Source organism: Heloderma suspectum, chromosome W (assembly GCF_057233095.1).
Source record: "Heloderma suspectum isolate Gila_16-S chromosome W, 16-S_ref, whole genome shotgun sequence".
Lineage (NCBI taxonomy): Eukaryota > Metazoa > Chordata > Lepidosauria > Squamata > Helodermatidae > Heloderma > Heloderma suspectum.
This window is the reverse complement of record NC_139475.1, coordinates 47,085,219-47,157,307: the sequence shown is the minus strand read 5'-3', so window position 1 is coordinate 47,157,307 and position 72,089 is coordinate 47,085,219. Positions and strand designations below refer to the sequence as shown.

Genomic DNA, 72,089 nt, shown 5'->3' with positions numbered 1-72,089 from the left:
ACATTTATTATCAACAGATCCCATCGAGCAAAATGAGCAAGGACAGCCATTGCATGTTGTTTATAGGATGGCAGCATCCTTGTGCTTACGCATAAAGACGTAGCAATTAAGATTCCTAAACCTCCTTTACATCTTCCGTGTCCCTCCCCAGGGACTGCTCCAACAAAATATGATTGAAAACCGTTAAACAGCAAATTCCCCTGGACCCATGTTTCTTGTAGCAGTACAATATCCTTGGAAGAGAGATAGTCTTTTGATTCAGGGTCCTGCAGGATTCCGGCCCAACCGTTTATGTTCCATGTTGTAAGGTCAATTTCATTTATATGCTGGTTGTTTGCGTGTCATTGGGACGGCGCTTTCCAACTCCTGGGCACCCTTTTTTTCTTCACTCAGCTCGGTTGTTAACTCTGAGGCCAGCCCAATTGAGGGGACAGGTGAGTCCATCCAATTCTCTCCCAATGGGGAATCAACTTGGGGGTATATCACACCTGATTTTAAATGGTCATCATTTAATCATCCCTTAAGGGCTGGAAGCACTGACTTGGAATATCGGAGGGGCCTGGCAGTCTGCTTCTGCAGCATCATCTGGCTTTGTACTAAGCTGGATACTTGCTGAATTTTGTAATCCTTCTTTAAGTTTCTCAGTAGAAGTCTGAGGCCTCCGGGTCTGGATCTCATCCAGCGTCCTTTCTAGGTCTATTGAAGATATTTCACACATGACATAGGAGTTGTAGTTCTTCCTTTCCATTGCAGGGAGTGACCTTATTGCGGTCACATTCTCCCCACATTCTCCACACCAGGCATAATTTTGCAGATCTCTGTCATGTCTCCCCTGACCCTCCGTTTTTCCAAGCTAAGCAATCCCGGCTGTTGTCACCGTCCCTCATAGGGGAGATGCTCCAGCCCCCGGATCACTTGAGTTGCCCTTTTCTGCACTTTTTCCACCTCTACAATATCTTCTTGTAACATAAGGCCCATTATTTCTTCCTTTTTTATTTATTACTCATATTTATATGCCGCCTCGTCGGCTCAAAAACCATCAAGGCGGTGTACAGCCATTTAAAACCATGAAGCTGTGAAAGGATAAAAAGCAAGGATATTAAAAACAGTTGAAACATTAAAAACGATGCATTTGGAATGGCAAAATTGAAAAGGTGTGTCTTCACACCCTTTCCAAAGGCCAAGAGAGTGGGGGACAATAGTAGTAATACTCAGGCGGATTCAGGGCTTTTCTACACGACACTGTTAAACTGCTCGATCTACTTTCAGTTTTGTCGCAGAATTGTGATCCAAGCACTACACGAAGAGTGTTTCCTTTCCTGTTTTTCTGCTACAGAACCTCTAGGTGGCATTGTGATATAGTGGAATGGTGCAAATACACAAGTGGAAAAAGAGCTTTTTTCACTTTCAGAAATAATACCGCATTTTCCCTGCTCTAAAAAACTCTGTGAAAGTGATCTCTAAAAATAGAAGTGAAACTGGAGGGTCATAATGTTGTCTAAAGAACCTGTAAACAACTGTGAGTAGGGAATGATGAACTCACAATAAATGCCTCATATAGAAAAGCTCTCATAATGAAATAGATGGTCCCATAGATAGTCAGGTCCTAAGCTTTGAAAGTTAAGACCAAAGCCTTGAATAGCGCACAGTAAGCAACTGGCTTTAGATCTATCCCTGCCCTCTGGGATGGCAGCAGAGAGCAAATATTGGCCCTCTCCAGGGATTTGAAGAGTGCAGTCATGCCCCCTTCACTGAGTCTTCTCTTCCACAAACTGAACATCCATCTTTGGTTGTCTAGTATTATTTCGAACTGCATGCTAATGCATGAGTCTAAGGCTCCAATCCTAACAATGCTTACTAGAGAGCAAGCCCCACTGAACACAGGGAGACTTATAAATAGATGTCATTCTGGGACCAGTCCCCCCACCGTAAGCCTGAAATAGAGAAATTTTATTTTGCAAATTGATTCTGGTTACACATTCAGATGTGGTGATCTCCCTCCCACTGCCACCACCCACACTCACATGGAATTCAGACCCCCAAATGTATACACATCCCCCCCCCCCAAATTTAAATGTGTAACTTTCAAGGAAAGTTTTAACCGTGCAGAGAGAGAGAGAAGGGAGAACTGTGCATTCTTGATCAGGAGAGGGCAACGTGGCCCTCCAAAAGTGTTTGGACTGCAGCTTCTATCATCCATCACCATTGGCTATGATGGCTAGGGGCTAATAGGAATTGCAATCCAACAATATCTGGAGGGTTGCAAGTTGCCCACTCTTGGTTGATGTCCCGAGAGGTGCTTTACGGATCCCTTGTTAAAAGATGGGTACAGCAAATTGTGTTTTTCCTAGAAAAATATTGTGCTGGGGGAAAATACGTTTTCCGGACAATGGATGAAGAAGCTGGGAGGAAGATGTCAGATTGCTCGTAGCCAGCCCCAGAAGCAAAGCAAGAGCACAAGAAAGCAATTTCTGAGACTACAGGTGGGACCTGCAGAGAAATATTGTGGTGTGGCGTGCTCCTGTTCACTACTGCAGTCAAGTCACTACTCCAGTCAAGCTAGCCAGTACAATGGGTGTTGCTGTTTTGGCTACGTAACCATCAGCACTCACACCTGAACATCAGAAATAGAAGGAACAATTGCATGTTGATGGGAAAAAAGAATACTGCTCCAGCCAGCAAGTCAGCCAGCCAGCCAGCCATGTCCTCCACTGCAATATGCCATTGCATGTGGGGTTCTCCTCTTTAGAGGGTTTTTCTCAATGGATTTTTTGTACTTCTGCAAGCTTTGGGCCAAATGTGCCAATACCTCCCTCTTGATGCTGTTTTGACTACATAAGTATCAGCACTTATGCCCAAACATCAGAAATAGAGGGAACAATCACACGTCGCTGGGGGAAAAAAATACTAATCTGTATTTAATAATATAAGAGGTAGATGTTCCTGATTTACCTTAGAAAACTTTAGATTCTCAAAAACATGTAATTATGCATTAGCCTGTCAAGATCATGTTAGTTATGTATGTGAGCCAACTACTTCGAAAGAAACAGGTGTGAGTCTATAGATGTGTGTGTTTCAGGTTATGCCTTGAATAACAATTTGGCAGTTCAACATAATAGTGTCATTTTTGATGTGATAGATACATATGAAGCATACATCCGTTAATTAAATACCTGCAGTTACAGCATACGAATTTTTGGTGCTGACTCTTTTCAAAGAAAGATCATATTGCTGGTTTCCATGCAGGTAAACGCACCATGTCATAACATAAAAATGGCCTTGCAGGGTGAGACTAAGGGTGTGTCTAGACAGAGGGCTCCTAGCGCTAACCAATGGGAAGGCATTGTGCGGCTATTCCGTATTTTCCTTCTAAACGGATGATCTGCATTAAGAGAAAAAATGGGAGAAGCCATGGGAAAACATGGGAGGGTTACAAGTTGAAGATGACAACACCTGGATCCCCCCTAAAATTCCCTGAATGAGGCAAGATATTGGCACCAAAAAAGAATCATCTGGAAGCACCCTAAATCAGGGGTGGCCAGATGTTTTGGACTTCAACCCCCAGCATTCCTGACCATTGGCCATGCTGGCTGGGGCTTCTGAGAGTTGAAGTCCCGAACATCTGGAGATTTACCTTCTGCCCACCTCTGCCCTAAAGATCTATCTAGTCCAGACTTGGGTCTCCAGGTGTTGTTAGCCTACAGCTCCCATCCTCCCTGACCGGGGGTGATGGGTGTTGTAGTGGGGAGCTGAGGTTGGGAAAGGCTGGTCTATTTAGCCCAGCATTCTGTTCTCATCAGTGGCCAACCAGCTGTCTCTGAGGGGGCAAACAGGATGGTCCTTCCTTATAGTTTGTCCCTAGAATCAGGGGTAGTCAGCTTCTGAACATGGAGGCTTTGTTCTTAGATGTAGTGGTAAATAACTCTAGGTTCTGCTACGTATTATTCTGTCACAATGGCCTTTTTCTTTTTGTAGTATCCATGCTCATGGATGCCAGGGCCGGTACCAAGGGTAGGCATGGTTAGGCATCTGCCAAGGGCCCACAGCCCAGCAGAGGCCCATTGACAAGAACCCCTGGCGTTGCTCCTCCTTTTCCCCACTGCATCCTGCTTGTTCACCTGCCTCTCACTCTGGCCTGGACAACAGTGGTGGTGAGAAGGAAGGAGGAGCAGGACATGCCACGGCTTGCTTGCTCCCTGGCTCTCTGCCTGCCAAGCAACCAAGGGGGAACAATGAAGAGGAAGAGGAGGAGGAGCAGCAGCAGCAGCTGGTGACAATGGTGGTGAGAAGATAGGCCCAAGGGCCCTCCAAAACCAGGAAATGGCACTCCTGTCTACACTGGTAACATAAGAGGGGGGAAAAAGGTGCCAGTGACCAAAATGTTGCACAAATGGCTAGTTTTGCCCCCTGGAGGCTGTCCCAATTTGCCCCAAAGAGGAGAGTCACACACACTGCAGGCTCGATCCAGCTTAGTTTTTATTGTTTTGCAAAACAGGTCAGCAAAGGAGCTACTGCTGAAAGGTACTGCTGAAAGCCTGGCCCCAGGCAACGCACGCCCGAGGCAACACGTATATAGGTTGCATAGACAAAGTGCCCCTTTCTGATTGGTTACTTGTGACATCATTCTGCCCGCCCCTCATAGCCACAGGGTCTTGTCTTGCCACTTCCATATAAGGGAGTACAACTGGCACAAAGACATGCTGACATGACACGTCCTGCAGGAAATTACACATGGGCTTATCTTTTTGGTGTACGTGCCAGAGAGCACACAATGGCTTTATATTACACTGTGAGGTCTGTGAACGTGCCAAAATAGGCAGAAGCAATGGCACTTCGCTAGCTCAGCTAATGCAGTGTCAGCTAATGCATCAAAAAGTTTCCAAAAGCTGTGGCAAGCCATGCATGCTGCATGCTCCTTGTTAAACCAGTATTCAGGAGGAATGAGACCCAGGGCAAAGCAAACCACAGGGAAAAAAATTGAGGAAAGGAACTCTCTAATCCCTTCCTTGGATGCCCCCTTTCCCAAGAGATCAAGAAATGAGGCAACCACATCAGGATGACCTCTGGCCAGCTTCATGAGCCAGGCCTCCTGTCCTAAAAGAAATGACCATAAGCTTGAGTTTGCAGAGGATTTTTTGAAGCTGTCTCGTCTGTTTTTGAACACACTATGGATTTGTGGGGGGGAGGTTTGCAGTCCATGTGATAGCTCTGCACTTAGATTGCCTGCTGTTTGAGAGGGAGCCGGTTTCCAAATGATTTGGTGCCCCTCAAGGTTATCCAGGGTGGGACCCAGGCAGAATCAATCTATGCTGAAAAGCATTTCAAGCACGCTTGAAAAGAAAAAGGAAAGTTAAAACTGCCAAGAGCAGGGCACCAAATTTGAATGGCTTGGCACATACAGTGGGGAGAGGGGAATGTTTCAATTGCTGGATGGATTTCACTTCTATAGGGATGGATTTGGAAAGAGATTACCAATGGTGATCCCTTGTTAGTTGAATTCACAAGAGACTGTGAGCATGAGAATTGTGCCACCCTTTTGCATCACAGCCGATGTTAAGTCCCGACAAATGCTAGAGGCCTGGACAATTTTTAAATTTTTATTTTCTCTCTTTTGGGTGCCAGAATTAGAGAGCACAGACCCAGGGTAAGAGCAATTCCAGCTGAGCCAATTTTGCTCTTAGTGTGTATGCATAAATTACCTTCACACATGCATGCACGGCGAAGTGCCATAGGGGTAGAAGAAGGTACATTGGTCCCGTTTGTTAGATAAAAATAGTCCTTGCTTTCAGTTTAGAAGGAAAGGATGCCAGGCAGGCAGCAGTGGATCCAACACTATTTTATTGAAACGTTTTGCAAAACGGGTGCAGAGCAGTCTGGACCTCGAGACACGTGTGCAAAAGCCTTTTATACCATATTGCTTCTATTGTTCTTGCCAGTAACCAATGAAACAGTTAGTACATTGGCTCACCAAGTCAATAGCCAATAAACAGTATCAGCTTACTAAACTGTTAGTCATGAGCACGTCAGTATGATTTTCTTTTTGCTCTGCCTACATTTTTTCGCCACTCGGGCTTTTATGTAACTTGAGATGCCAACAGTTACGGAGTCTCTTTTTTCTAACACCTTCATGGCTCACTGCCTTGTTGTGGCAAAGGGGCTTGCGTAACTCAGTGAAGCCATAAGCTATGCCGTGCCAGGCCACCCAAGACGGACAGGTCATGGCAGAGAGTTCTGACAACATGTGGTCCACTGGAGAAGGAAATGGCAACCCACTCCAGTATTCCTGCCAAGAAAACCCCATGGAACGTATCCCAAGGCTAAAAGAGATGACACCGGAAGATGAGCCCCTCAGGTCGGAAGGTGTCCAGTATACTCCTGGGGAACAGCAGAGGGAATTTCCAAGTAGCGCCAGAAAGAGTGAAGTGGCTGGGCCAAAGCCGAAAGGACACTCAGCTGCGGATGTGTCTGGTGGTGAAAAGAAAGTCCGATGCTGTAAAGAACAATATTGTTTCGGAACCTGGAATGTCAGATCAATGAATCAAGGTAAGCTGGAGGTGGTCAAACATGAGATGGCAAGACTGAACATCGACATCCTGGGAATCAGCGAACGAAAATGGATGGGCATGGGTGAATTTAATTCAGGTGACTATCATATCTACTATTCTGGGCAAGAATCCCTTGGAAGAAATGGAGTAGCTCTCATAGTCAACAAAAGGGTGGGAAAAGCAGTACTGGGGTACAATCTCAAAAACAACAGAATGATCTCTGTACGAATCCGAGGCAAACCATTCAACATCATAGAAATTCAAGTCTATGCCCCAACCACTGAGGCCGAAGAAGCTGCGGTTGATTGGTTCTATGAAGACCTACAACACCTTCTAGAACTAACACCAAAAAAAGATGTCCTCTTCATCACAGGGGATTGGAATGCCAAAGTAGGAAGTCAAGACATAACCGGGATAACAGGCAAGCATGGCCTTGGTGTACAAAATGAAGCAGGAGAAAGGCTAATAGAGTTCTGCCAAGAGAACACGCGGATCATAGCAAACACTCTTTTCCAACAGCACAAGAGGCGACTCTACACATGGACGTCACCAGATGGTCAATATCGAAATCAGATTGATTATGTCCTTTGCAGCCAAAGATGGAGAAGCTCCATACAGTCAGTCAAAACAAGACCTGGAGCTGACTGTGGCTCAGATCATGAGCTGCTTCTTGCAAAGTTTCGGCTGAAATTGCAGAACGTAGGGAAAACCACTAAACCATTCAGGTATGACCTAAATCATATCCCTTGTGAATATACAGGGGAGGTGAGGAATAGATTTAAGGGATTAGACCTGATAGACAGAGTGCCTGAGGAGCTATGGACGGAGGTCCGTAACATTGTTCAGGAGGCAGCAACTCAATCCATCCCAAAGAAAAAGAAATGCAAGAAAGCCAAGTGGCTGTCTGATGAGGCTTTACAAGCAGCTGAGGAAAGAAGGGAAGCGAAAAGCAAGGGAGAAAGGGGAAGATATACCCAACTGAATGCAGAGTTCCAGAGAATAGCCAGGAGAGACAAGAAGCCCTTCTTAAATGAACAATGCAAAGAAATCGAGGAAAACAACAGAATGGGAAAGACTAGAGATCTCTTCAAGAAAATTGGAGATCTCAAGGGAACATTTTGTGCAAAGACGGGCATGATAAAGGACAAAGAAGGCAGGGACCTAACAGAAGCAGATGAGATTAAGAAGAGGTGGAAAGAATACACAGAAGAACTATCCAGGGAAGATCTGAATGTCCCTGATAGCCATGATAGTGCAGTCACTGAACTTGAGCCGGACTTCCTAGAGAGTGAAGTCAAGTGGGCCTTAGGAAGCATTACTAACAACAAAGCTAGCGGAGATGACAGTCTTCCAGCTGAGCTATTTAAGTTCCTAAAAGATGATGCTGTTAAAGTGCTGCACTCAATATGCCAACAAATTTGGAACACTCAACAGTGGCCACAAGACTGGAAAAGGTCAGTTTACATTCCAATTCCAAAGAAGGGCAACGCCAAAGAGTGTTCAAACTACCGCACAATTGCGCTCATTTCACATGCCAGCAAGGTGATGCTCAAAATCCTGCAAGCTAGGCTTCAGCAGCATGTGAACCGAGAACTATCAGAAGTACAAGTGGGGTTTCGAAGAGGCAGAGGAACTAGAGATCAAATCGCCAACATTTGCTGGATCATGGAGAAAGCAAGAGAATTCCAGAAAAGCATCTATTTCTGCTTCATTAACTACGCTAAAGCCTTTGATTGTGTGGATCACAACAAACTATGGCAAATTCTTAAAGAGATGGGAGTAGGGATGTACGAAAGTCACTTACCTTGTCCAAAATTTGATTCGCGGTGGGGGGGAGGCGCTCAGTCCGTCCCCCCGAAATTCTGGCCGGGGGGGAGGCGCCCCGTCCCTCCTGCCGCGAATCCTGGCTGGCCGGGAATGCAAATGGCAGTGGCTGTAGCCTATCACGTTTACGTAAACTAATGTTTACGTAGCCTATCACGGCTGAGTTAAAAAAAGTTAAAAACAACAACAACAAAACACCGCGCGTACGCAAATGGCGGCACCCATGGGTGCCGCTATTTGCGTTCCTTATTTTGGCACGTCTAGTCTACGTAAACATTTACGTAGACTACAGCGAAAAGAAGGGGAAGACAAATAGCATAGCGTCTACGCTATTTGCGTTCCCCTTATTTTTGCTGTAGTCTACGTAAATGTTTACGTAGACTAGACGTGCCAAAATAAGGAACGCAAATGGCGGCGCCCATGGGCGCCGACATTTGCATACACGCATTTTTTTGTTTTTTACTCAGCTGTGATAGGCTATGTAAACATTTACGTGGCCTACCACGGTATTTTTTAAAAATCTAGCTGTGATAGGCTACATAAATCTTTACGTAGCCTATCACTTTTGTTGTTGTTGTTTTTTTACTGGAAATGACGGCCGCTGCCACTGCACTGCTGCACCGTTGCCGCACTGCTGCCGCACCGCCGCCGCACCGCCACTGGAGCCGCTGCCGCCAGGGACATTCGCACAAGGTAAGTCCCGTCCTGGGGGTGGCGGGGGGGTGGCAGACCGTTTCGCCACCGATTTCGTGGGGCTGAATGCACTGGCATTCGGCCTCCCTGAGATTCGTGGCGAAATTCTCTGACATCCCTAGATGGGAGTACCAGGCCACCTTACCTGTCTCCTGAGAAACCTGTACGAGGGCCAAGAAGCAACAGTAAGAACCGGACATGGAACAACCGATTGGTTCCAAATTGGGAAAAGAGTACAACAAGGCTGTATATTGTCGCCCTGCTTATTCAACTTATATGCAGAGTACATCATGAGAAATGCAGGGTTGGATGAATCACAGGTCGGAATTCAGATTGCCGGGAAAATTATCAACAAGCTCAGATACACAGACGATACCACCCTAATGGCAGAAAGTGAAGAGGATCTAAAGAGCCTCTTGTTGAGGATGATAGTGGAGAGTGCAGAAGCTGGTTTGAAACTCAACATTAATAAAACTAAGATTATGGCATGTGGCCCCATCACTTCCTGGCATATAGAAGGGGAAGAAATGGAAGCAGTGACGGATTTTACTTTCTTGCGCTCCAAGATCACCGCAGACGGTGACTGTAGCCATGATATTAAAAGACGCTTGCTCCTTGGGAGGAAAGCTATGGCCAACCTAGATAGCATAGTAAGAAGCACAGAAATCACCTTGCCGACAAAGGTTTGTATAATCAAAGCTATGGTTTTCCCAGTAGCAATGTATGGCTGTGAGAGCTGGACTATAAGGAAGGCTGAGTGCCGAAGAATCGATGCTTTCGAACTGTGGTGCTGGAGAAGACTCTTACGAGTCCCCTGGACTGCAAGGAGGTCAAATCAGTCAGTCCTAAAGGAAATAAACCCTGACTGCTCATTGGAAGGACAGAGACTGAAGCTGAAGCTCAAGTATTTTGGCCACCAAATGCGAAGAGAAAAGTCACTGGAAAAGACCCTGATGCTGGGAAAGACTGAAGGCAAAAGGAGAAGGGGACGGCAGAGGATGAGATGGCTGGATAGCATCACTGATGCAATGAATATGGACTTGAGCACGCTCCGGGAGAGAGCGCAGGACAGGAAGGCCTAGCGTGCTATGGTCCATGGGGTCACGAAGAGTCGGACACGACTGAACGACTGAACAACAACAACAAGGTACATTGGTAGCTTAGGGGTAGTGTTGGCCCTGGGGGTACAAATAGCCGGGCCCTTCATAAAAGGTGTGCAGACATTCTTAACTTGGTCTTTTAAATTGTTGTTACAATTAAGATGGCTTTTAGAGATTGTTTTTAACGGTTTACTATGTTTCACTTGGTTGTGGTTTTTGTGTTCTGACATTTTTGTAAACCACCTTGGTTGGTTTCGGAAAGGCAGCATAGGCATAAAATAAGAAATAAGATGGTGCCATTTTGCAGGAAGCATTAGGTGAGACAGCGTGGACATAGGTTGGTTACTCAGCTTGCCCAGAATGGAGAGAAGATGAGAAGATACCCCCTATTTCATTCCTATGTTGTTTCTCCAATTTGCTCTAGGTCATTGGTTCCACTGTGGAACTGCTCTTACTATCAATAGTTTTCTCCTAATGTTCACCCAAAATCTTCCCACCTGTAACTCTTAGATCTAATCCTGCCCTCTGGGATGACAGCTGTGGTAAAAGTCCAAAACTGGACTTGGAGGTCCGTGCCCAGATTTTGGAAGCACGATGATTCATAGGTGTGGGGTGAGTTGCTGTGCCAACAACATAACCTATCTCTGCTGTCCTAGCTGTTTCCCCTTTAGTATGGAAGAAACTGAGACAGCAGCTTTAGGCATTTGAGGAGTCTGCCACATAGGCACGAAGGAGCCGAGACAACGTGGCTTTGCCTTGGTTATTCTGCACATTCCCTCATTTGATCCAATAGGAGCTGAATTCTTCATACTGGATCACCTAGAGAGTGCCGCCAGCCCACTGCTTCAGCGGTTCTTTCCGATTTTCTACCTCTTCCTGTGGCAAGCCTTGATACGTAGCACGAAATTGCTGGCTAACTTGTCTTCTTATACAAGACGTGAAGCACGCAAAGATGCAGGGTAAGAACGATACCACAAATAGAATGCCCAACACAACGAGAAAGCCTTGCCTCAACCAGGCGAGGTTTGGGAGCCATCCGGGTAGCCAGTCTACAGGATTCCATCCTTTCCAGGCTTGTACAGGTACATGCGCTACTTCCCTAACGTCTGCTGCCCACTGTTTTACAGTTTTCCCATCTCATCCATCTTTAGACAACAGCCAAACCATTCAAGTTTCCCACACAGGCCGCCCTCAGCTGCCAGCACATAGTCTAAACCCATTCTGTTCCAGATGATGGCCTCCCGCATTTGAGTCATCTGAGTAGCAACCAGGCCCAAGGCATCTGCAGCATGACTGGCAAACACTTCAACTACTGCCATAAGTCTCCTGGTGAGAGATGTCAAATCTCGTGCTACTGTACTGGGCTCAAAGACAGCTGGACTTACCCCCAAACGGTCCATCTTTACGGCTGCTATTAAAACAGAATGTTCCCAACGTAGGAATGACAGACCACCAGGTGTGAGCATTTGGAAGCCCCAAATCCTTCCAAGTGCTGTTATCTGACTTCAAGGGAACCAGGGGGTTGCCAAGTTAGCTGCGCTCAAAGGTTTGGCCTCCCAGGGCATTGGGAGATTATGCTGATGGTGCGGGGGGAGGCGTTCCGTCCCTCCCCCCAGAATCCTCGCCGGGGGGGGAGGCGCTCCGTTCCTCTCCCCCTGGAAGCCTGGCCGGCCGGCTGTGCTCCGCAGCAATTCTGCGGAGCCGCTGGCCGGCTCCACCAGCAGCCGGACATCCGGCCGCTGGCTAGCAGGGACGTAAATGGTGGCGGCCGTAGCCGCCGCCATTTGCGTCCCTGCAGTCAGCCGTGATAGGCTATGTAAATGTTTATGTAGCCTATCACGGCTGATTTATAAAACAAACAAACAAACGTGCATATGCAAATAGTGGCAGCCATGGGCGCCGCCATTTGCGTTCCTTATTTTGGCACGTCTTAGTGTACGTAAACATTTACGTAGACTAAGAGGGCGAAAATAAGGGGAACGCAAATAGCGTAGCATCTACGCTATTTGCGTTCCCCTTATTTTCGCCCTCTTAGTCTACGTAAATGTTTACGTAGACTAAGACGTGCCACAATAAGGAACGCAAATGGCGGCGCCCATGGGCGCCGCCATTTGCATACACACAGGTTTTTTTTTCTTTTAAATCAGCCGTGATAGGCTACGTAAACATTTACATAGCCTATCAGGTTTTTTTGTTTTTTGTTTTTTTTTTACCTGGAAATGGCAGCGGTGGCAGCTGGTCGGAAGACCGGCCGCCGCAGCCGCCGTCACTGAACCACCACCGGAGCCGCAGCCGGAGCCACCGCCGCCAGGAAGACCCGCCTAAGGTAAGTCCCATCCCGGGTGGGGGTGGGGGGCCGTTCCGCCACCGATTTCAGGGGGCCGAATGCACTGGCATTCGGCCCCCCCGAGATCCATGGCGGAACTTTCGTACATCCCTAGTTTTAGGCTTTTGAGAAATCTGCCATGAAGGCACAAAGAAGCCGAGACAACATGGCTTTGCCTTAGTTATTTTCCACACAGCAGAGAACAGGTCTTTGCTCTTTTCAACGCGACAGCCCTTCTTGAATTTGGAGAAGGCTATCATAATGTGTATCTCGGTCTTCTTTTCTCCAGCCTCAACATCCCCAGCTCCTTCAACCTTTCCTCATAGGCCTCGTTTTCCATTCCCCTGCCCATCTTTGTTGCCCTCCTCTCATTCCAATTAGTCTGTACCCTTTTGAAAGCGAGGCACTGGGACACAGTACTCCAGATTAGGTCTGGGTAGTGTGGAATAAAGTGGAACTATTACTTCCCATGAATTGGAAACTATGGCTCTATTTATGCAGCCCAAAATTGCATTCACCTTTTTTGCCGCTGCATCACAACACTGACTCATGATTGACTACAGTCCTGAGAACCTTTTCACCTGTACGGCTGCCAGCCCAGATAACCCGCATCCTATACCTGTGCATATTATTATTAATAATTTATTTATTTATTTATTTATTTATTTCATTTCTATACCGCCCAATAGCCGAAGCTCTCTGGGCAGTTCACAAAAATTAAAACCAAACAACACACAATAAAACAATTTAAAATATATAGAACATTAAAACCACAATATAACAATACAACCACAATAAAACCTAGCAGCAGTGCAGGAGTTTAAAATACAGATTTAAAACAACAAAGATAAAAATTTAGAAAGCTAAAATGCTAAAATGCCTGGGAAAATAAAAAGGTCTTCACCTGGCGCCGAAAGGAGTACAATGTAGGCGCCAGGCGAACCTCACTAGGGAGCTCATTCCAGAGCCGGGCTGCCACAGCAGAAAAAGCCCTCCTCCTAGTAGCCACCCGCCTCACTTCCTCAGGCAGGGGCTCACGGAGAAGGGCCGCTGACGATGATCTTAAGGTCTGGGCAGGCACATATGGGAGGAGGCGATCCTTCAGGTAACCTGGCCCCAAGCCGTTCAGGGCTTTGAATGTTAACACCAGCACTTTGAATCGGGCCCGGAAATGGGCTGGCAGCCAGTGCAGCTGGAAAAGTACTGGCGTAATATGAGCTCGCTGGCCAGTCCCTGTGAACAGTCTTGCTGCCCTATTTTGGACCAGCTGAAGTTTCCGGACCGTTTTCAAAGGCAGCCCCACGTATAACCCATTGCAGTAATCCAGACGAGAAGTTCTCAGAGCGTGGATCGCTGTAGCTGGGCTCTCTCTGTCCAGAGAAGGGCGTAGTTGGTATACCAGCCTAAGCTGATAAAAAGTGCTCCGTAATAATATTCTTATTCTTATTATTCTCAATGCAGAATGCATTTGTCTCAGTTGAACTTCATTCTGTTCGCTTCAGCCCACTTTTCCATTCAATCAAGGTAATTTTGAACGTTATTCCTGTCCTCTGAGATGTTAGCAATCCCTCCTAGTTTTGTGTCATCCACAAATTTTACAAAGATTCCCTCTGCCCATTCATTTAAGTCATCGATACAAATGTTGAAGAGTACTAGGCCCAGTACAGAGTCCATTAGCACCCCACTTGAAACCTCCCTCTCATTTAATGAGGAACCATCAATGAGCACTCTTTGAATAATGTTCCAACCAACTGTAAATTTACCTGACAGTATCTACCCTGCATGTGCAGTTGTTATAGTTTCCATTCCTTCCAGTTAATTTGCCTCTTCCCCCACATGTTACCGATATGCACATATGCATGGATAATTAAAATGCTGCCCCCCACAGGGAATTTGATGTGACTGTATGAATAACTGCAACATGACTCTTTTTCTGCAGTGTTTAGTGATGCGCCCATGCACTCCTGTGTATTGGTTAAACACCACACAGAGGAATCTTGGTACAAATGAATGTAAGATCACATTAAGAGTGCTTCCCCCCCCCCCCGTGTTCTATCAATGCACATATTGGCGACAGAGAGGTGGGAAAAGACGCACATGAAATGAGGGAACTAAAAGCTGAGGCAAACTAGGCAGGCACTATGGTCTGTACAAAATTTGGAAATTAAAAAAATGGAACAACGGAAGATTCCTAATGTGTTGGTTCCCCTTCGGAACTAAGAGCAGGTAATTCAGTAATTCCAAAATCTGGGGAGAAACTCAGATGTGGGGGCTGTTGGAAACCAAGCCCAAAACAGTGTCCAGGCCTCCCTGCATCAGACAAGTCACCCCTTGCCATTTTGTGATGCATAATCCCTCAGGGGACACAGCACACCTTTGCAAGCTGAGCATAAAGAGCACAGTGTGCAGGCAGCACTTTACCTTTATAGGATTGCCCAGTTTTGGAGCCAGTCTCTGCAGTTGTGCAGCCTGCCTTCCTGTTGTGAAGGGAACCAAATTCTGGGTGTGTTTCTTAAACGGACCTAGGGACACTAAAGAATAGGCAGAGTGCTGTTCACTTCTGGTAGGAAGTCGCTTTTAAACAGTGATGTGTGTAAAGGAACTGGGTTGAATCCAAATGTAGTCATATACTTAGAGTAGACCCATTGAAATCAGTGGGACTTAAGTGGATTTCAATGGGTCTACTGTAAGTAAGACTAAGTCTGTTGTCGTAGCTGCATTACTTACATAGCACCATCCATATACAATAGTATATGATGCATTGGAAATTATGAGTGTACAGGGTCCCTGTTCCAATCCAGAAATTGACACATAGCGCAATCCCATACAGGAATACACAGAAATAAATCTTGTTAGATTCAAGAAAGGCATGAGGGATAAGGGGTTTTGACATTGTCCCCTCCTTTTCTCTGAAGTGTAACCATGCTGGCAACCGTATTAGGAGCATACCTATTCTTCCACATTCTTAATTTCAATCTGTGTGATTCTGGATCAATAATCACAGGACTGTCTGACTCTAACATAAGAAGAGCCATGTTGGATCAGACCAGGGTCCATCTAAGTCCAACATTTTGTCCACACAATGGCCAACCAGATGCCTGTGCGAAACCCACAAATAGGACATGAGTGCAATAGCACCCTCCTGCCCATGTTCCCCAGCAACTGGTATACTCTCTCTGATGCTGGAGATAATATATAACCATAACAACTGGGAACCATTGATAGCTTTATCCTCTATGCATTTTCAAATCCCCTCTTGAAGCCATCCAAGTTGGCAGCCATCACATCTTGTGGTAGCGAATTCCATAGTTTAACTATGCACTGCTAGCTGCATGCAAAGCATGGGCTCAAAAATTGAGCTGTGGTCCTACACTGCCTCTCAAATTGAAGCAAGATTCTAGGCCTCGTGGTTCTAAATAAAGGGCTGATTTGGGGGGAGTCCTTTTGTTGCTGATATTGTTAAACAATTGGGAGCTCCTGTTCAGGGTTCTAGCCATGCTCTTTCCCAGGACGCTCCATCCCTCCACCACCCATATTTTCTTGGGTTTCCCCACACACCACACGCACGCACACACACTCACAGCATTCTGTAGCCACTGTGCATGCTAAGAACATAAGAAGAGCTCTGCTGGATCAGACCAAGGGTCTATCTGGACCAGTATGCTGTTCACACAACCAGCTGCCCATGGGAAACTTACAAGCAGGACATGAGCGCAACAGCACCGCCCCACCCATGTTCCCCAGCAACTGCTGTACATAGGCATACTGCCTCTGAGACGGGAGGTAGCATATAGCCATGCTATTTGAGGTTTGCTTCCCCCCGCCCTTAGGATCTCCCCCCTAAAGTTCTTTCTGTACTTCTGCAAGCCACTGCGCCTCCTGCTACCTCCTGCTCGCATTTGCAGATGGTACCATTTTGGCTACGTAAGATCAGCATCAGGGAATGAGTTCACTTCTTAAGGTACTGAATGCTGGAAAAGATGGAAAACAGCCTTCCATTCGTCTGTTCTGAATCTCCCACCATTCAGCTTCATGGGCTGATCCTATTAGCTTCTATATTATGAGGGAGGGGAAAAAAATGTCTCCACACCATGCATAATTTTGTACACCTCTATCATGTCTCCCCTCACCCGCCTCTTTTCTAAGCTAAATAATCCCAGATGTGTAGCCTTTCCTCATAAGGGAATTACTCCATCTTACTTGATCATTTTAGTTGCCCTTTTCTGCCCTTTTTCCAAGTCTACAGTTTCCTTTTTTAGGTGCGGTGACCAGAACTGTATACAGTATTCCCAGTGTGGTTGCACCATATATTTATCTAAGGGCAGTATGATATTGGCAGGGTTTTTTTTTTTTCAATTCCTCTCCTAATTATATCTAACATGGAATTTGCCTTTTTCACAGCCACTGCACACTGGGTCGACATTTTCGTCGAGCTGTCCACCACAACCCCAAGATCTCTTTCTGGGCCAGTCACCACCAGCTCAGATCCCATCAGCATATATGTAAAACTAGGATTTTTTTTGCACCAACATGCATCACTTCACACTTGCTTACATTGAACTGCATTTGCTATCTGGATGCCTATTCTACCAGTTTGGAGATATCCTTTTGGAGTTCTTTGCCATCTCTTTCTGTTTTAAGCACCCTAAATAATTTGATGCCCTCAGCAAACTGTGCCAACAATTTTGTGTCAGTAGTTTTCTCAGGGCACACTGGAGTAAAACTAAATAAATGACGGAAATCCCAAATCCAGACCAAAGGGAATCCAAAATCCAGTTAGACAATATTTTTATTAGGATTGACCAAAATGCCACAAAAGATTGTGCAAGCTTTCATGTTCTCCAGAACTCTTCATTAGGTTAGGTGTCACAGGTATCGGATCATTCTGGGATGAAGAAGCAATGGCTAGGTTCACACAACACAACAAGCCAGAGTAAGGGTTGAGTATGGGTTGACTGTGGGTTATCGTTGAATTGTAGGCTGTTGTTGAATCATTGATTGTTGTGTGAACTCAGTCGCACTAACAAACCATGGTTTAACCACAAACAACCCACAAAAAGTGTGGTAAAAGTCCAAAACTGGACTTGGAGGTCCGTGCCCAGCTGCCCTCCAATTAAGCTCTGGACACGCGGGTAAGATCCAACGAGAGTTTATTCGTGTACAACGAAGGCAGCTCTGTCAACCCAGGGGCAGCGCAGATCAACACTCCCCAGTTACATTTATAATCATACTGTGGCTAAATAAGTGACATCAGCCAAGCCCAGCACACTGTCTGCTCATTGTCAACTGAACTTCTACGGAACCACCACCACCCTGGTTCCTGTCAGGAGTGCCCTGGCGGCCTCTTTCAGTAGACTCCAATAGCCAACTCAAGACACAGATGAAAGGATTCTTTTCAAGGCTTTAATCCTTTTACAACTTGATGACTCTTTCAGATGCTAATCACCAGCGACTAAGTAAGGAACAGCACTGGGGAAAGATAGCAGAGTAGCCTATGCTCCAGGTAGGCAGCTGATCTCCGTTTGAAGGAGAATCACTTGAAGACCCTGAACTTATGGGCTAGAGAGATCCTCCCTCTTTCCCTTGGGTCCACGGGAGGCGGCCACTGCTTGCACGCCAAACGGGTGCTACGCCTCCTTTCCGCACCCTCCATCGCTCATCGCTCCCTGAGTCTGCGTCGAGCATCCAGCAAGCCCCGTTCCCGCACTCTCTCGCTGCCAGGGTCACTATCTATCCCAGGAATGCCAGCAGGAGGAGTCTCTGCCAGCTGCTGTGCCTGTGAGGGATGAGCGGGCTCCTCTCCCACGGATTGCTGATCCTCCTCAGAATCAGAACTGCTCTGGGGCTCTTTGGGCTCAGTGTCCACCCTGACATCATCCCCGCTCCCATGAGGCCCCCCCTCGTGCCCCTCCCCTGGGGCCCCGGGTTTGTGGGGGTACAGCTGGTGGAAGCGCCTCAGCAACAATGGAGCATGCACATTTTCCGCGGATTCCCAGGATCGCTCATCAGGCCCATGCCCCTTCCAGTCCACCAGATACTGCAGGCGGCTGCGAGAAAGGCGGGAGTCCAGAATCTCTGCGACCTCAAACTACTCCTCCCCCTCCACCAGCACTGGCGGCGGGGGGGAGCCGGCCGAGCGATGAGGGTCACCAGAAACCAGGGGGGACAGCAAGGACTGATGAAAAACAGGATGGATCTTCATGGGAGGGGGGAGATCCAGGTGAAAAGCAACAGGGTTAAACCGGGCCATAATCTGGAAAGGCCCCGTGCGGCGAGGCACGAGCTTCCTTGCGGGCGAGTGAGCGGGGAGGTATTGGGTGAACAACCAAACCCAGTCCCCTAGTTGCAGAGACGGACCCGGCTGGTGCTGCTGGTCCGCAGAGGCCTTGTAGGCTGTCTTGGCTTGCTCGAGGGAGTCCCGTAAGAGGTGGTGTACTGCTCGCAACTCCTCTAAAAAGTCATGGGCCGCTGGCACTGAAGAGGGAGCTAGGGTGGACAGGAAGGCCTTGGGGTGGTAACCAAAATTGTCAAAAAATGGAGTTTGGCGGGTGGAAGCATGGCAGGCATTGCTATAAGCAAATTCTGTGAGAGGCAGCAAGGAAAACCAGTCATCTTGCTGGTAATTGACATAACAGCACAAATATTGCTCCAGAGTCGCATTGGTGCGCTTGGTCTGACTGTCCGTCTGTGGATGGTGGGCGGAGGAAAGACGGAGCGTCACATGGAGAAGCCCAAGTAGCTCCCTCCAGAAGTGGGCAGTGAATTGGGCCCCCCTATCCGAAATGAGACCCTCGGGCCGTCCGTGGAGCCGGAAAACTTGCGCCAAGAACAGCTCTGCCGTCTCCCTGGCTGTGCGGGCAACCCAGAGCAGGGGATGAAATGGGCTATCTTAGAAAACAAATCCACCACCACCAGAATGGTGGTCTTACCGTATGAGCGAGGCACGTCAGTGATGAAGTCAAGGGAGAGCAGTTTCCAAGGTCCTGAGGGGGTAGGCAGGGGGTGAAGCAAGCCTGTGGGCTTGCCTGAGGGGGCCTTCGCCCGCTGGCAGGTTGGGCAGGAGGCAACATAGGTCTTGACATCCTGACACACACGAGGCCACCAAAAATCCCGCGTCACTTGGTGCAGGGTCTTGGCGAAGCCAAAATGCCCAGCAGTGGGGGAGTCGTAGCACTGATGGAGGACCTTCTCGCGGAGAGGTCTAGAAGGCACATAGACCCGGCCGGAATGGTAAAGCAGGCCACCTCGCAAAGAGAAGGGGGTAGAGTGGGGGGGGCAGAGGCTAGCCCCAATTCCTCCACCTTTATGTGAACAAAAGCATCCTGAGCCTGTGCCAAGTGAAGGAGCTCCTCCCAAGAGTGAGGCACCGCAACTGCCGCCAGGCTCGGGGGGGGGGGAGAATCAGAGAGGGGGGGATTTCCCTCACCCCCTGGCTGGAGGTCCGGCTTACGAGAAAAAGCATCCGCTTGTAGGTTGTCAGAGGCCTTCACATGGCAAATCTTAAGGTGGAACCGGGGGGAAAAAAAGCAACCACCTAATGTGCCGCTGGTTTAAGGCACGGGCTGTCTGAAGATGTTCCAGGTTGCGATGGTCGGTTCTAACTTCAACTGGGTGCTGTGCCCCCTCCAGAAGATGACGCCAACTCTCCAAAGCAGACTTGATGACCAACAGTTCCTTCTCCCAGATGGTATAATTCCTCTCAGACATGTTCAGCTTCCTGGAGTGGTAGGCGCAGGGTTGCAACCCACCGCACACCCGATCTGGCTGAAAAAGCACCACCCCCACCGCAAAGTCAGAGGCATCAGTTTGCACTACAAAAGGCTTCCTCGGGTCAGGATGTAACAGGATCGGCTCAGAACTAAAAAGCTTCTTAAGTTCCTCAAAAGCCTGTTGGGCAGATGCTGTCCAATGAAAAGGAGATTTCCTGCCCTTAAGGAGGTCCGTGAGAGGAGATGTCAGCCAAGCAAAGCTGGGCAGGAACTTTCTGTAGAAATTAGCAAACCCCAGAAAACGTTGCAAGTCCTTCTTGGTGGATGGAGCCTGCCAGGAGAGGATAGCCTGGACCTTTGCAGGATCCATCCTGATACCGTCAGCTGAGATAATGTAGCCGAGACAGTCCAAAGAGATTAGGTCAAATGCACATTTCTCCAGCTTGGCATACAGCTGGTGCTCGCGGAGGCGCTGGAGGACGGCGGAGACATGGTGCTGATGGGCGTGGGTGTCCTCAGAAAATATAAGTAAATCATCAAGATACACAATGAGGAAAGTGTCCAAATAGTCCCGGAAGATGGCATTCATAAAACACGAAAACGTGTGTGGGGGGGTGCAGGCGAGCACAAACGGCATCACTAGGTATTCATATGCTCCGTACCGGGTCCCGAAACAGGTCTTCCACTCATCCCCATCCTGGATGCGATCAGGTTGTAGGCGCCATGCAGGTCCAACTTTGTGAAAATCTTGGCTCGCCCCAGGTGCTCCAGCATCTCAGGGATCAGGGGGAGGGGGTACTTGTCAGGGATTGAGACCGAATTCAATGCTCGGAAGTCATGCACCGGGCGGAGTTCTCCAGATTTCTTGGCCACAAAGATGGTAGGGGCACAGGCGGGGGAGGAGGAGGGGCGAATGAAACCACGTCTGAGGTTTGTGTCCAAAAACTCCCGCAGAGTTTGAAGTTCCGGCTCCAACATCAAATAGAGCCGGCCAGCGGGGATGGTCGCCCCAAGAATGAGGTTAATGGCACAGTCAAAAGGGCGGTGGGGGGGGAAGACGGTCAGCCTCCTTCTTGTCAAACACATCCTGAAAAGCTTCATACTTCTCTGGGAGGATCATGGTAGCTGAAGGACTGCCAGAAGCAGATGAGGACGGGGAGGAAAGGGTTAAGGCCTGGGCCGGGACTGGCGCCTCGGTCGGGAGGCAATGCTCCCGGCAGTAGGGAGATGCAAACTCCACTTGCTGAAGCCCCCAAGAAATCTGAGGATTATGCTTAGAGAGCCAGGAAACACCCAGCATGATTGGGTATTGGGGAACCCTGGCCAAGTGAAACTGAATCTGCTCAACGTGGGACTGGGCGCGCAGAGTGAGCACAGCTGTAATCCGGGTCACCGCGCCTGAAGAGAGAGGACGCCCATCGATGGTCTCCACTGCCAAGGGGGCAGGAAGGGGCAGGGTAGGAATCTTGTGGAAGAGGGCGAACGTTTCATCCATGAAACTGGTCGTAGTCCCAGAGTCCACTAAAGCTAGGGCCTCCACCCCATCCCACTGGGAGGAGCGGAGGTGAACATGCAATAGCAGATGGGAGGGTGGGGGGGTTGCAGAAGGCACACACCTGGTGTGGAACCGACCCCCACACTGGAGACCCCCAACAGGCTTGGGGGGCAGCCTAGTCAGGCCTGGGGATGAGGAGGAGGAGGAGGAGGAGGAGGAAGGAGAGGAGGGGGAGGCAGTGGGGCTGTGGATCTAGAGCAGCAGGTTTTGGCAAAATGTCCCAGCTTTCCACATCGAATGCGTCGGCGCTCCGTGCGCCGCCGCTCTAGTTCCTCTGGCGGCAGCAGGGCTCGGGTAGCTCCCAGCTGCATCGGGGTCTCCTCTGCCCTCACCGCAGGGGTGGGGGGCGGGGGAGGGGGTAGGAAACGTGGGGGAATGGGAGGAGGGAAATCTTGGTCCCCAGCGCCCCGCTGGGTCTGCCGGCACCCCTCCAGCTGACTATCTATCTGGAGGCAGGTCTGCATGAGGTCCTCCAAAGTAGGTGGGCTAGGTGTGCATGCCAATTCATCCAAGATCTTGTCGTTCAAACCGTCCAAAAACTGAGCCACCAGCGCGGCATCATTCCACTGGAAATCCTGCATCAGCAAGTGAAAAGTTGTCGCGTAGCTGGAAACTGAGTCCTTGCCCTGCCTGAGGTGGCAAATCTCCCGAGAAGCCGTCTGCGTGCGCAGGGGGTCACCAAAAAAACGGGCCATTGCTGTCATGAAACCTGGATAGTCCCCGAGCGGGGGGTCATTAGCGAGAAGAAGTCCCGAAGCCCATTTAGCTGCCACGCCTGGAAGTAGGTTAATGATGAAGCCCACACGAACCTGTTCCGTCAGGAAATCCTCAGGTCGAAGGTGCATGTACAGCTCCAATTGGGCTCGAAAAATCTGAAAAAGTCCTTTCTCACCAGAAAACTTCTCTGGCAAAGCCACCGGGCACTTGTGGCGGGGGGGAATCGGAGGTGGTGGGGGTTGAACCGCAGCTTGCAGACTCTGTACAGCAGTCGTCAGTTGAGCCACTTCATCACGAAGAACCTGGTTCTCTTGCACCAGAGCTTGCACTGCTGGGTCACTGGCAACCTCCATTGGCAGTAGGAGATGAGAGAGAAAAAAAAAGAGGAACAGGGACCAAGCTGTCAGGAGTGCCCTAGCGGCCTCTTTCAGTAGACTCCAATAGCCAACTCAAGACACAGACGAAAGGATTCTTTTCAAGGTTTTAATCCTTTTACAGCTTAATGACGCTTTCAGATGCTAATCACCAGCGACTAAGCAATGAACAGCAGAGTAGCCTATGCTCTGGGTTTGGCAGTTGGTCCCTGTTTGAAGGAGAATCACTTGCAGACCCTGAACTTATGGGCTAGGGAGAGATCCTCCCTCTTTCCCTTGGGTCCATGGGATGCGACCGTTGCTTGCGCGCCAAATGGGCGCTACACCTCCTTTCCGCGCCCTCCATCGCTCGTCACTCTTTGCGTCTGCGTCGAGCATCTAAGAAGCCCCCCTCCCGCACTCCCTCACTACCGGGGTCACTATCTATCTCAGGAATGCTGGCAGGAGGAATCTCTGCCAGCTGCTGTGCCTGTGAGGGATGAGCGGGCTCCTCTCCCACGGATTGCTGTTCCTCCTCAGAATCAGAACTGCTCTGGGGTTCTATGGGCTCAGTTTCCACCCTGACAGATGTGTTCCATAATAATATATGCTTTAAGAAATATCAACAACTTCTGAGGGATGATTTAAGAAATGTTAACAATATTTAAGATCATCTGAGGACCTGCAAGATCTGTTTCAGAGAAACATGTCTGTGCCGAGGAGAAGAAATGAGCCAGCATCAACTCCCCCTGCACCTCCTGTGTCAAAAGTTTCGAGCACAGAAGATTTAGGGGAATTATTTACTCTGATAAAGACTTTATCTTCGCAATCTACGGAGCAAGTCAAAGGGTTGGATTTAATCCAAAATTCCATCACCACCTTGCAAGGAGCTGTAGATTTAATTCATGCGTCACAGCAAAAAATGGAGACAAAAATTAATGAGCTTGAAGACCGAGTGGCAGGAAATGAAACTACAACACAGGTTTTAAAAATACCTGTGATAGAATTTCTCAACTGGAGGCCTTCACAAGGAGATCCAATGTACGTATTATTGGGATTAAAAATTTGTCTAATGCTGTAAAATTGCCTATTTTTGTGGATAAACTTTTGCATGAGATACTCCCTATCCCATCTGATTATTTACTTGATATTGAGCAGGCATTTCATGTCCCAAATGCTAAAGGGACTGATTACATCATCATAGTCCAATTTGCAAAAGTCTCCACAAAGAATTATATCCTGCGTTTAGCAAGAGAGGCTGGAAGCCTTTCCTGGAAACAAGATAAAGTTATGTTATTCCCAGACTACATCAAAGAGGTGGCAAATAAGAGAAGGCAATTTATCAAAGCAAAAAATATGGCAAAACAAATGAACTTACAATATTACTTAAAATATCCTGCTACACTTTGCATTGTGTCTGAAGATCAGATGAAGAAGTTTCTAAATCATGAAATGGCGGAGGCATGGCTGAACGTAAAAATGCGTGAGAAATCTGTTACAACCCCATGAACTGGAATCTTTAAACAAGCTTTGTTAACTGTTTGTGTTTAGTCTACGTGATCCAGGCTAGCTCAGAAGATAAATGTTTGTATATATATTTGTTTACTCTCTTTCATCTTTTATTTTTTCTTGCTTTTCTTTATATTTTTATTTCAAAATAGATAATATATCTAGTATAAAATATATTACTGACTGTTAAAGGTTTATATTAAGTTTTATTATTATATAATACTATATATTTTATTATTATTATTATTATTATTATTACTAATAATATAGGTTTTGGGGAATGAATTGTAGACCTGTTTCTTTGATATAGGGCCGCGGTGGCTTATAGGGCCGCGGTGGCTTAGTGGTTAAGACGCTGAACTGCAGACTGGAAGGTCGGCAGGACAGCAGTTCAAGACCCGAGTGCTGCGTGACGGAGTGAGCTCCCGTCTTCAGTCCCAGCTCATGCCAACCTAGCAGTTTGAAAGCAAGAAATTGCAAGTAGATAAATAGGTACCGCTTCGGCGGGAAAGGCGACAGCGTTCCGTGCACCTCGGTGTTCAGTCATGCCGGCCGCATGGCCACGGAAGCGTCTTCGGACAGCGCTGGCTCTTCGGCTTAGAAATGGGGATGAGCACCACACCCTAGAGTCGGACACGACTGGTAAGACCTTTTACCTTTTCTTTGATATAAGATTGATGATATGATACAGAAATGTAAGGTTGTTTACTAAACCCTAAGATTGTTAAGGTTATAGATATAGTTTTTAAAACAGAATGGCATTGGAGGCCGGGGAGGTATTGGAGTTTAAACTCAATTCTTTAAGGGAGAGGGGGAGGAAAGGGGAATGAATTTTCTTCTTTTTTCTTCACTTCCTTTCCTCCTCCCTTTTCCTTTTTTTTCTTCTCTTTTTCCTTCTCTCTTTGTTATTGTGGTGTCCTCATCAGAATATTGTATTGTTGGGAAATTGAAGTATTGATCAGGTTGTTGGTAACTTTGGTATTGTTTATTTCAGTTATAAAGATAAAATAAATAAAAATATATTTTAAAAAGTAATAATAGTAAGGAGGCTGCCTGCCACAACTCTGCATGTTTGCCTCTTTCTAAGGCAGAATGGCAACTGGTGCACTGACATAGGGAGCTTTAGAGGGGGTTAAGTTTCAGGCCTGCCACCAACTTTGATTCAGAAATTAGGTTTACCTCAGCTATCAGTTGTCTGAGAAACACGTGTTTCTGTGGAACTGATTCTCACATTACATTTTCAATCTGTGGCTTAGATAACTGCTTTGGGTTTAGTTACAGTAGGGCATCGGGTACATTTATTTATATTATGGTTATGAGTATTCATTTGTGTGTGTAGGACACAACTTAGTGCTTTGTGCTACTGCCGCAGCACATAGCAAGAGGAAAAATGGGTAAAACATTACCTCATGGAGAAAAAACACGGGAAGAAAAAACAATTGAGGAGTTGGGGGCAGGAGGGGAGAAAGTGAGACATATTTGTTGTCCATTCAGAAAGCACGACGCAGCCGACCAGAATTTTTGATTGGCAGCTCCGTACCCGCTCCCCTGCGAAGCACATGGAGCGGCCATTAAAAATAACTTGCGTATGACCCGCGCGGGAGTGACGTCTCCTTCTTCATTCTGATTGGCGGGAGGCAAGGGAGGAAAAAAATCCTTCATTCTGATTGGTTTGCCTGCTTCGCCGTTTAGAAGTCCAGAAAAGTATTTTGGCCCCAAACAATCCACCGCCGCCGCCATGACCACTGCTAGCTCCTCCTCCAGGGCTCTGATTGGTCCTCACTTCACGGGGCTTCTTAGGGAGAAGGGTTGTTGTTCAGTCGTTCAGTCGTGTCCGACTCTTCGTGACCCCATGGACCAGAGCACGCCAGGCCTTCCTGTCCTGCGCTCTCTCCCGGAGCATGCTCAAGTCCATATTCATTGCATCGGTGATGCTATCCAGCCATCTCATCCTCTGCTGTCCCCTTCTCCTTTTGCCTTCAGTCTTTCCCAGCATCAGGGTCTTTTCCAGAGAGTTTTCTCCTCGCATTAGGTGGCCAAAATACTTGAGCTTCAGCTTCAGTCTCTGTCCTTCCAATGAGCACTCAGGGTTGATTTCCTTTAGGATGGACCGATTTGACCTCCTTGCAGTCCAGGGGACTCGTAAGAGTCTTCTCCAGCACCACAGTTCGAAAGCATCGATTCTTCGGCGCTCAGCATTCCTTGTAGTCCAGCTCTCACAGCCATATGTTACTACTGGGAAAACCATAGCTTTGATTAGACGGACCTTTGTCGGCAAGGTGATGTCTCTGCTTCTTACTATGCTGTCCAGGTTTGCCATAGCTTTCCTCCCAAGGAGCAAGCGTCTTTGAATTTCATGGCTACAGTCACCGTCTGCGGTGATCTTGGAGCCCAAGAAAGTAAAATCTGTCACTGCTTCGACTTCTTCCCCTTCTATATGCCAGGAAGTGAGGGGGCCACATGCCATGATCTTCGTTTTTTTAATGTTGAGTTTCAAACCAGCTTTTGCACTCTCCACTTTCACCCTCAACAAGAGGCTCTTTAGATCCTCTTCACTTTCTGCCATTAGGGTGGTATCGTCTGCGTATCTGAGCTTGTTGATAATTCTCCCGGCAATCTGAATTCCGACCTGTGATTCATCCAACCCGGCGTTTCTCATTATGTTCTCTGCATATAAGTTAAATAAACAGAGCGACAATATACAGCCTTGTCGTACTCCTTTCCCAATTTGGAACCAATCGGTTGTTCCATGTCCGGAATACTGTTGCTTCTTGGCCCTCGTACAGGTTTCTCAGGAGACAGGTAAGGTGGTCTGGTACTCCCATCTCTTTCAGAATTTGCCACAGTTTGTTGTGATCCACACAATCAAAGGCTTTAGCGTAGTCAATGAAGCAGAAATAGATGTTTTTCTGGAATACTCTTGCTTTCTCCATGATGCAGTGAATGTTGGCGATTTGATCTCTAGTTCCTCTGCCTCTTCGAAACCCCACTTGTACTTCTGGTAGTTCTCGGTTCACATGCTGCTGAAGCCTAGCTTGCAGGATTTTGAGCATCACCTTGCTGGCATGTGAAATGAGCGCAATTGTGCGGTAGTTTGAACACTCTTTGGCGTTGCCCTTCTTTGGAATTGGAATGTAAACTGACCTTTTCCAGTCTTGTGGCCACTGTTGAGTGTTCCAAATTTGTTGGCATATTGAGTGCAGCACTTTAACAGCATCATCTTTTAGGAACTTAAATAGCTCAGCTGGAAGACTGTCATCTCCGCTAGCTTTGTTGTTAGTAATGCTTCCTAAGGCCCACTTGACTTCACTCTCTAGGAAGTCCGGCTCAAGTTCAGTGACTGCACTATCATGGCTATCAGGGACATTCAGATCTTCCCTGGATAGTTCTTCTGTGTATTCTTTCCACCTCTTCTTAATCTCATCTGCTTCTGTTAGGTCCCTGCCTTCTTTGTCCTTTATCGTGCCCATCTTTGCACAAAAGTTTCCCTTGAGATCTCCGATTTTCTGGAAGAGATCTCTAGTCTTTCCCATTCTATTGTTTTCCTCGATTTCTTTGCATTGTTCATTTAAGAGGGCCTTCTTGTCTCTCCTTGCTATTCTCTGGAACTCTGCATTCAGTTGGCTATATCTTCCCCTTTCTCCCTTGCTTTCGCTTCCCTTCTTTCCTCATCTACTTGTAAAGCCTCATCAGACAGCCACTTTGCTTTCTTGCATTTCTTTTTCTTTGGGATGGATTGAGTTGCTGCCTCCTGAACAATGTTACGGGCCTCTGTCCATAGTTCCTCAGGCACTCTGTGTATCAGGTCTAATCCCTTAAATCTATTCCTCACCTCCACTGTATATTCACAAGGGATATGATTTAGGTCATACCTGAATGGTTTAGTGGTTTTCCCGACATTCTTCAATTTAAGCCGAAATTTTGCAAGAAGCAGCTCATGATCTGAGCCACAGTCAGCTCCAGGTCTTGTTTAGACTCCATCTTTGGCTGCAAAGGACATAATCAATCTGATTTCGATATTGACCTTCTGGTGATGTCCATGTGTAGAGTCGCCTCTTGTGCTGTTGGAAAAGAGTGTTTGCTATGATCTGCGTGTTCTCTTGGCAAAACTCTATTAGCCTTTGTCCTGCTTCATTTTGTACACCAAGGCTATGCTTGCTTGTTATCCCAGTGATTTCTTGACGTCCTACTTTAGCATTCCAATCCCCTGTGATGAAGAGGACATCTTTTTTTGGTATTAGTTCTAGAAGGTGTTGTAGGTCTTCACAGAACCGATCAACCTCAGCTTCTTCGGCCTCAGTGGCTGGGGCATAGACTTGAATTACTGTGATGTTGAATGGTTTGCCTTGGATTCGTACTGAGATCATTCTGTCGTTTTTGAGATTGTACCCCAGTACTGCTTTTCCCACGCTTTTGTTGACTGTGAGTGCTACTCCATTTCTTCTAAGGGATTCTTGCCCACAGTAGTAGATATGATGGTCACCTGAATTAAATTCACCCATGCTTGTCCATTTTCGTTCGCTGATTCCCAAGATGTCGATGTTCAATGTCATGCTTGACCACCTCCAGCTTGCCTTGATTCATTGATCTGACATTCCAGGTTCCTAAACAATATTGTTCTTTACAGCATCGGACTTTCTTTTCACCACCAGACACATCCGCAGCTGAGCATCCTTTTGGCTTTGGCCCAGCCGCTTCACTCTTTCTGGCACTCTGCTCTTCCCCCGGAGTATATTGGACACCTTCCGACCTGAGGGGCTCATCTTCTGGCATCATCTCTTTTAGCCTTTGTTAGAAAAAGGGGAAGTCTAGCGAGACAGTCACATAAGCATAATCAGAAATAAACATGTTGACACAGTCGTGCTCTAAGGAGTCAGCTAACGGCTCAGTCAGTTGACATGTCTTGTGGCTAACAGAAAATTGTAAAGGGGGGGGGTATAAAAGATTTGTGCATGCTTAGCTCGGGGTCCAGACTGCTCTGCACCCGTTTTGCAAAACGTTCAATAAAATAGTGTTGGATCCACTGCTGCCTGCCTGGCATCCTTTGTTTCAACCAAAAGCAAGAACTTTTTATCTAACAACTTGGTGCCATGACTCGGATCCTGCTTCGGGGCGCGTCCCCTTCGCACTGAACCAAGGGGCCGCGGAGGAGAAGTGGCCACAGGCGGTTGTTTTACACTGCCTTCTCCTCACGTCGGCGGTGGCGAAGGCGCTTGGGGACCAACGCCAGAGGAAGAGGGAGACGTGATCACTCCTTTTAGGCACCAGCAGTGGATCAATAAAGCAGCTGGACGCAGCTGCGGGCGGGACAGAAGAGGCTTTTGGGGTAAGTGAAACAGCTTACATTAGGGGATAAACGCGGGATGGTGGTGTGTTTGTGATTGTGTGAGACGCCTACGGGCGAAGCGAGTGAGGAGCCCCGATCTGCATTTCCCTACCCCGGAGACAGACTGGGTCAGAGGAGGGCGAAGCGCGAGACTTGTTGATTGAAATTCCCACTGTCATGGGTGGGTCCCAATCCAAGCCTGAAAAAGAGTCCCCTATGCCCTTAGAGTGTTGTTTGCGCAATTGGTCACATTTTAAGCAAGATTATGGAACTAAGATGACAAAGGATCGCCTTGTCCTTCTTTGTGCCCGGGAATGGCCAGTATTAGAACCCAAATGGCCACCCGAGGGGTCTTTTGACCCAACCCTGGTATCTGTTGTGCATATAATAGTAACACAAAGGGGAAGTTGAGACCAGTTCTCCTATATCGATTCATGGGCGACCTGCGTACCCCTTGGTGGCAAGCCCGCTCTGTGAGTTGTCAAATGCATGTCTCTAGCCCTTCCCGTGGTGGTCAATAAGAAACCAACAAAGAAAGGGCCACCTAGGGTCGTGGCCACGGCACCGGAGGACCCACTGCTTCCTCCTCCCTATGGGACGGCCATCACCAGACGACCGCGCCCATTACATGCACCACCATCTCCTGAGGAGCCCACTCGGCAGCCAAATGCCCCCGAGGAGGGCACCTCTCGTGAAGTGGTGCCAGAGGACCCTGTCCCTCTAGTTGAGTTCCAGGACACTTTGCAAGATCGTCTAAATTCCCTTGAAAAAAGTTAGAAATACTAGAGGACACATGGGGACCCTCGTCACAGGAAAGGGCCCCCGAAAAGGGCGGAGAGACAAAAGGGGGCCTAGCTACAATTTGCAAAAAGTCCTGACTTTAAAACAAGACAAAAACGAACCTCCTGCCGTGTTCCTCCAAAGGCTAAGGGAAGCCTTCGTCAAGTATACTGATATTGACTTGAATGACCCAAATAATTTAAAGATTCTCTCGACTCAGTTCGTGGGAAATAGTTGCCAAGACATCAGAAAGAAGTTGCAGAAAGTTGAGAGAGGATTGGCGGCTGACCTAAGTGTTTTAGTAGAGGTAGCTCAGAAAGTTTATGAAAGACAAGAGGCAAGAAAAGCTCCTCGCTGCGGTTCTCAGACCCGACAAAGGAGGAGCTAAGAAGAGAGGAAAAGGAGGGAGGAAGGGGTCCTCCCTGAGAAGAGACCAGAGTGCCTTCTGTAAGAAAATTGGGCACCGGAAGCGTGACTGTGAAGCCTTGAAGCAAAAAGAGAGAGAGGAGGGTGCGAGGGGGGGGGGCAGAAAGGATTTTGCATGAACAAGAAAGAGACTAGGACAGACCGGGGCCCGGCCCCCTCTTAGCCGTCTCTGAGGCAAGACGGGACCCCATAGTCAAAATTAAAGTTGGGGGCCGCTCCTACAATGCCCTTGTAGATACAGGGGCCGCCCTGTCCATCCTCCCCCCTTAGCCAACCACCAACGGGAAGTGGGGGATCCACCACCATAATGGGGGTCGAGGGAAGGGCAACCCGAGTGCCCCTTTCTCGTCCCTTGCTCACCAAGGTTGGGAAAACACACCTAGCACACGCCTTTGTCTGTACCCCCTCCTGTCCGGTGGCATTGTTAAGAAGGGACTTGCTGACTAAGCTCCAAACTGAGATTGCTTTCACTTCTGACGGAAGGATAGAAGTACGTCTCCCCCTCTTTGGATTCTCCTGATGCCAGCAGGGAGTCTATTGCAAAGGTCTCGAGCAAACTGGGCTCCGTCGGTCTGCGTGCCATCAGCCATTCCAGCTCTTCTGCTGACATTGGGGCCAACGACGCCCATGGCAACTGCGCCTTTGAGGGCATTGGTGATGAAGACCTCTAGGGGCCCTGCCCTGACGCAACTCTGTGGGATGTAAAATCTCCTCCTGGGTGGATCTCCATGTGCCTCAACCCCAGCCAGCTGCCCACCCTCTTGTCTACATGGATGGGGAGACGGCGCGACCGCTGTATGAGGCGCTGCAAAAAGATAAATTAGATAAATGGAAATGGACTAAGGAGATGAATAAGTCTTTCCTCAGTCTCAAAGCTGCCCTTGTGTCGCCACCTGCCCTGGCCATACCAAACCCCAGTCGACCATTTAGACTCTATGTGCATGGGAATAAAGGCGTAGCCTCGGGCGTACTTTGCCAGCGAAAGGGCCCCTCCTGGAGGCCGGTGGGATATTACTCCAAGGTCCTTGATGTCGCGCCAAGAGGCTGGCCGAGTTGCTTAAGGGCAGATGGGGCCGCAAAGAGGGCAGCCAAGGAAGGAATCCAAGGGACATTTCTCGTCTCACCCAGAAGAGAGGAGCCCCCACATACTCCCCTTCCGAGTTGCAGATGGCGCAAGAACACAGAGTAAGTCCCCGCGGCGACGGATGGATCCAGATGACAGATGGGAGGCTGCTCCTACCGCAGACCCTGCAGGGAGCTATCCTGGAACAAGTGCATCACTCTCTTGGACACCCTGGGGCATCAGCCATGATTGACTATTGCAGGAGGCTGTTCGTCTCTCCTGGCCTAACTGTACGCGCCCATCGACTAGCAGCAACATGTGAGGTTTGCCAGAAAATTAATTCCCCCGGGGCACCCCCTCCACCAAGGGGAGGGCGACCATGGGCGCATTATCCCTTCCAGAGGGTGCAGATTGATTTTGCTGAAATGCCACCGTGTAGGGGTTGCAGATACTTGCTTGTAATAGTGACGGGGTGGGTAGAAGCGTTCCCATGCAGAAGCTGTCAAGCAAAAACTGTAGTTGCTAAGTTGTTACAGGAGGTGATGCTCCGGTTCTCCCTGCCTGAGGTTGAAGAGTCCGACCAGGGCTCACATTTCACCTCAGCTGTTACACAGGGCCTGGCACAAGCTCTGGGGCTAGAGTGGCACTTGCATTGCCCCTGGAGACCCCAGGCGAGTGGACAGGTTGAAAGAACTAATCGGAGTCTCAAGGAGACCCTAACCAAGCTCCAGCAAGGGGTAAAGCTTACTTGGGTTGAGGCTTTGCCAATAGCTCTAACAAAGCTTCAAAGGATGCCAAGAAAGACATAAAGTTGTCCCCCTTTGAGCTAATGTTTAGATTCCCGCCCCGGGTACACTGCGGAAGGAGGGAAGAAGTCAAGTGGGAAATGGGGGATCAGATGTTGAGGGGCCAGTTGACTTCTCTACAGTCCGTGCTTTCACAGCTACGAGCTTACTCCGTCCCGTTCCAGAGGTTGCCGCTAGATGCTCCCATCCATCTCTTCCAGCCGAGAGACAAAGTGTTGTTGAAAAAGTAGAATAAAGAAGCTCTAAAAGAAGGGTGGGAAGGGCCCTACTTGGTGGGACCAACCAGCCATTCATGTGTGAAACTTGTAGGTTCTAGCAAATGGACACATTGCAGCCGGTTAAAGCCATTTAGATAACCCCTGCCTCCTCCTGTCACCCAGAAAGAACAGGAGGACACGGGCAACAGTCCTCTGCTCCCTGGCACCCCCCCGGAAGCTGCCAGGGACACAGGCGAAGAAGCCATCCAGGAGCCACAATCGCCTCTTGTTTATAAATCCCAGCTGTTAATTGAAACTGCCCTGTCAAAACAAATGCTTTTGCTTTACTGCACAGACAAAGAAACTCCGCTTTAAGACATGAGTAAAGACTTAAAGGAGGGAATTGTTAGAAAAAGGGGAAGTCTGGCGAGACAGTCGCATAAGCACAACCAGAAATAAACATGTTGACACAGTCGTGCTCTAAGGAGTCAGCTAACGGCTCAGTCAGTTGACATGACTTGTGGCTAACAGAAAATTGTAAAGGGGGGGGGGTATAAAAGATTTGTGCATGCTTAACTCGGGGTCCAGACTGCTCTGCACCCGTTTTGCAAAACGCTCAATAAAATAGTGTTGGATCCACTGCTGCCTGCCTGGCATCCTTTCTTTCAACCAGAAGCAAGAACTTTTTATCTAACAATTTGGGATACGTTCCACGGGGTTTTCTTGGCAAGAATCCTGGAGCGGGTTGCCATTTCCTTCTCCAGCGGACCACATTTTGCCAGAACTCTCCGCCATGACCTGTCCGTCTTGGGTGGCCCCGCACGGCATAGCTTATGGCTTCACTGAGTCACGCAAGCCCCTTCGCCACAACAAGGCAGTGAGCCATGAAGGGGAGGGGAAGGGAGGGAAAGGGAGGGGAAGACAATTTTTGTTGTTGTTGTTGTTGTTCAGTCGTTCAGTCGTGTCCGACTCTTTGTGACCCCATGGACCAGAGCACGCCAGGCCTTCCTGTCCTGCGCTCTCTCCCAGAGCGTGCTCAAGTTCATATTCATTGCATCGGTGATGCTATCTAGCCATCTCATCCTCTGCCGTCCCCTTCTCCTTTTGCCTTCAGTCTTTCCCAGCATCAGGGTCTTTTCCAGGGAGTTTTCTCTTCGCATTCGGTGGCCAAAATATTGGAGCTTCAGCTTCAGTATCTGTCCTTCCAATGAGCACTCAGGGTTGATTTCCTTTAGGATGGACTGATTTGACCTCCTTGCAGTCCAGGGGACTCCTAAGAGTCTTCTCCAGCACCACAGTTCGAAAGCATCGATTCTTCGGCGCTCAGCCTTCCTTATAGTCCAGCTCTCACAGCCATACATTACTACTGGGAAAACCATAGCTTTGATTAGACGGACCTTTGTCGGCAAGGTGATGTCTCTGCTTCTTACTATGCTGTCTAGGTTGGCCATAGCTTTCCTCCCAAGGAGCAAGCGTCTTTGAATTTCATGGCTACAGTCACCGTCTGCGGTGATCTTGGAGCCCAAGAAAGTAAAATCTGTCACTGCTTCCATTTCTTCCCCTTCTATATGCCAGGAAGTGTGGGGGCCAGATGCCATGATCTTCGTTTTTTTAATGTTGAGTTTCAAACCAGCTTTTGCACTCTCCTCTTTCACCCTCAACAAGAGGCTCTTGAGATCCTCTTCGCTTTCTGCCATTAGGGTGGTATCGTCTGCATATCGGAGGTTGTTGATAATTCTCCCAGCAATCTTAATTCCGACTTCTGATTCATCCAACCCGGCATTTCTCATGATGTACTCTGCATATAAGTTAAATAAGCTGGTTGACAATATGCAGCCTTGTCGTACTCCTTTCCCAATTTTGAACCAATCGGTTGTTCCATGTCTGGTTCTTACTGTTGCTTCTTGACCCTCGTACAGGTTTCTCAGGAGACAGGTAAGGTGGTCTGGTACTCCCATCACTTTAAGAATTTGCCACAGTTTGTTGTGATCCACACAATCAAAGGCTTTAGCGTAGTCAATGAAGCAGAAATAGACGTTTTTCTGGAATTCTCTTGCTCTCTCCATGATGCAGCGAATGTTGGCGATTTGATCTCTAGTTCCTCTGCCTCTTCGAAACCCAGCTTGTACTTCTGGTAGTTCTCGGTTCGCATACTGCTGAAGCCTAGCTTGTAGGATTTTGAGCATCACCTTGCTGGCATGTGAAATGAGCGCAATTGTGCGGTAGTTTGAACACTCTTTGGCGTTGCCCTTCTTTGGAATTGGAATGTAAACTGACCTTTTCCAGTCTTGTGGCCACTGTTGAGTGTTCCAGATTTGTTGGCATATTGAATGCAGCACTTTAACAGCATCATCTTTTAGGATTTTAAATAGCTCGGCTGGAATACTGTCATCTCCGCTAGCTTTGTTGTTACTAATGCTTCCTAAGGCCCACTTGACTTCACTCTCGAGGATGTCCGGCTCAAGTTCAGTGACCGCACTATCATGGCTATCAGGGACATTCAGATCTTTCCTGGATAGTTCTTCTGTGTATTCTTGCCACCTCTTCTTAATCTCATCTGCTTCTGTTAGGTCCCTGCCTTCTTTGTCCTTTATCATGCCCGTCTTTGCACAAAACGTTCCCTTGAGATCTCCAATTTTCTTGAAGAGATCTCTAGTCTTTCCCATTCTGTTGTTTTCCTCGATTTCTTTGCATTGTTCATTTAAGAAGGCCTTCTTGTCTCTCCTGGCTATTCTCTGGAACTCTGCATTCAGTTGGGTATATCTTCCCCTTTCTCCCTTGCTTTTCGCTTCCCTTCTTTCGTGAGCTACTTGTAAAGCCTCATCAGACAGCCACTTTGCTTTCTTGCATTTCTTTTTCTTTGGGATGGATTTCGTTGCTGCCTCCTGAACAATGTTACGGACCTCCGTCCATAGTTCCTCAGGCACTCTGTCTATCAGGTCTAATCCCTGAAATCTATTCCTCACCTCCCCTGTATATTCATCAGGGATATGATTTAGGTCATACCTGAACGGTTTAGTGGTTTTCCCGACGTTCTTCAATTTAAGCCGAAATTTTGCAAGAAGCAGCTCATGATCTGAACCACAGTCAGCTCCAGGTCTTGTTTTTACTGACTGTATGGAGCTTCTCCATCTTTGGCTGCAAAGGACATAATCAATCTGATTTCGATATTGACCATCTGGTGATGTCCATGTGTAGAGTCGCCTCTTGTGCTGTTGGAAAAGAGTGTTTGCTATGATCAGCATGTTCTCTTGGCAAAACTCTATTAGCTTTTGTCCTGCTTCATTTTGTACACCAAGGCCATGCCTGCCTGTTATCCCGGTGATTTCTTGACTTCCTACTTTAGCATTCCAATCCCCGATGATGAAGAGGACATCTTTTTTTGGTGTTAGTTCTAGAAGGTGTTGTAGGTCTTCATAGAACCGATTAACCTCAGCTCCTTCGGCCTCAGTGGTTGGGGCATAGACTTGAATTACTGTGATGTTGAATGGTTTGCCTTGGATTCGTACTGAGATCATTCTATCATTTTTAAGATTGTACCCCAGTACTGCTTTTCCAACCCTTTTGTTGACTATGAGTGCTACTCCATTTCTTCTAAGGGATTCTTGCCCACAGTAGTAGATATGATGGTCACCTGAATTAAATTCGCCCATGCCTGTCCATTTTACTTCGCTGATTCCCAAGATGTCGATGTTCAATCTTGCCATCTCATGTTTGACCACCTCCAGCTTACCTTGATTCATTGATCTTACATTCCAGGTTCCTAAACAATATTGTTCTTTACAGCATCGGACTTTCTTTTCACCACCAGACACATCCACAGCTGAGTGTCCTTTCGGCTTTGGCCCAGCCGCTTCACTCTTTCTGGCGCTACTTGGAAATACCCTCTGCTCTTCCCCAGTAGCATATTGGACACCTTCCGACCTGAGGGGCTCATCTTCCGGCGTCATATCTTTTAGCCTTGTGATACGTTCCATGGGGTTTTCTTGGCAAGAATCCTGGAGTGGGTTGGGAGGAAGGGGGCGGCAATGTGGAGCCGCTGGCAATAACAGCAGCAGAGCCAGAATGAGGCTAAAGGTGGCGTGTCCCGACTAGGGAGGGGGCGTGGCCTTGGCAGCATCGACAAACAGGAGGAGCAGGGGAGTCAGGACGAGGCTAAAGGGGCGTGGTCACATGTTGCCATCAGCAACAGCAACCAAAAGGGGAAGGAGCGTCGGGGGGGGGGGAGGTTGGTGTGCCCGAGTCCCGCCGCGCCCCCCCCAACATGAGCGCTGGCCGAGGTAATTTTTTTTTAAAGGGAAGCAGTTTAACCCCCCCCCCCCGTGCGGATTGGGGAGGTATTTGTTCCCCTTTTCCTGGGGTGGGGGGAAAATAAGACTCCTCCATCCCATAATAGGCCTAGGCGAAGGGATTCCCTCCCTCAGGCCTGTCCCACTCCCATAATAATGGGCCTGTGGGTTGCAGGCTTCCCTCCCCTGCCTTCCATGGAGAAATGGGGATGGGGTTTTCAATGCTTGGCCCTGTCTAATTTGGGGAGGGGGACTGTGGGAGCCTGGCCCCCTTTTTAAGGGGAGAGGAGACCCCTGTTTGGGGGGCTCTCCCTTGCTCTCCCCCCCAAACAATCTGCCCTATATGTGCAAGAGGCCCAGTTTCCTTCACTTCATTTGGAGAGGGGGCAAGACTCCTTGTGGAGCTCCCCACCTGGAGAGAGAAGTTCATTAGCAGTCTAATTTGGGGAGGGGGAAGTGTGATGGCAGTGACCCCCTATTTTCTCTGTGGGGAAGAGGCTGGACTCAATGGTCTTATAGGACCCTTCCAACCCTACTATTCTATGATTCCTGGAGGGGGGGGGGTCCTAATCCCTGCTCTTCTGCACACCCCCCCTCAAAAATAGCCCACATGTGCCTCAATTTTTAACTTTGGTGAGAGGGGTTGAAAGAAGGCATCGTTTCCTATTTGAGGGAAGAAATTGAGGGGTCCTCTTTGCCCCCCTGCCCTGTGCACATGGATTCTTTGCAGCCATATGGGGTAAGTAAGAATAGGGGGGCTCCGTTCCCCTCCCATTAATTGAGTGGGGGGTGGCTTGGCCCCCTCTTTTCAGTGGGGGGGAAGGAATAGAGTCTTCCTTGCACCCCCTCCCCCAATCTAACCCATTTGCTAGCAATAGAAAATAATGGAGAGGCAACTTTCTTCTTATTTTTCTGGAGTGGGGGTGCGAGGAAGCTTACTCCTTTTGGGGGAGGGTGGATCGGCTGCTACTCCCCCCACCCCAAATGATCCTTTTCTTCTCCACATGGAGCAACTTCATGCTTCATTTTGTACGCATCTAACTTTGTGTGGAGAGCAAGGAAGACTCCCCCCTAAGTTAGAAATGAAGGCCATAGTTCTATATGGGTATGAAATGGGCACCGCAGAGACCCCTTTTGATTGCCTCGTTTTATGCTGCTTTCACCTACTGCTAGGGTTTTATTACTGATGTTTTGTATTTTTCTCCTTGCCTGCCAGTCGGAAACCTTTTATATGGAAAGGTGGCAGATAAATTCTCAAAATGAAGACAGGATCAGGCTTTGAGAAGACAATCCAAAGTATTCTTACACGTGGATTGAAACCTTGGGGGGTGGGGGAAAAATATTTGTACTGCATATGCCACAATCCTAATGGTGCTAGGGTTATTCTTTGCAATTTGGGAAAAGAAATCTCACCATGTTTTTAGAGGAGTCAAGCCAGGCAGGACCAGTTCAAACCCTCCTGGGTTCAAATCCTCACTCTGACATGAAGCTTCCTGGCAGTGGTGTTGGGCCAGTTTCTCTTTCTCTTGATCTAACCTCTCCCTCCTCTTCCTTTTCTCTCCCCTCCCCTCATTGTTTTCATTTGTGAGTCTCACAGCAGGTGCTGTCTCCTTTTTTGTGGATGTGAGCTGCTTTGTCCAAAAAGCGGGATCAAAATTCAGTAAATAACCTACCTTATAGGGTGGTTGTAGGGAGAAAATGAAGAATCCCCCTCTATGCACTTTGCTGGTGCTGTATAAATATAAATTGATAACAATAATAATACATCTCCCTGAAGTACTTGGGTGGAAGATGGAATAAAAATGTGACTGTTCGTATTATTATTAGTGGTGACGATGCAGTAATTCTCCTGTTGCTGTAGAGGCTACTCTACAGCTACTCGAACCCTGGAGGAAATCCCTTTCACTTCGACGCCTAGTTTACCTCCATGAACGACCAGGATGACTGAGGCAGAATACATTCTCTGCAAGTGGAAAAATCGGTTGTGGCCAGCAAAGGTAATTAAGGGAGCAATCCTATGCATGGTTAGATGGCAAAAAAGTCCTACAACTCCCAGCATTCCCCAGCTACCCATGCTGGTTGGGGAATGCTGGGAGTTGTAGGACTTTCTGCCATCTAAGCATGCATAGGATTATGTGACTACTCCTGCTTCTCTCTTGGGGACATTGTTATTTTTTTCAGTTTGTGGGACGGGAGGTCAAAAGTCTGTGCATATGAGAGTTTGTGGGATCCCCCACAAGCATCAAAGGATACACTCAGGATAGCATTGCAAAACAAGTTGCTGAACGGGGGAGGGGGTGGTGGTCCTGTCTTCTTATATTTATGTGTAAGATTTATGTGCCGCTCTACATCGTAACATTCCTGAGCAGTGAACAATAAAAAGGAAGGGGAACAATAAAAAGACAATACAGAGTTAAAATCATTGCAATCAAATTATGTTGATTTTTATTTTTGTTTGCATAGGGCAGCCTTCTCCAACCTGTTTTTTTGATGCACATATAATAAACGCACACACATATTAAACTTAATAACATCTCCTACACAAGAATTATGAGATTTCTTAAAGATTTAAAGAACAAAAAATCAGGAATTTCCTTAGCCCAGTCTCTAAGAACATAAGCAGCAGCCTTTGCTGGATAAGGGTTGGATTATACGGGAATACAGGAAACTCCCTTATGCTGGCTCAGACTCTTGTTCCATCTAGCCCAGTATTGTCAGTGCTGACTGGCAGCAGCGGCTCTCCAGGGTTTCAGGCAGGAGTTTTTCCAGCCCTACCTGGAGATGCTGCCAGGGATTGAACCCAGGACCTTCTGCACACAAAGCAGGGGCTCTACCACTGAGCTGTGGCTGGAAGGATGCGTATATCCTTCTGACCATGCTTGCCTCAGAATAATGGTCCATGGGGTCACGAAGAGTCGGACACGACTGAACAACAACAAGAATCCTATGTGTGTTTAGATAGAAAAAAGTCCAACCCTACTAGTCCAAACTGGAGATCCAGGCTTGTTGCTCCCTTTCCAAGCCAGGATCGGAAACTAGGGTTTGTTCTTGGCTTATGAATCCTGGCTTGTTTGGAAACAGCTAGCGCCTCAAACGCCATTTCCTTGGTAGAAAGTCTGGGTGTAAATCCAAGAAGGAAAGACATTTGTTCCCATAATGGCACGAACAAATCCTGAATCCTCGTGTTCCGGTACAGCATGGAAAAATGCTCCCATTTATTGAAAATAAATATCGTAGTTACTTATCCTGTTTGTGTATTTGGCTTAATCTGGACACTTTTTATTTTGGTTTTGTTTCTTGGCTTGTTTGGTGGTGATGGTGTGAACCATGCAGGCATTTAAAAAGTATTATTTTTATTTATTATTATTAAATTTATTAATCGCCCATCTGGCTGGTCACCCAGCCACTCTGGGCGATGTACAGCATACAATAAAACAGTTTAAAACAATAAAATTCTACAATAAAAACATTTTCTAAAATACCCTAACCCGCCCCAAATACCTGCCTGAACAACCATGTTTTTAATGCACGGCGGAAGCTCATTAAAGAGGGGGCATGGCGGAGTTCCCTAGGGAGGGAGTTCCACAGAGTGGGGGCCACCACAGAAAAGGCCCTCTCCCTCATCCCCACCAGTCTAGCTGTCCTGGCTGATGGGACAGAGAGAAGGCCATCCGAGGCTGATCGTGTTAAGCGGCCTGTCTGGTGCTGCTGGAGGCGCTCCTTGAGATAGGCTGGGCCGGAACCGTGTAGGGTTTTAAAGGTCAAAACCAACACCTTGAATTTGGCCCGGAAAACAACTGGTAGCCAGTGCAACTCCTTCAGCACTGGAGTGATGTGATCTCGCCGGCGGCTGCCTTTAATCAGGCGAGCCGCCGCGTTCTGTACCAGCTGCAGCTTCCGAACTGTCTTCAAGGGTAACCCCACGTAGAGCACATTACAGTAGTCTAAACGAGAGGAGACCAGGGCATGTACTACCGATGGGAGCAGATGGTCGGGAAGGAAGGGGTACAGCCGCCGTATCAGATGGAGTTGATACAGCGCTGTCCGGCTCACAGTTGACACCTGAGCCTCCATGGACAGCTGGGAGTCCAGAATGACCCCCAGGATGCAGACCTGGTCTTTCAAGGGTAGCCGTACCCCATTCAACACCAGGTCAATATCCCCCAGCCTCCTCTTGTCTCCCACCAAAAGTATCTCGGTCTTGTCAGGGTTCAGCTTCAGCTTATTCCTCCCCATCCAGCCGCTCACCATCTCCAGACATTTGGACAGGGATTCTACAGCCAACATTGGTGAAGATTTAAACGAGAGGTAGAGCTGCATGTCATCTGCATATTGATGACACCGCACCCCAAACCTCCTGATGATAGCCCCCAGCGGCTTCACATAGATATTAAATAGCATCGGGGAGAGGATGGAACCCTGTGGCACCCCACAAGTGAGTGGCCACAGGTCCGAAACCTCCTCTCCCAGTGCTACCCTCTGGTACTTGCCAGAGAGGAAGGACCGGAACCACCAGAATACGGTGTCTCCAATGCCCAACCCCTCCAGGTGGTCCAGGAGGATACCTTGGTCAACGGTACCAAAAGCCGCTGAGAGGTCGAGGAGAACAAGGAAGGCGCATTCACCCCTATCCAGAGCCCTCCTCATATCATCTACCAAGGCCGTTTCTGTCCCATGCCCAAGCCTGAAGCCCGACTGAAATGGGTCTAGATAATCAGTTTCTTCCAAGTGTGCCTTCAACTGCATCGCCACCACCTGCTCAATCACCTTGCCCAAAAATGGCAGATTTAAGACTGGGCGAAAGTTGTTCAGAACTTGAGGATCCAAGGAGGGCTTCTTTAAGAGCAGTCTTATCACTGCCTCCTTGAGGGCTGATGGCATCACTCCCTCCTCAAGGGAGGCGTTCTCCACCGCCCTGATCCCCTCACCCAGTCTCTCTCTGCAGCCCATAATGAGCCAAGATGGGCAAGGATCAAGTAAGCAGGTGGTCGGCCGTACAGATGAAAGCACCTTGTCCACTTCATCAGGAGGGAGAAGCTGGAACCGATCCCACAAAACGGGTTTGCCACAGGCCGCCTCTTGCTCACTAACTGTATCCACAGCGTGCAGAGTAACACACCTAATCTGATCAATTTTATCTGCAAAGTGCCTTGCCAAGGCCTCACAGGAGGCCTTAGAATGGTCCAGTGGTTCCGGAGCCACAGGACCGACCAGGCTCCGGACCACTTGGAACAGCCTCCTGGGACAGCACTCTGCAGACGCGATGGAGGCAGCATAATATTCCTTTTTTGCTGCCTTCACCGCCGCGTGATAGGCTGAAGATACAGCTCTAGCCCGTGTCTGATCGTCTTTGGAGCGAGACTTCCGCCACCGGCGCTCTAGCCGTCTCACCTCCTGTTTCAGAGCTCGTAACCGCGGATTGAACCATGGTGCAGTCCGAGCCCTGTTCAGGGGGAGAGGGCGTTTCGGAGCCACCTGATCTAATGCCCCAGTGATTGCGGCATTCCAGCCACCCACCAGGGCCTCGACCGAGTGGCCGCTGGCGTGCCCCAGAGAATCCCCAAGCGCGTTCAGGAATCCATTTGGATCCATAAGACGCCTGGGGCGGACCATTTTAATGGGTCCTCCACCCCTGCGGAGGGGTTGTGGAACCAAGAAGTCCAATGTCACCAGATAGTGATCTGACCATGACAAGGGGGTGGTGGATATACCCCCGACTTCCAGATCACTCCCCGCTTCTCCAGAAACAAACACAAGGTCTAGCGCATGACCGGCTACATGCGTGGGCCCAGTTAGAATATGGTGCAGCTCCCAGGAGGCCATGGTCTCCATGGAGTCCCAAGGTGCTCCTGTGAGGATGGCCTCCGAATGTATGTTAAAGTCCCCCAACACCAATAAGTTAGGGGACTGTACATGCACATCAGAGACCACCTCCAGCACCTCGGCCAGGGAGTCAGTCGTGCAGCGGGGTGGACGGTACACGAGCAGAATCCCCAGACTGCCTTTTGGGCCCAACCTCCAGTACATGCACTCAGCAACCTTGGTCTCCCGGAGAGGGGGTCTGGTGAAGACCAAGGACTCTCGGTAGATAACAGCCACTCCCCCTCCCCGATCCACAGCCCTCGGCTGCTGTGCATACGAAAATCCGGCTGGACACATGGCTGCAAGGGTTGGAGCAGCAGCCTCGGCCAGCCAGGTCTCCGTAATACATGCCGGGTCTGCACCCTCATCCAGGATCATGCCATGGATGAGGGAGGTTTTCTGGGTAACAGACCTGGCATTGCAGAGCAGCAAACGAAGGCCAGAAGATGGGGTCACGCCTCCCCCAGCCATCCTTTGGCTCTGGACAGGCCCGGAGCAGGGGACAGATACTACACATCTCTCCCTTGTTCCCCTTAGCTGGCATGGCCTGCCCCTAGCGCTCCGCCAGCGCCTGCCGCCCAGCCTCAGTATGTTCTGGCCCCCAACACTCCCCCCACTGCCTCCATCAGGTGGACACATGCCCCCTCGCTCCCGCCTATCAGGCAGGCTACCCACCCCTAAAAACACAACAAAATCCCCCAGAAAAAACAACAACAACAAAAAACAATTTAAAATTTTTTTAAAACCCCCTTAAAAATAATGCCAGGCAGGAGTCCACAAGGAAGGCCTGGTGGTGGCGGTGGCGGTGGCGGCGGCGGCGGCGGTGGCGGCGGCGGCAGCAGCAGCAGCAGCAGCAGCAGCAGGAGCAGGAGCAGGAGCAGGAGCAGGAGCAGGAGCAGGAGCAGGAGCAGGAGCAGGAGCAGGAGCAGGCCCGGCTCTTCCCCAGGTGTGGCGGCTTCTCCTGCAGGCCCTGGCTCTCCCAGGCCACCTCAGCCAGCCAGCCTATGTAGCCCCTCCAGGGAGGGGCAGGTGGAGCAGCACAGCTGGCTCGGTACCTGGGGGCCTGGTCCTGCAGGGACTGGCGGTCTGCCAGGCAGAAGTCTGAAGGGAAGGCCTGGTGGTGGTGGTGGTGGTGGTGGTGGTGGCGGCAGCGGCGGCAGGCCCAGCAGCAGTAGGCACGGCTCTTCCCCGGTGGTGGTGGCTTCTCCTGCAGGCCCTGGCTCTCCCAGTAAAGTAAATACAAAGACGCGCGTACGCACACACAATAAATATATCTATACCTTTAGACAGTGATATATAATCATAGGAAAAGCAACGAAGGACTCAATCCTATGGCTGCTAGACAGTGGCTAGACAGCCATGGGATTTTTTGTTTTTCGGGAACTGACCTCGGAGCCAGCCCTCTGCTTTGAATGACCGTACGCCTCAGAGTTCGGAGGCTTACGATCATTGTGGTAGGATTGCGCCCGAGACAGTGCTGCAGTCAGGCAAACCCTGGATCCCAGAGGGAGGTGACCAACTGTAGTAAGAACAAATATTTTTAGTAAAGCGCTTGGCAAAACAGGGATAAAGAGATGTTCTTTAATTTCTATCAAATATTTCTGTTTCTGCCTTCGCTGATGAAGCAAGCTGAAACGTTTTATAGAAATTAAAGAATATATCTTTATCCCTGTTTTGCCAATTGTTTTCCACATATACACACACACACACACACACACATACACGTGTACATGTCAGACTTTCAATCTAACATAGTATAACATAACACAAGGGTTACTATATTGGTACATATAGTAGCTACCACCAGTCCAAGAAGGTGTACATCTCCCAGGAAATTTAATTCACTCATATGTATAACAGTGCTATTGAGTATTATTATTTCTACATAAAAATTGGGTCAGGCCAGAATGACATCTCATGATAACTTTACCAGTTCATTACAGGAGGCACACATTCAGTTCTCTTTTTTTAGTACTAAAGCAAATGGATTTATGGAATTACATATTATTCTACACCTGCTTGCATTTCCCACCTGTTTCTCGGTCTCCAATAGTGTCATTTTCTAGGCTGTTGGGGCAGGGACATGTCCTCTCCTTAATAAAGCACTGTGTAGATGCGTCACATGAGCTACATAGATTTTTTTTTAAGGTGATTTGGTTGCTCATACTTAAGGCTGTGTGTAGACTATAAATTACTCAGTGGTGCTAAATAAACTGTAGAATTCCTGAGATTGTCAGTCCCCCTGCCTTTCATTTTAAAAAGAGCAGGTTTCTAGTCCTTAAGGATGACATCAATGCCAGCTCCAGGCAAAACTGGGGGGGGGGGGCAGTCCTGGGGTGCCCCGACTGAAAAGGCCCTATTCCCAGTAACAACTCGTGGTACTGAGAATCATAGTATAGTAGGGTTGGAAGGGGCCTGCAAGACCATCGAGTCCAACCCCCTGCTCAGTGCAGGAATCCAAGTCAGAGCATCCCTGACAGATGGCTGTCCAGGGAAAAGATCCTTGGACAATAATCTTAGGTTCATGTGGAGATAGGCAATCCTTCTGGGACCCAGGTATGTTAACCATATATGGGAAGGTTCCTTGACCCCAGCTTTGTCTTTAACAACTCGCCTGGTCGTGGCAGGCAACCTGGAATTCCATGCGAGCGAGTGAGTGAGTGGACTAGTGGAGGTGGGAGGGATCCTTGAGATATGTTTCCTGGCTGTCACCTAAGATTTTCCAGGCGTGTGTGGCTTGTGCCATTTCAGAGTTCCACTCCTGGCTACCACTGCAAATCCCCTCTTTCCAACACATGAAGGGGGGAATCTTCCACACCCAGTCCAGTGCATGATATATAAAATTTGCTGTTAACAAAAACAAGTGGGGAGAAAGAACAAACGTCAACACCAACCAAAAACAAAACAAAAGTATCCATTCACAATAACTATTCACAACACCATTAATAAAAAAGATTCAGCATTTCCGTTTCAAAAATATACATTCATATAAGCAGTCCATAGATCTAAATAAGCATCAAGACAAAATTGACGACTATAGAATATACGTTGAAATGCAGAAAGAGCAATAAGGTTTTCGGGTGCCTTTTTAAAAAACGGAATTGGGACAGGGCGGTGTTGCCTGCCGCTGTTCTGCTGTGTCTACCACAACACCATCTTGTCTATTGCGATCTGAATTTGTGCATGCACACCTGGAGAACCTGCAGGTACATATTAATGTATTTTCTCTCCTTTCTTCAGGTGCTGTCTAGAAGCTGCACTTCCAGAGGACTATGCCTGGTTCTGGAGTCGGCCTCCATTCGTGTCAAAATCATGTGCCTGAATAAACAGTTAAGTTCAATTTCAGGTGTGGCAGCATCCCAGCTTTTGATGAGCTCTTTTGACCAGCAGGCTTGAGTCTTGCCTCGCAAATAAATCCCCCTGACCCCTTTCTCCTCTGAGCTGGACCTGCCTGCTTACACACTAGCAGCCTACGGTGTGTTCCTGGACTTACTTGCTGTAGGTGGCCAGGGGAGAGCTATTTACATGTTGGCACCTACTTTGTGGTCTCATTGGTGCCAGGGGAAGGTCTTTTTATTTTCCCAGGTTCTTTACTCGTTCAGTTTAAAAAAGAAAAAAAATGCATTTGTGTATTTTTTAGATCATTGCACCACTCCTGGCTTTTATCTTGGTTCTTGCTTTGGTTTTATTCTGTTTTAAATTGATGGTTTTTATATTATGCTGGCTGGGGGATGCTGGGAAGTGTAGTCCAACACAGCTGGAGTGCACCAGGTTGGGAAAGGCTCATTTTAAGTTTTGTGTTGTGAGCCGTCCAGGGAGCTTTGGCTAATGGAACGGTATAGAAATACAATAAATAGATAGATAAATAATGTGGTTTTGTTGACAGTGTTTGGTCAAAATGTATACAGGGTCTAACTCTGTCTCCCCTCCCCTTTTTTTTTCAAACCTGGTGCCCTCCAGCTGTTTTGGACTATAACTCCCCCCCTAGCTGGGGATGATGGGAGTTGTAGACCAAAACAGCTCGAGGATACTAGGTTGGCGACAGCTGGTCTTATTCCAGCAGGCTGTGCAGAGGGAGATAAGAGGGGCCATCCCACCCTGCTGAAATACCACTTAATTTTTTCCTCTTCCTTCCCCATGGTTTTTTCCTTGTGTGTTGTTTCTTTTTAGATTGTTAGCCTGTGGGAGCAGGGACGGTCTTCTTCTTTTCTGATTGCCCATAAGCTGCTTTGCGAGCCATTTTGGCTGAGCAGTAGGATAAAAGCACTGTAAACAAATAGACTAAAATTTCTCCCCCTGCAAAAGTAAATGCTGTTAAACTGAAGCAACCTCATACAACCTGTCTTGGGGGCCAGCCAATCACTGCAGCATCAGGCTTTGTTTTAAAACTGCTTTTCTATTTACAGGGTGAATGTGTACCGAACTGATACCGAACCCCTGAAGGAGGAGAGCATTGAAGATATTGCCTCTAACTTAGGTACGATTTATTGAAAGCCATGTGTGTGTGTGTGTGTGTGTGTGTGTGTGTTGCTGTGGAGGGATGTACCTCTGCACCAGCTGTTGTAGTGAGTGGCTGTCCAAGCTTGGATCACATAGAAATCTTACTTATTATGTTTATATCCCACCTTTCTTCCATTGTGGAACTCAAGATTAGGGATGGTGGAGAATTCCGCCACGGATTCCAGTGAGGCCGGATTGTTTAGAATCCGGCCCCCCGGAATCCGTGGCGGAACGGCCTCCTACTCCCCTGTGGAATCCCCCCGGGACGGTACTTACCTGGGGTGGATTCGGCAGCGGCAGCTCCAGGGGCGGCGGGTGGTCTCCTGGCTGGCCATGGCCGGGCTGCCGCCGCCATTGCCGTCCTGGCTTGCAGCCGTGTTAGGGTACGTAAGAATTTATGTAGCCTATCACAGCTGGGTAAAAAAACCCACCCAGCATATGCAAATGGCGGCGGCTACGGCGGCCGCCATTCGCATTCCCTATTTTTTGCCGATTTATCTTACGTAAATATTTACGTAAGATAAACTGGCGAAAAAAAGGGGAACGCAAATAGCGTAGTGGGCGTTATTTGCGTTCCCCTTTTTTTCGCCATTTTATCTTACGTAATATTTACCTAAGATAAAGCGGCGAAAAATAGGGAACGCAAATGGCGGCCGCTGTAGCCGCTGCCATTTGTCTACGCTGGGTGTTGTTGTGTTTTTTTTTTACCCAGCCGTGATAGGCTACGTAAATTCTTACGTACCCTATCACGGCTGCAGGCCAGAATGGCAATGGCGGCTGCGGCAGCCCAGCCGCAGCCAGCCAGGAGACCAGCCGCCACTGGAGCCACCACCGCCGTGCTGCCGCCGCTGGAACCACCGGCGTCAAGGATTTCGGGGGGGGAGGACCAGATCGCCTCCCCGCCCGTCGAGGATTCCGAGGGGAGGGACGGAGCACCTCCCCCCCACCGCGAAAGAATCCGCGAAAAGGTAAGTCAGTTTCGTACATCCCAACTCAAGATGCCTTCTTTTGGTTCCCAGGTGGTCTCCCCTCCCAGCACTGACCAGACCTGGACCTGCTTAGCTTCCGCAAGGTAGCGGCCTCGTGTGCCTTAGGATCATAGAATAGTAGGGTTGGACGGGGCCTATTTATTTATTTATTTATTTATTTATTTATTTCTATACCGCCCAATAGCCGAAGCTCTCTGGGCGGTTCACAAAAATTAAAACCAAACAGCACACAATAAAACAATTTAAAATATATAGAACATTAAAACCACAATATAACAATACAACCACAATAAAACCTAGCAGCAGTGCAGGAGTTTAAAATACAGATTTAAAACAGCAAAGCTAACAGTCTAGAAAGCTAAAATGCCTGGAAAAATAAAAAGGTATTCACCTGGCGCCGAAAGAAATACAATGTAGGTGCCAGGTGAGCCTCTCTAGGGAGCTCATTCCACAGCTGGGGTGCCACAGCGATCCTCCTCCTAGTAGCCACCCGCCTCACTTCCTTTGCCAGGGCCTCACGGAGGACGGCCGCTGAGGATGATCTTAAGGTCCGGGCAGGCACATATGGGAGGAGGCGATCCTTCAGGTAACCTGGCCCCAAGCCGTTCAGGGCTTTGAATGTTAATACCAGCACTTTGAATCGGGCCCGGAAATGGACTGGCAGCCAGTGCAGCTGCAAAAGTACTAGCGTAATATGAGCTCGCAGGCCAGTCCCTGTTAACAATCTTGCTGCCCTATTTTGGACCAGCTGAAGTTTCCGGACCATTTTCAAAGGCAGCCCCATGCCTGTAAGACCATCCAGTCCAATCCCCTGCTCAATGCAGGAATCCAAGTCAGAGCATTCCTGACAGGTGGCTCTCCAGCCTCGTCTTGAACGCCTCCAGTGTGGGAGAGCCTACTGCCTCCCTAGGTAACTAGTTCCATTGTCATATCACTCTAACAGTCAGGAAGCTTCGCCTGATGTTCAGCCGGAATCTGGCTTCTTGTAACATGAACCCATTCTTCCGTGTCCTGTGCTCTGGGATGATCGAGAAGAGATCCTGGCCTTCCTCCCTGTGACAACCTTTCAAGTACTTGAAGAGGGCTATCCTATCTCCCCTCAGTCTTCGCTTCTCAAAGCTAAACATGCCCAGTTCTTTTAGCCTCTCCTCATAGGGCTTTGTTTCCAGTCCCCTGATCATCTTTGTTGACCCCCTCTGAACCTTTTACAGTTTGTCTGCTTACTTCTTAAAGTGTGGTGCCCAGAACTGGACACAGTATTTGTCAGGAGTGCCATAGGGCCTCTTTCTGTAGACTCCAATAGCCAACTCAAGACAGAGACCAAAGGATTGTTTTCAAGGCTGTAATCATTTTACAACTTAATGACTCTTTCAGATGCTAATCACCAGCAACTAGGCAAGGAACAGCAGAGTGGCCTATGCGTCGAGTAGGCAGTTGATCCCCATTTGAAGGAGAGTCATTTGAAGACCCTGAACTTAGGGGCTAGGGAGAGATCCTCCCTCTTTCCCTTGGGTCCACGGGAGGCGGCCGTTGCTTGCGCGCCAAACGGGCGCTACACCTCCTTTCTGCGCCCTCCGTCGCTCCCTGCGTCTGCGTCGAGCGTCTAGCAAGCCCCGTTCCCGCACTTTCTCACTGCCAGGATCACTATCTATCTCAGGAATGCTAGCAGGAGGAGTCTCTGCGAGCTGCTGTGCCTGTGAGAGATGAGCGAGCTCCTCTCCCACGGATTGCTGATCCTCCTCAGAATCAGAACTGCTCTGGGGTTCTATCGGCTGGGTTTCCACCCTGACAGTACTCCAGATGAGGCCTAACCCGTGCTGAGTAGAGGGGGACTAGTGCTTCACAGGGTTTGGAAGCTATGCTTCTATGAATGCAGCTGCAAATAGCATTTGCCTTTTTTGCAGCCACATCACATTGTTGACTCATATTCAGACTGTGCCCTGTGACTTTGGGCTAGGCAAGGCTTCAGCCAGCACATAGTTTGCATTCCTGGTTGGGCATGAACAAGCATTTATTTTTGGCTGTGTTTATATACCAGCCTTCTTACCGAGGCCCCTCAAGGCACTTTGCATTTTCTAATAATGTCTTGCAGTCGTAAGATGCAGGATAACAAAGGGGTGGGGAGGAAAGAGGAATGCAAACCTATTCAGGGACCAAACCCTCTGTGCTCTTAACAGCATGAGCAGGAGAAATGACCTTTGAGGCAGCTCTGAGGAGTGGGGGAAGTGTTTCTTTGTTTAAATATTCCTTGGCTGCCTTGAGGGGGATGAACCTCTCCAGACGGCTTTAAAAGCAAAGTATAAAACAGCTTTCCCCAACCTGGTGTCCTCCATATGTATTGGGCTACAACTCCCATCACCCCCCAGCCAGCCTGGCTGAGCATGGTGGAAGTTGTAGCCCAACACATCCAGTGGACACCAGGTTGGCAACGGCGGAAATAAAATAGAATGAAACACCTGAAATCGCGGCAGCTTAAAATAAACATGGCTGAGTGATTCCACAAAACAATGGTAAGTGGGATGGGAAACGGTTCAAAGAGGGAAGGAGCTGGAAGTTGCTGGGGTCTCAGCTGACCGATAAGAGTTTCCCTGGCACTTCCCCTCCCTCTGCTGCAGCCTGATGTGATGGCTGCGACCAGGTTTTGGCTGGATGTTTCTCTCAACAGATCAGAGCAAGAAGAACCAGAACCCCATGGCGGAGTTGACTTATCGGCGCACTCTGCGGGATGCACTGGATATTCTCAGTCGAGGTCCAAAGCTATCCAAAGGAGAAACCTCTTCAGGGGGCATGAGAGGGAAGCCATCAACCCAGAAGGGCACACAAGAGAGACCGTTGCCCTTGCATATAGCTGCTCAGCGGCAGCTTTCCTCTCAAAAAGACCCCCACGAGAGGGAAAGCAGGGCGAACTCTGTGGGTGCTTCCATGCCATTGCAGGCTGCGTGGGTTGAAGACGAGGGTGGCCTTTGTTTCAGGGAACGCACTCGGGCTTCTTCCAGGGACAAGGCCTCCGTATCAAAACTGCAAGACCTATTGGGCAGTGAGGGACCGGCTGGCCAGCACGGTGGTACCTCCAAAGCAAAGGTGCTGGTGACACCCCTGGAAGAACGACAGCCGTTTCCCAAACCCTGCACAGACAGAAAATCGCCGCAGTCCTTAAAGGAGGCTGGAAAGCCCCATTGAGTTAAAGGCAAGCCTGGTGAGGAGTGCTGTTCCCCCTCGTCAGCCTCTAAACATTTGACTAGAACAAGCACCCCAGTCCGTGTTTCCTGCAGATGCGACACCCAGTTAATGCCAGCGGGCCCAAAGTCGGGCTGCGAAGTAACTTGCTGTGTTCTCTCGCCAAGTGTGTTTCGACTGAACCAGCAACTAACTTCTCAGAGGAGGGAGAGTCTCTGCCCAGGAAATACAGCAAAGTCTCTGATGGGAGCAGGTGTCCAGCGGGCTCGAGGGGGAGCTGCCGGAAACTAAATGGCGTGACTTTGTCTCCCTCCCGGAAAAGGTGGGCTGGGAGTTGTCCGGAGAATTTGAACCTGGGGCCCTCTCCTGATGGGTAGCTTTTGGAACATAAGGGAGAGGAAAACCAAAGGATGTGCAGGGATTATGGAGAACCGTCCCAGCATCAAGGTTTTGAAGATGAAGAAGGTAGAATGTATGCTTGTGGAAAAACAGAGCAGGGGTTTTCTATGAGTGTGGGAGTGGGGCACATGAGAAAAACAGGAGGCACTGTGGAATGGGTTATTTTTGCCAGCTTTCTATAATGTAACTGGGTAAAGAGCTTTCTTTTGGTGACCAGCCCATCACAACACTGCAATAAGAAACGCAGATAGTCCAATCCCAATATGAATTCCAAGATATCAGATAAATATATTCATAGAGAACTTGAGCCCAGAGACAGAGCATCTGGTTTACAAAGATAAACTGGGTCACTTCATCCTTTTGTTGCTCACTTCCCCACACGTGAGGCAAACTAAAAATGAGATATTTCAATGCTCAAAGCTTGTGTACAAAGCTGAAATCAGTGTGGTGTTGCTTCATTAACAGGGCTTGAGTCTACCCCTGACCTTTCCTGAGGTTTAGTCCTGTGCAAGACCTCTGTCTAAGCCCAGCTTTTAGGGATGATGAAGACGAGGAGGAACTCCCCAGTTTCCTCATGCATCAGGGTGAGACTGGTTATGATTTAATACTTCGACCCTGGTCTTGTATTCAAAAGAAACAAAAATACAATATTAGAACTGCAAATCAGGACAGGGGAATGGAACATTCAAAGCCTGTTAGGAATTGGAATGTTTTCATTCGGTTTGAAAGATGGCAAAGAGGGAGGTGGGTGAATCTCACCAGGAAGGGTTTTCCAAAGCTTTGGCACCAACACCGAGTGGGTCCTGTATCTTGTATGTTGTGCGGTGAGGGAGATTAACCTTCTGGGAACCGCCGTCCCAATAGAACCTTGGTGCGTGTGCTCAGATACCAATGCCATTTTTACAGTCCAATCCTACGTGTGTCTAATCGGCAGTTAGTCCCACTAAATTCTTGGGATTTACTCCCAAAGTATGGAGGATTGGGGCCTTTTATCCTTTCCCATCTTTGTCGCTTTCTCTTTTTTGTGTGTGCCTTAGAACCTTGTTCAAAGAACCTTGTTCAATCGAACCAGGCATGCTAGTTTGGTGTAAGCTCCCAAGATACCCATACTGGCCAGCTGTGGTAAGTGCTCTGGATTCAAGTATTTCTTAAATTTTATTTCTTGGATTTGGGTGTGTTTTACACCAGCCTCCCTTCGAGGAGCTTGAGAAAGGTGTGGCTATAAACAGAGCCTATAACCTTTTATTTATACTGCTTTTCAGCTGAGTTCTCAAAGCAGTTTGCGCAATGGTTGAGCAAGCAGGGATCCCCAACCTTTTTCGGTCGGTGGGCACATCTGGAATTTTGAAAGCATGTCAAGAGCACTCTCACAAAATGGCTGTTGCCCGGGAGCGGGGGCCTTGCCCATTCATAAAATGGTTGCCATGGTGTGCACAGCTGGTCACAAAGCCCCGTTTCTCAGAAGGCAAACTGCTGAGACTAAAAGAAAAGTTACCTGCCCAAGAGTCTGAGGCAGAGGCATGCTCTGAGCTCTGAAACACAACCCGCTCCTTTAAAGAAGATGGCACTGGAGAGTAGCACTTTGCTTTGCACCTTGCCAGCCTCCCAGTTTAAAAAAGAAGTAAATACATCTTAAGAAACAAAATTAAAATCAGGAAGGGCAGGGAGCCTGGTGGACAGCCAGAAAGCTGTTTGTGGGCACATAGGTACCTGTGGGCATCATGTTAGGCAGCTAGGGTTACATCAAGGAATTTTGGGTTAACCAAAAGTGCAGTTTTGTGCAGAAGGGTACTCCAAACCCATTCTTTGGCTCAGTATTCTTTCATTCCAAGTGTATGTGTCTCACATCCGGCTATGGATCTTGGGGATCTTGGGGCTGTGGTGAAAAACAAAGTAGATCGCACAAGCCCTTTGGCTCAGTGGCAGAGCATCTGCTTCACATGCAGAAGGTCCCAGGCTCACTCTCCAGGTGAAGCAGGAAAAACTCCTGCCTGAAACCCTCAGGAGGCACTGCCAGTTGGTGTCAACAATACTGGGCTAGATGGACTGAGGGTCTGACTCAGTATGAGGCTGCTTCCGCTGTTCCTAAGCCTGACATCCACCCGCCCCCGCTTTAGGCAATAGAGGAGGTCTGTTTTTTTCCCCTCAAGTGCTTCAGCTGCTGTCTTTGTCTTTTGACAGGTGGAAAGGGTCAAAAAGAAAGCCAAAAAGGCCAACGTAGTCCTCATAGAAAAAAGCGTGGATGACAAATCCAAGGGGTAAATAGATATGATCAAATTCAGCATTGTGCTTCCCCTGACCCCGCTTTTTTTTTTTTTTTTAAAGGAGCGCATGTTGCTAAGCTGACATTTGATGCAGCCTGCCCTCGGTGAGGAGAGCATTCTGCAATTGGGGAGCCACCCCCAAGAAGGCTCTCTCCCTTGTCACTATCCTCTGAGCTTCCCTTGGAGGAGGACCTCAGATGTTGATTGTAGTGTCTGCGTAGATTCATAATTGCCCCCCCCCCGGGGGGGGGTGTCTCTCCCTCTGAGCAGTTCAACAAATTCAGGGTACAGAAAGTCGGTCCCAGAGGGAATCACACATACTGGAAATGCAAGACCCGAATTGTGGTTACACAAGACTAGAATCTGAATACGAAGGATAAACAGATATTTCAGAATGTGAAGAGCACTGAAATGATTAAACCAACATGCCTTCCTTGAGGTGTTCTTGCCAAATGAGGTGAGATGGGTGGATACTAAGGAGAGGGGCTCTCCATTGGTAGCAGCCCAATTGTGGAACATTATCCCCCGAGAGACTCCCCAGGCGCCTACGTTGTGGTATTTTTGGTGCCAGGGGAAGCGCTTTTTATTTTCCCAGGCTTTTTAGCCTGTCACTTTTGTGTGTTTTTTTTAATGAGTTCTTGTGTTTTTAGATCCTTGCCTATTTTATCATGTTGCGTTTTTGGCTTTTAACTTCTGTGGACCACCCAGAAAGCTTTAGCTATTGGGTGGTATAGAAATGTAGCAAATAAAATAATAAATACATTAAAGAGACACATAAGTCTACAATGCATTGCAAGGAAACAAATAACTTCCGTAACAATGCATGTATCTGATAAACAATCAACTTTTGATGAGAGGCCAGGTAGTATCTTGTTTTGAAAACCTATATGCTCCAAAATGTCCCTTTCCAACTGTACATCACCAACCATATGCTCTAGAAGGCAGCTTGAATCCATACATCTTCTGTACTCGTGCTGCTGGGACCAGCTCTCACAGACAATGTCAGATACCTCTAATCTCCAGTCTGTTTTTGAAAAAGTACTGAACTCCCAAACTGGAGACGTGAAAAGGGAGTTCTCAGATTCCTTCATTAGATGTATCATTCTACAGGAGGGCTGGACATCGCAAAGCTCTGCACATTTGCGTTTCTGGAATTTGGAGAGGACTGGTGAATAATCCTGGTTTCCTAATAATTCTTTGTGTGGTTTCCCCCGCCCCCCATTCCATCTTGCTGCAGCTTCTCCATCTCCCTCAAAACCCTGAAACACTTTGATTGCCAAGAGAAGCAGAAGTTGTTAGTAAGTAGAGCTGCAAAATGGGCACTTGGGTGGCATGGAGAAGGTGCCGCTGTTATCCGTGAAGGGCTTTCTGTCTGCTTTCACTTCTCTCCCAAGATGAGAAGGCAGTACTGCTTCATTCCAGAAGGGTGTGTGGGGGGCTAACCCTCTCACTCCTTTCCCATTTTTCCCCCCTCCTAGGACAAAGCCGGAGAAAGCTACAACAACGAAATCAACTGGTGCATCCGATTGATAGCGGACTACAGGATTAGAGTAGGTAAGCTGGGGTGGCTGTCCCTGTTGATCATGAAACGAACTTCCTATTTGTCTCGCTGGCAAGGGGGATCGCTTTCTGCACCCTCACGGAGGTGTCTTTATATTTGAATGCATGACTTTCCTCCGAGAGGGCTCTACCAGAAAGCAAAGTGTGGTGCTGCTTAGATGTCAGGTGACAGAATGGGAGATGCCGATCCTACCTGCTGTTTGCTTTTCTTTCTTTTTCTTTCACTCTCTGCCCTATCGTTTTCCTCCTCCTAAACTCTCCCCCTTCAATTCTTTAATTTAATTTTATTTCTTACATTTCTGTACCGCCCCATAGCCAAAGCTCTCTGGGCGGTTTACAAAAGTTAAAACATTAAATTACAACATATAAAGTTTAAAAGTCATTTACGTAAAAGCCTATGGACAATATATACAAACAACATATAACTAAAAGCAGCTTTGTACTAGAAACAATTCCCCCCGCCCCAATAAAGAATAAAAAACAAACCATCAAACAACACAGCTTAAAAACAGTATATACAAGTCAGCAAAAGGAACAAGATGTCTAAAAGGGGAAGGCCTGCTGGAATAATAGAGTCTTTAATGCCTGCCTAAAAACCTTCAGAGAGGTCATTTCAACCAGCAGGTCATTCCACAGCTGAAGGGCAGCAAAGGAAAATCTACCACCTCTTCCTTGTTTCTGCTCCCTTCTTTTCTCCTTCCCAAACCTGCTGTTTTCCCTGCTGGGACACATAAGCTCACAGCAAAGTAATGAAATTAACCATTCGACAGCCTGGCTTCTCTAACACCGGTTAAAAACTGACCTGCGTGGTCACACTAAAGCCTGATGAGGAGGGGAATTGAATTGAGACCCTTTCTTGCCCTTCTAGGTTGCCATTCGCTCACGGGGTCTTTCTTGGAGTACTGTGCTGACATGAGTGAGTATGCGTTAAGGTTGAGAGCCCTGGTTGTTTTGAGCTCCTTGAATGAATTCAGTGAATAGGCAGCTGCAGTGTATGGGGTGTGTGTGTGCCTGAAATGTGACTGTTCCAGATCACTGTTGGTGTAAATGTAGAAAAGGGCTATATTTCTCTTTGCTCTTTCCCCACCCATCTCTTCTGAAACATGAGACTGGCGAGTGCTCACAATCCCATTTGGTTGCCTCCTTCATTGGTGGAGGTTCCCTGCAAGTGGGTGGTTCCTCCCACTTGCTTCAGAGGCAGGGCTATGCAAATGACTTTGTGCTCGGTTGCTCCCCGTGTCAATCGACCCCTCCCTGGCCTTTGAGAATTCTTTGGTCCTCTCCCTCTTCCTTCCAAAGGCTCTATGGGCAGCTCTGCTCCATCTTCCCTTCAGGGCAGGCTGGCTGCGAATGATGGGTGTTGCAGTCCACCAGGTTGAACAAAGCTGGTATATACGCTGCCAGACAGATTCAGAGTGGGTAACAGGAGGAAAGAAAATAATTGACTTAAAAGGGCCCTTCTACCTGCTTGGCTATCGTGTAGGACAGGGCTGGGCAGAAGGTAGATATCCAGATGTTTTGGACTTCAATTCCCAGCATTAGGAGCATCGGAAGCTGCTTTATACTGAATTAGACCCTTGGTCCATCCAGCCCTGTATTGACGACTCCCAACTGGCAGCAGTGGCTCTCCAGGGTTTCATGCAAGAGGTTTTCCAGCCCTACCTGGAGATGCTGGGGATGGAACCTGGGACCTTCTGCATGCAAAACAGGTCCTCTACCACTGAGCTACAGCCCCTCCCTTAACCGGTAACCATGTTGGCAGGAGACGGTAGTACAGTTTTGAGGAAAAACACTGTCCCCGATTTGGGGGTGTTGAAAGGAATCCAGTAGATGTTGGATGGATGGACGGACAGCATTTTTGCAGGGGCGGGAAGACCTGTGGCTGCAAAAAAGGCAAATGCTATTTTGGGCTGCATTAATAGAAGTAGAGCTTCCAAATCACGTGAAGTACTAGTTCCCCTCCACTCAGCACTGGTTAGGCCTCATCTGGAGTACCATGTCCAGTTCTGGGCACCACACTTTAAGAAGGATGCAGACAAGCTGGAGGGGGTTCAGAGGAGGGCAACAAAGATGATCAGGGGACTGGGAACAAAGCCCTGTGAGGAGAGACTGAAAGAACTGGGCATGTTGAGCCCTGAGAAGAGAAGACAGGGAAGATATGAAGGTGCTCTTCAAGCACCTGAAAGGTTGTCACAGGGAGGAAGGCCAGGCTCTCTTCTCGATCATCCCAGAGTGCAGGACATGGAAGAATGGGCTCAAGTTCCAGGAAGCCAGATTTCTGCTGAACATCAGGAAAAACTTCCTGACTGTTAGAGCAATATGACAATGGAACTGAATCCCTAGGGAGGTGGTGGGCTCTCCCACACTGGAGGCATTGAAGACGAGGCTGGACAGCCACCTGTCAGGGATGCTCTGACTTGGGTTCCTGCATTGAGCAGGGGGTTGGACTCGATGGTCTTATAGGCCTCTTCTGTATTGCCCCGGCCGTGGGCTTCAACCTCTTAATTTAGAGGGCATTATAGATCTCTACACCCTCTAACACTACAGGTGACTTGGTTACACTCCTGGGGCCAAAACATTCCACCCTAGATGATCAAAGGACGATAGCAGTCTATGCGTCACAATCTCTTCTTACCCAGAGGGTCGGATCTTCTTTGCCCTGCCGTTTGATCACCAGGGGATTGATATCTACTTAAATGTATACTTTAAAATGTGACAGCCATATGAGCAAGCATACAAAGCTATAAAGCTGCCAATAACACTCACAATTATTGCAACTGCTTGCTTCTACCACCCCCCAATTCCTTGAAACCAGTCTGAAATCGGTTCAAAGAGGGAACCCCTTCTAGGTGATGTATCTTCTCACTTTGCACATACAAAGCCTTGACACTGTGATTTATGCTTGTTATCTTTATCTCAATGGCTTCTAGTGCTTCAGCAGTGTTGTTTAATACTGTTTCTATTACCTTTTTCCTTAAATGGCTACTCCACCCCCAGGTACCCCCTCTTTTTCTTTCTCTTTGTCCTCCTCTTTTCTCTTCACCTGTTTTCCTTCTCCTACTTTCTCTCTGCCACTTCCAAGGTCTCTCAACAGAAACTCACTTACTTAAACCTTTCTGCCTTACACCAGTCCCCTTGCCGCACATTTGGGATAGGCTCTCTTTTGTCTTCTAGTCACATTTTCTCATCTTTCTTTACACTTCCTTTGTCCCTACCTCTGTCTTTGTCCCGATGCCTTTTGCGTGTTAACTCTGAAGGCTCTGTCCCAGGTGGCGCTAACATCAAACCATTGGGAACCACACTCGGTATCATTTGGAGTTGTATCTGACCTTAAAGACATTTGCAGGTATCACGTAGTATTTAAGAAATCATAAAATGCACACAACAACCTTTCATTGAAATCGAACACCATAACTGCATGGTGAGGCATGATGGAGCAGATCCAGCAATCATACTGCAACTCTAGGCTGCATGGTCAGGGCCCGTCAAGATCAAGGGAAGGGCATGCTCGCACATGCAAAGAGTTTGAGGCCACTGCTTTCGCATTGGCAACTCTATGCTGCATGTGTTCTGGCAGAGGAAAGTCCAAAAGTCACAGATCAAACTCAGCCTGCTGTACACTGAACTGGCTACAAACACAGACACACAATCTACAACAATGAAAGTTCAAGTCCATGAAAAGCCTCACAGTACTTTCCATGGCAAGTCTTTAACAATCCAAAGTTTCAGTCCATGTGCAGAGTGCCTCTCAAAAGCCCAGACGATGATGGATCCAAACAGAGCAGGCTCTGGGCAATGAAGACAAGATGTTTCCAGCAAAGGCTCCCCGCCTCTGCATCAGTTCAAAGGGAAGGTATGACTGTACACCCCTTCCAGATCCCTCGACACACAAGGGCTTTTAGCCTTTCAGCAAGGCTTCTGTCCAAACAGAGTGGCACTCCTCAGCTTTCTAGCAGCAATGCTTCAACCTGGGCAGCTTTTCTTTAAATCTCACTCTGTCTCTGCCAGGTTCTCATAGACATCTTCTAGCCTCCCTGCCCGCCAAGGCTAAACCAGCGGCAGGCAGGAAGTTCGGTGACTCCCCGTGGTTCTGCTCTGAGAACACTGACAGAGATAAACTCACACAGACTGACATTCTAAAAATTGAATAGGCCTAAACTCTTCCAGGCTTTTGTTGTTGTTCAGTCGTTCAGTCGTGTCCGACTCTTCATGACCCCATGGACCATAGCACGCCAAGCCTTCCTGTCCTCCGCTCTCTCCCGGAGCGTGCTCAAGTCCATATTCATTGCATCGGTGATGTTATCCAGCCATCTCATCCTCTGCCGTCCCCTTCTCCTTTTGCCTTCAATCTTTCCCAGCATCAGGGTCTTTTCCAGGGACTTTTCTCTTCACATTAGGTGGCCAAAATATTCGAGCTTCAGCTTCAGTCTCTGTCCTTCCAATGAGCACTCAGGGTTGATTTCCTTTAGGATTGACTGATTGGACCTCCTTGCAGTCCAGGGGACTCGTAAGAGTCTTCTCCAGCACCACAGTTCAAAGGCATCAATTCTTCGGCGCTCAGCCTTCCTTATAGTCCAGCTCTCACAGCCATACATTACTACTGGGAAAACCATAGCTTTGATTAGACGGACCTTTGTCGGCAAGGTGATGTCTCTGCTTCTTACTATGCTGTCTAGGTTGGCCATAGCTTTCCTCCCAAGGAGCAAGCGTCTTTGAATTTCATGGCTACAGTCACCGTCTGCGGTGATCTTGGAGCCCAAGAAAGTAAAATCTGTCACTGCTTCCATTTCTTCCCCTTCTATATGCCAGGAAGTGAGGGGGCCACATGCCATGATCTTAGTTTTTTTAATGTTGAGTTTCAAACCAGCTTTTGCACTCTCCACTTTCACCCTCAACAAGAGGCTCTTTAGATCCTCTTCGCTTTCTGCCATTAGGGTGGAATCGTCTGCGTATCTGAGCTTGTTGATAATTCTCCCGGCGATCTGAATTCCGACCTGTGATTCATCCAACCCGGCATTTCTCATTATGTTCTCTGCATATAAGTTAAATAAACAGGGCGACAATATACAGCCTTGTCATACTCCTTTCCCAATTTGGAACCAATCGGTTCTTCCATGTCTGGTTCTTACTGTTGCTTCTTGGCCCTCGTACAGGTTTCTCAGGAGACAGGTAAGGTGGTCTGGTACTCCCATCTCTTTCAGAATTTGCCACAGTTTGTTGTGATCCACACAATCGAAGGCTTTAGTGTACTCAATGAAGCAGAAATAGATGTTTTTCTGGAATTCTCTTGCTTTCTCCATGATCCAGCCAATGTTGGCGATTTGATCTCTAGTTCCTCTGCCTCTTCGAAACCCAGCTTGTACTTCCGGTAGTTCTCGGTTCACATGCTGCTGAAGTCTAGCTTGTAGGATTTTGAGCATCACCTTGCTGGCATGTGAAATGAGCGCAATTGTGCGGTAGTTTGAACACTCCTTGGCACTGCCCTTCTTTGGAATTGGAATGTAAACTGACCCTTTCCAGTCTTGTGGCCACTGTTGAGTGTTCCAAATTTGTTGGCATATTGAGTGCAGCACTGTAACAGCATCATCTTTTAGGATCTTAAATAGCTCAGCTGGAATACTGTCATCTCCGCTAGCTTTGTTGTTAGTAATGCTTTCTAAGGCCCACTTGACTTCACTCTCTAGGATGTCCGGCTCAAGTTCAGTGAACTCACTATTGTGGCTATCAGGGACATTACGATCTTTCCTGGATAGTTCTTCTGTGTATTCTTTCCACCTCTTCTTAATCTCATCTGCTTGTTAGGTCCCTGCCTTCTTTGTCCTTTACCATGCCCGTCTTTGCACAAAACGTTCCCTTGAGATCTCCGATTTTCTGGAAGAGATCTCTAGTCTTTCCCATTCTATTGTTTTCCTCGATTTCTTTGCATTGTTCATTTAAGAAGACCTTCTTGTCTCTCCTTGCTATTCTCTGGAACTCTGCATTCAGTTGGGTATACCTTCCCCTTTCTCCCTTGCTTTTCGCTTCCCTTCTTTCCTCAGCTGCTTGTAAAGCCTCATCAGACAGCCACTTGGCTTTCTTGCATTTCTTTTTCTTTGGGATGGATTGAGTTGCTGCCTCCTGAACAATGTTACGGGCCTCCGTCCATAGTTCCTCAGGCACTCTGTGTCAGGGTGGAAACTGAGCCGATAGAACCCCAGAGCAGTTCTGACTCTGAGGAGGAACAGCAATCCGTGGGAGAGGAGCGCGCTCATCTCTCACAGGCACAGCAGCTGGCAGAGATTCCTCCTGCCAGCATTCCTGGGATAGACAGCGGTCCTGGCAGTGAGAGAGTGGGGGAGGGGAGCTTGCTGGATGCTCGGCGCAGATGCCGGGAGCGACAACAGCTGGAGGGTGCAGAAAGGAGGCGTAGCGCTCATTTGGCGCGCAAGCAACTGTCGCATCCTGAGGACCCAAGGGAAAGAGGGAGGAACTCTCCCTAGCCCATAAGTTCAGGGTCTTCCCATGATTCTCCTTCAAACGGGGACCAACTGCCTAACCCGGAGCATAGGCTACTCTGCTGTTCCTTGCTTAGTCACTGGTGATTAGCATCTGAAAGAGTCATTGAGTTGTAAAAGGATTAAAGCCTTGAAAAGAATCTTTTTGTCTGTGTCTTGAGTTAGCTATTGGAGTAGACTGAAAGAGGCCGCCAGGGCGCTCCTGACACTCTATCTATCAGGCAGAAGAGAAGTACATCGAGGGATCTTGGGTGACTCTGAGGTACCTGCCTCGAGTTGCTCTTCATCCACAGTACCGAAGGGGGGGGGGGGGCGGGAGCGGTTATGAAAGAGGCTCACAAAGAGCCTCTGTGTTCTCTGCAGCTGATGGGGGCAAAAGCATGCTACAGAGTTCACCATGGATAATCCCAGGTGGCTGTCCTAAGATAGAGGACGTGGTACACTTTCTAATGGAATGTCCTCTGTACGCAGAGCTGAGGAAGCAATACCTTGAGCCCTTAACAGCTGGGTTCAGTCACAAATCTTCTCTAAGCACAACCGTATTACCACTGGCTGGTACAGATTACTATACGTCCTATAGGGCTGTCAAGTTTGCCCAGCAGGTTTGGGAAAAATGAAAACTATTGACTGGCATAGAAGGTTAAGTCTGCTAATCTCTTTTACTAAGCCAATACATATTGTCCAGACCTTGCAAAATGTTTTAATAGCCCCTAGGAAACGTTTGAATCATTATCATCCTGAATATTTCTTGTTTTGGTGTCACTTTCTGTATAGGAGGGGTATTTTATTATGTGTTGGTATGCGTATGGCCTGATTGGTTAATAAGGATAAAACAAGGAGGGGAGGCACGTGTGCAGGAAAAAACAATGGAGAGAAGAAAATGGAGAAATCCCAGGTGCCTTTAGGCACAAGTTAAGCCCCTGAAGAAGGAAATCAGTATTTCTGAAATGTGTCGGGCCAATATAACCTTTTTATTTTCCCAGGCATTTTAGCATTTTAGCTTTCTAAATTTTTATCTTTGCTGTTTTAAATCTGTATTTTAAACTCCTGCACTGCTGCTAGGTGTTATTGTGGTTGTATTGTTATATTGTGGTTTTAATGTTCTATATATTTTAAATTGTTTTATTGTGTGTTGTTTGGTTTTAATTTTTGTGAACCGCCCAGAGAGCTTTGGCTATTGGGCAGTATAGAAATGAAATGAAATAAATAAATAATATAAAAGAACTATAATAAACCTTTTTCTATAGGCACTGGGATTTCTCCATTTTCTTTTTTCCATTGTTTCTTCCTGATTGGTTAATACGCACTGAACTGACTCTCCATGCCTAGATATTGATGAGGTCTGTGGTCCTGGCCTTAAAGAAAGCAAGATTCCAGACATCATGATTCTGAGTAAGAGGCTGATTTGCATAGGAAACTGCCCTATACCAAACCCATCTTCTCTACAAACCTATGGCACAATCTTCTGTGGCTCTCCCCATCCCCAAGTGAAAGCAATCATGGAAGTTGTAGTTTTGATGGTGATGAGAACTGTTGGGCAGGGGAGACTTCTAGCCCCCGCCATACAGACACACACCCTCTTTGACCAACGTATGGATCTAGATTGGTCCTTCCCCCCTTGCTGTGATTTTCTTGGGACGCAGAGGCTGCGTTCTCCCAAGGGGGCTTGGTTCTCTGGGCAATGGAGTCTACAGTCTCAGTTTTGAAGGTAATGAGAATTGGGGGGGGGGATGTCTACCTCCCCTCCCCAAGGTTCTCTAAGGAGAGAAAACCATTTTAACCAGTTTGAAGACTTTAGTGTGGATGACTCTAAAATTCCTTCTAGGCTTTTGAGCATGGTGCATTTCAGGCTCCTCCAAGATGGTGCCCTCCAAATATTTTGGACTCCAACTCCCATCAGCCTCAGCCAGCACAGCCAGGAGCATTGGGAGTTATGGTCCAAAACAACTGGAGGCTGCTGGTTTGGGCTGGCTGTTTTAAATAGTTCGTTGATTGTTTTCTCCTTGAGGTTGGTTCTCTTGAGCTCGGTTCCCTTGAGCTCTCCAGAGGAAAGGTGGAGTGTCAATGCCTTAAATAAGCCTTCTTCAGAAAGTTGTTGTGATTGTATTCATTTATGACAATTGCATGCCCTACGCAGGGGTCGCCCTACGCAGGGGCCCGGAGCCACCCGCCTCGGGGTGGGAAGGGGGTGTTTCTGCTGGGGCGCAGGAGGAGCGGGGGATTCAGACCCTTGGGGCAGCAGGGGGAGCTCCTGGGGCCGCGGCGTTTCCCTCTGCGGAAGCTGTCTCGCTCCCCCGGTCCCGTTGCACCGCCCGCCCAGGGCAGCGGAGAGCAGAAGGCTGGGCTCCCGCTCAGGCGGGACTACATCCTTCACCTGCGTGGGGGTGCTGGGTTGTGGGGGCGCGCCACCGGGGGGGGGGGCGGTTGCCCGGGAAGGTGCTGCGTAAACGAGATGCTCCAACCCATTCTTCCTGGAGGACTGGCCAATTCACCTCTCAAGAAGGGAACCAACACACAGCACGAAGGGCACAACTCAGTTTTATTGTCTCGCGAAACAGATCAGCAGAGGAGCCCTGCTCAAAGCAAAGCTGACAAAGAGCAGTTCTTTCTTCAGCACACTTGTACTTCTGATTTACAACTATGTAGCTATGTGCTAACTTCTGATTGGTCAGGCTAGGAGTAGCTGCCCTGTAAGGAGACCCTTAACTACCGGAAGTACAAGCTGGGTTTAGAAGAGGCAGAGGAACTAGAGATCAAATCGCCAACATTCGCTGCATCATGGAGAAAGCAAGAGAATTCCAGAAAAACGTCTATTTCTGCTTCATTGACTACGCTAAAGCCTTTGATTGTGTGGATCACAACAAACTGTGGCAAATTCTTAAAGTGATGGGAGTACCAGACCACCTTACCTGTCTCCTGAGAAACCTGTACGAGGGTCAAGAAGCAGCAGTAAGAACCAGACATGGAAGAACCAATTGGTTCCAAATTGGGAAAGGAGTACGACAAGGCTGCATATTGTCACCCTGCTTATTTAACTTATATGCAGAGTACATCATGAGAAACGCCGGGTTGGATGAATCAGAGGTCGGAATTAAGATTGCTGGGAGAATTATCAACAACCTCCGATATGCAGACGATACCACCCTAATGGCAGAAAGCGAAGAGGATCTAAAGAGCCTCTTGTTGAGGTTGAAAGAGGAGGGTGCAAAAGCTGGTTTGAAACTCAACATTAAAAAAACTAAGATCATGGCATGTGGCCCCCTCACTTCCTGGCATATAGAAGGGGAAGAAATGGAAGCAGTGACAGATTTTACTTTCTTGGGCTCCAAGATCACCGCAGACGGTGACTGTAGCCATGAAATTAAAAGACGCTTGCTCCTTGGGAGGAAAGCTATGGCCAACCTAGACAGCATAGTACGAAGCAGAGACATCACCTTGCCGACAAAGGTCCGTCTAATCAAAGCTATGGTTTTCCCAGTAGTAATGTATGGCTGTGAGAGCTGGACTATAAGGAAGGATGAGCGCCGAAGAATTGATGCTTTCGAACTGTGGTGCTGGAGAAGACTCTTACGAGTCCCCTGGACTGCAAGGAGGTCAAATCAGTCCATCCTAAAGGAAATCAACCCTGAGTGCTCATTGGAAGGACAGAGACTGAAGCTGAAGCTCAAACATTTTGGCCACCTAATGCAAAGAGAAAAGTCATTGGAAAAGACCCTGATGCTGGGAAAGACTGAAGGCAAAAGGAGAAGGGGACGGCAGAGGATGAGATGGCTAGATAGCATCACGGATGCAATGAATATGAACTTGAGCACGCTCCGGGAGAGAGCGCAGGACAGGAAGGCCTGGCGTGCTATGGTCCATGGGGTCACGAAGAGTCGGACACGACTGAACAACAACAACAAGGAGACCCTTTTCCCTTTTAAGCTAATAACTTGCCCATTAGGTAATGGTCAGGCACTGTGCACGAGGTGCTTAGTTATCTGGTCATGTACTCTTTGCGTGGCCAGGAATTTTCCTCTACAGCTGGTTTGCAGGCAAGTATTTTTACCACAAAGGCAGCATAGAAATGAGATGAATAAAGAAGGCATGCAGCAAGATTAAGGGTATACAAGCATGCAGAAGAAGGACAAAGGATGGAAGTATGCAGAAGAAGGATAATGGATACATGCAGAAGAATAAAGCTTTTGCTTTAAAACATTTGCATCCTGCCTTTCCACTCAAGGCAGTTTACAGTATTGGATTGTGTTTAGTCTCAGCTTCTTATGCAGGAGGGAAGCATTCTGCTGTTATGTCATTTTTATGCCACTTTAGGAGGATTGACCTGAAAAGGCAGCTTATAACTTTTATAAATAAACAGAGAGTGAAGCATGCATGAGAATAAAGCATACATAAAGACTAAAGAAGAATAACAGATTTTTTTTGACCTTCTTGTAAAACATTTGCACTCTGCCTTTCCACTGCACTCAAGGCAGTTTACAATAATGGATTAGCCAGGAAGAAAGGAGACAACCCAGCCTTTGATAGGCAGAAGACACTTAAGCGCACACATGCACAAACACAGCATGAACACTCACACATGTGCATGCATGCATACTGGACATACGCACACCCACACCACAGTTCATTTTCTTTGTATTTGTGTTGTTCTGCTTATTTATTACCAGTTGCTGCTAGGCAACATTGGGACATCAACCCATAAATACCATTTATTTATTTGCCTAAAACTTTTTCGCCAAGGCAGCTAATAGTACAAATTAGAGCAATAACTTGAGGCAAAGTCCTGTGCACATTTAGACAGAAATAAGTCGTAAAGCTAACACCATCCCACCGCCAGCCATGCTGGGAGTTATAGGAGTTATTTCTGGGGATGCTGGGACTTGTAGGACTTCTTTCTGGGGATGCAGGGAGTTGTTGTTTCTGTCTAGACGTGCATAGCATTGTGCCCTAAAAAAAACTGGACTGCAGCAATGAATACAATCAAGCAGACCTAAAACATTAAGGGTGCAATCCTATGCATGTTTAGACAGAAAAAAGACGTACAGTTCCCAGCATGCCCCAGGCAGCCATGCTGGATGGGCATGCTGGGAGTTGTAGGACTTCTTTTCTGTCTAGAAATAAAAGTACAGCAAAGAAAAATACAGCAGTCTGCAGCCCATCTCAAAAGGCTGTTGTAAAACCCTTGTATTTTATATATGTGAGTGTGATCGTGATACTTTCCCCCCTATCTTTCTAATAAAATACAGTATTTAAAAAAAATTCTTAGGACAGATTTCAAAATCCTAATCGTCATCTTTTTTTGTATGCTGCTTTTCCATGGTAAAACCAGCAACAACAACATTCTGCAATAAAAGATAGCTACATTTTTAAAATAAGGAAGGGTTGCAAATAGTAATGCCGTTTAATCGTATACATAAAAACATCTCACATTAATAAATATACACTAGAGTGAAACGATCCAAGGATAATTATGCTAAGGACAAACAAAGGCAAAATCAACAAATCCAGACAGCAAAGATAACTGCAGGGACAGCAACTTGTATAGCTGCTGGGAGTCAGTCTGTCTCCCAGGCCAGGTGGAATAAGCCCTCAAAGCAGGTACCAGGTTCTTGTAGGATTCACCAAAACAGGGTCTTAGTTATAAAAGGCTTTGACCAAAGAGGCCCGACAGCTCATTTTAAAGCAGCCTGGAACTGTCACACCAAACCCAGTAACAGGCTAGAGAACTTCCCGGGCTGTCACTGAGAGAGGCCTTTTGCCTGTGGTTTTGTCCCCAGAAAGGAATGTGACAAAGAAAGCGCTCCGTCAAAGATCCTGGTCCCACAACATGACATGAGCCCTGGGTTAGAAGACTGGTTGGGCCAGTTTAGTGGAACAGGTGTGCAGGCACAGAGCCAGTATGGCAAACCTGTCCTGGATGTGCCACATCTCTGCAATTTACTAGTTTGCAGGCTGGGAAGGGGAGGTTATGGGTGAGGTAATTCCCACACAGCTAATTCCCACACATCCAGGAGGAGACCCATTTCTTTCCCATTGCCTGTCTTCATGAGGACTAGCGATGCAAGTTTTCCAAAAATTTTAGACTGGAAAATTTCTGGGGATTTTCTCTGGAAAGCTTTCCTATGCAAGTTTGCTTGGGGAAATTTGCATCGGAAATCTTTCTGATGCCCTTGAGAGTGATTGAATTCCGCATATTTATTTTCCTTGTATTTAAGATACAAGGAAAATTGTGAATACAACAAAGCTTTTAAAAAGTGCTCCCTGTTAATTTTTTGTCCCAGTATGGCACAAGTACTTGACCAGAAATGTTTGAGGAAAAATTAAAAGCACGCTTAATTTTATTTAAGTGTTACTTTATGTAGAAATTATTACTGGAACGCTTGTAAAAAATTAAAGACGGTAACATGTACTTCTCTTATATTGTTTAAATGGGGGGTGGGGAGAGGTACTGAGAAATGTCGACACACTAATAAAATGCAGCAACCCCAGAAGCTGTGCTGACAACCGCTCACTACAACTTAGAATCTGCCATGCTGGCTGAATATTGGAGTTGCAATTGGCATACATTCCTTTCTGTGAATGAACCTATGGGATGGAAAAATTTCCATAGAAAAATAAAGCACAGAAATAAATTTTCCATGGAAAAATTTGCCGCCCCACATCACTGCTTAAAACCTTTCACCACTTAGGTAGGCCATCTGCTTGCTGCAGGTGAACCCAACCCGGGCCGTGGGTGTCTGGAGCAGAAAGCAAGAAACGGCTTGCTGATCAAATCGCTCGAGGTGGTTTGGTGAGCACTGTTTGCAAGCCTGGATGGATATTTTGAGGATTTACAGTGCAATCCTCTGTGTGTCTACTCAGAAGTAAGCCCCATGACGTTCACTGGGCCTTACCCCCAGGTAAGTCTGTATAGGGCTGCAGCGTATATCGGACTGGAATGAGGAATCCTTAGTTAGAAAACTCGCTCCCCATAGGACTGAGAGGTCACTGAGTCCCATGCAGGAGGGGATTAAAAAGTGCTTTCCCTGTGCCAGCCAGCTCCCAGTTGGTGGGAGAAGCCTATATTATTGGCCCTTCAGGCCAGGCTGCCACTGACATGCCTAGTTGCTGACCAGTTGGTTGCTTTGAAGCTCCACAGTGTCCGATGCACTTGTGGAAACCCGGCCTGCATTTCCTTGTTTTCACATGCGATTCTGTGCTTCCTTTTCAGTTTCTTTTCAGGAAGAAAGCCAGACCATGAAGCACATGGTCTTCGATGTCTATATACTAATGCCCAGAGTATGGGAAACAAACAGAACAAACATGAACTCTTAACACATTACGACTTGATAGGTATAACTGAGACTTGGTGGGATGACTCTAACCAACAGAGATGACTTAGTGGATAAAGTAGCAGTTAAAGGAACTCTGGGGGAAAGCAACCATGTTATAGAATCATAGAATGGTAGGGTTGGAAAGAGGCCTACAAGGCCATCGAGTCCAACCCCCTTCTCAATGCAGGAATCCAAGTCAGAGCATCCCCGACAGATGGCTGTCCAGACTCATCTTGAATGCCTCCAGTGTGGGAGAGCCCCCCACCTTGAGTTCTTGGTTCTAAGGGAAGCAAAAGCCGAGTGTAGTCAAACGCGTACCCTGGATTTTAGGAAAGCCGATTTTAATAAACTCAGAACAATGATCAGTGAGGTCCCAGGGCAAGCGACTCTAACGAGAAAAGGAGTCCAAGATGGGTGCAAACCAAACCTCATTGAAAAAAAGGAAATTGAAAAAAGGAAATTCTCAAGGCACAATTGCAAACAATTCCAACAAGAAGAAAAGGCGGAAGACAACAGAAGAAGCCAATGTGGCTTCTCAGAAAGCTTAGAGATGACCTGAAAACAAAAAAGGACACATATAGGAAGTGGCAGGAAGGCCAAGCTACAAAGGAAGAGTCCAGGCAGGTAGCACAGAATTGCAGGGATGGCGTCAGGAAGGCTAAAGCTGAGAATGAGCTGAGGTTAGCGAGGGAGGCTGAAAGCAACAAAAAAGCTTTATTCAGCTACGTGCATAGTAAAGGACACAGGAAATAAATGGTGGTTCAGCTATTAAATAAGGATGGCAAAATGATAACAGATGACAAGGAAAAGGCAGAAGTGCTCAATTCCTACTTTGTCTCAGTCTTCTCCCAAAACAGGGTCTATGAGCGAAGTATATGCTGAAGGGGTGGGATTGCACCTTGAGATCGATAGGCATATGGTCAAGGAACACCTAATTACTTGGAATGAGTTCAAATCTCCAGGGCCAGACGAACTGCACCGTAGAGTAATACAGGAACTGGCAGAAGAACTCTCAGAGCCACTGTCTATTCTCTTTGAGAAATCATGGAGGACGGGGGAAGTGCCAGACAACTGGAGGAGGGCTAACGTTGTCCCTCTCTTCAAAAAGTGAAAAAAGGAGGAACCTGGGAACTACAGACCAGTCAGTCTGACATCAATCCCTGGGAAAATTCTGGAGCGATGATAAAGCAACCCATCTGTAAGCACCTTGAAAACAATGCCGTGATTCCTCAAAGCCAACATGGATTTGTCAAGAACAAATCCTGCCAGACGAATCTGAACTCATTTTTGGATCAAGTAACCTCCCTTGTGGGCTGTTGGAATGCTGTAGACATCATATACCTCGACTTCAGCAAAGCTTTCGGCAAAGTGCCCCGTGATATTCTGATGAGCAAACTAGCTCCAAGTGGGCTAGATGAAACAACGATCCGGTGGATCCACAGTTGGCTACAGAATCGGACTCAAAGAGTGCTTATCAATGGGGCCTTCTCAAGCTGGGGAGAGGTAACGAGCGGGGTACCGCAGGGCTCAGTCCTGGGCCCAGCGCTCTTCAACAGTTTTATTAATGACGTGGAGGAGGAGGTGCAGGGAATGCTGATCAAATGTGCCTGTTTCAGCCAAATGATGCAGAAAGGGGGTACGGAGGTGGGCTTGTATATGCCGAGAGGGAGCAAGTGGAACCTAGGTCTTATCTGTGGATCTTTTGCAGGGGAAAGCAGTGAGCTGGTGAAGTGGGCTTCCCAGAACATTCTGAATGAGAGACATTTCCAAATCCAGAAATTTCTCTTCTGGAAATGTTTACCAAGAATACTTTCCCATGCCCTAAATCAGGGCATATTCCAGCTTCAGGGTGGAATCCTATACGCGTTTAGACAGGGAAAAGTCCTGTAACTCCCAGCATTCCCCAGTCAGCCATGCTGGCTGGGGAATGCTGGGAGTTGTAGGACTTTTCTCTGTCTAATAGCCTGTTAGTCATTTTTTTGTTTTTTTGCAGGCTACTAACTTTTGTGGGCTTATTTGCAAGGCTGCAATAAGGAATCGAGTATGTTATGCATGCTTACGTGGAAGTGAGCCCCAGTGAACCCAATTCCAAAGCAGTGGGGGGGCCACCTGGTGCCCTCTTAAAGTTTTGGATTACAACTCCCATCATGTTGGCTTGTGCTTATGGGAGTTGTAGTCCAAACTGTCTGAAGGGCCCCGGGATGGTGTTCCGAAGGCTTCCTAGACGAGACGGGGGGCGGGGGGGAGGTTTGAAGGAAATCAGGGAGGCCTCATGGCACAGGCAGTCTGGGAGGCCTTTTCTGTTTATGGGACATG

General features: G+C 47.9%; 1 pseudogene; it reads left to right on the top strand.

Annotated features, from left to right (window-relative positions):
- The first annotated feature begins 32,030 nt into the window (after nt 1-32,030).
- Nucleotides 32,031-57,323, top strand: LOC146333984 (PWWP domain-containing DNA repair factor 3A-like; annotated as a pseudogene).
- The last annotated feature ends 14,766 nt before the right edge of the window (nt 57,324-72,089 follow it).